Source organism: Gopherus flavomarginatus, chromosome 1, assembly GCF_025201925.1.
Source record: "Gopherus flavomarginatus isolate rGopFla2 chromosome 1, rGopFla2.mat.asm, whole genome shotgun sequence".
Taxonomy (NCBI): domain Eukaryota; kingdom Metazoa; phylum Chordata; order Testudines; family Testudinidae; genus Gopherus; species Gopherus flavomarginatus.
The window spans coordinates 240857962-240930050 of record NC_066617.1 but is presented as its reverse complement, the minus strand read 5'-3'; positions in this window follow the sequence as shown (position 1 = coordinate 240930050).

The following is a 72089-nucleotide window of genomic DNA, read 5'->3' as shown; positions in this document are numbered from 1 at the left end:
AAGATCTGAGGTCCTGAATCAAAGCCCATTGAGGTCAAGAAGAGTTTTTCAATTGACTTCAGTGGGCTTTGGATCATGCCCTGAATAGTGCACCATGATGGTAGGTATCTATTTGGATATGGATCCTTTTAGAAAGGACCTTTGTTTTGTTTTGCAAGCTATTATGTGTTAATATATTTATTTCTAAAGTTATTAAGCCTTGTTGTGTTGCTTCCCACTACTCCCTCAAGCCATGAAGACAGACAAGACAAGCTCCAAATGACAGAAGGAGAACAGACATAGAAAGGATTGCACTTCCACTTCTCATCCTGGTTAGGACTTGGAAATACAGAAGTGTGTAAAATCATAGGGCTAGATCTCACCTTTAGTTACAGCTCTGAGCAAGAGCTTGGCAGCATCAGCTATACCAGCCCAGGTGTAGCCCCAGGAAGTATTGTGGCTGAAAAATACATGTATGAGACACAAATCTCTCCTTCCCTCTGTGCTCCTGTGTGAGTGCAGGGTTTGCTGAAGGACAATATAAGCAGCAAATTATTACTCTCTTCACATTGTTTCAGCTGCTGAAACTGAAAGGTTGGGCTGGAAAAAACCAACGCTTCACCCAGTCCCCACACACCAGCTGGGCTGTGAAGTGTGGGAAATAAGAAGTCATGGAGCAACTGCTTAATCCTGCATGTCTCAATGCAAAATCCTGCAGAAGAAGATAGGGAGAGGGTCCCTTGTCTTAATCTCACAAGTAGGCATTCAATCCAAGTCATAATCTGGCTCCTAACACAGAATTTAACAGTGAATTTTGAGATGTCTGAACATCTTGCACCTCTTTGGTCTCTAAGCCTCTTCCCTTTTGAGGTGCTCACCTTGTGTAATCCACAATGTGGGCCAGCAGATCATTCAGTTCTGCCCTTTAAACCATGACAGAAGTTAGGTGCCTTAGGTTCCCAGACCTCTTTACCTTGCGGGACCCTTTCTATGAGGTAACCTGTGTGTTTTGTCTTCAGAGATGGAAGAACTGGGTGAATCTGTCCAAACACACAAGATCTGTTAAACAAATTTTATAAGAAATAAGAGAGATAAAAGGTTTTATGATAAAAATGTTTATAATTTGTTTATCTAAATTTTATTCTTTGCTAAAAGTTATACATAGATGGCCTATTGCATCCGAAGGTACAGAAAAGAAAGAACCCATATTATGTCCTTACATGCTCCAGTGGATAGACTCACAGGTACCAAATTTCTTTTATCTGGGTGAGTGCTCCACTCTCACTCTGCCTGAGGCCCCACTCCCTACTCCACCCCTTCCCCCCAGGCCTCATTCTCATCCCATGTCTTCCTGCCTCCGTTCTGCCCCTTCCTGCTCCACTGAGGCCCTGCCCTGCCTCTTCCTGCCCTCCCCCCACAGCATCTTCCTCGTGCCTCCAAAGAGCTGATTGGTGGGGCCCATTAAGTAGCTGGGGGGGGAGGCTCTTGTGTCAAGAAAGTCCCAGTTCCATTATGTGTCCGTGTCTCTCTAAAGTATAACAAATGCAGTATTGCCAACTTCAAGAGATCAAAACCCCCAGACTCATGAGATTGGCCCCAAAATCATGACATTTTAATTAAAAAAAAGATATTGTGTATTTTAGGTCAGTCTCTTGATTTTTTAACTTTACCTGCCCATCCCTAGGGTGTGTGTATATGACAATTAATGTTGATCAGTTTCCCATATATAGTGGACAAGGTGATTTTGGTTCCTGCTGCAGGAGCTTTCACTCCCAACATCTGTCCATCTCCTGCCCAGGAATTAATCTTGTCCTCCAGGCCCCCATAAATTCTATCCCCACACAACCTCCCTCAATTCAACCCACCCTCAGTTCAGTCCCTCAGCCACCCATCATAACTAACCCATCAAGTCAGCCCACCTACCTCATTGACCCTCACCACCCTCAGTTCATGCTTCCAGCACTCACCCTATCGGCTCAGAACCCACCATCAATACAGCCACCCCACCACCATCAGCCCTGATCATCCTCACTTCAGCCTCCTGCCTCACCTTTGCTCCTTAGGATTCTTCACCCTTAGTGGGTTCCCATATGTCACTTCCTAGTCTGGCAGGAGATCAGTCCCCTGGGGCTGACAGGATTTATAAGTAAAATTAAGCCTCACTTTTAGAACTCTCAAATGTCAGGATTCCCTCCCAACCCACTCCTTTAGTTGATTCAATTGCTTATTGAAGTTTCCTTGCAGGAGTGTAGCCACAGCCACTTGTTAGCTTGATAACTTTGTTCATCTGATATGTAAATGAATGCCCAGCGGGGAAGCCACATTCCTTTGTTCCTGACATTTGAAAGTTGTATTGGGAGATCATGAGTGAGCAGGACCGGCGCTAGGGGTTTGAGAGCCCTAGGAGGACGGCATTTTCGCAGCCCCGCACGCTGGTCCCGCGGCTCCGCTGGAGCTGCCTCAGTGGTGCCTGCAGAGGGTCCGGTGCTCCGTGGCTCTGGTGGATCTGCTGCAGTCGTGCCTGCAGGAGGTCCACCAGAGCCGCGCGAGCAGCCGACCATCCCAGGCACGACTGCTGCAGCTCCACCTGAACCGCGGAGCACCAGACCCTCCGCAGGCACCACTACGGCAGCTTCAACGGAGCCACCTGCCGCCCCCTCTGGCAAAACGGCGCCCACCATTTATTCTGGCGCCCTAGGTGATTGCCTAGGCTGCCTAAATGGTAGCACTGGCCCTGTGAGTGAGGCTTTATTTTACTCAATAACCAGGACTCTCAGGATCAATTCAGGAGAGTTGGCATGTCTTCAAATTTCTTACTATCATGAAGGTGAATGTATAAGCATATTATATCCCAATCTCTCTGAAGAGAGGTCCAGCTAGCCCATTTCTCCTCTATCTTAAATCTGCTCAGGCAGTTCTGTGGAAAACCAGTGTGAGCAATCAATGTGCATGGCCCCAATGAAGGCTGCTTCATTGTGTCAACAGATGGGCCATTGTGTCTTAAGGGATGTATTCATCAGATGCAGGAAAGGTATTTCCTTAAGCCAGGGTAGCCAATTATTTTTTGTCAAGGTCCAAATTTCTTGGTCAAGGTATAATCAAGGTCCAGACTCCAGTGAAAATCATAATAAAATAATAACAATAATGATAATAAGTAAATAAAATATGGCATCCATTCAGAAGCATCTGGCAGTCCAGATTTGGCTCACGGTCTGCCTGTTGACTACCTCTGCCTCAAGTGTTGCAGGCCATGAATCAGATTCCCCATCTTTCTTTTAATACACCAGAAATATAATTTCTGGAAATCAGGTTATAAGTATATTTTGGTCATAAAGCTAAAATATAATTAATAGATGATCAGATATTGTCACATAAACTTTTTGACATGTAAACAGGTTTAAGAAGGAAGCTATTCATTTGCTCAAGCATACCCAGCAAGCCCTCACTTTAACTCCATTAGCACCATATAGCTACATTCAATTAAATAACGTGTGTAAAATCTAGCAGGATTTTTTCATATAATTGCCCAGCTGGAGGTGACCTGCATAAATATTAGTAATTTTTTTATATTGCATTTTGATTCAAACTTCTCTTCATTACTGATACTTTGCATTTTTAGCTTTGTAATTAATGTCTAAGGCCATTTCCATAGCATTACACCAACATTCATTACTAGCTCCTTAAATACTCTATAATGACTTTTTAAACTAATTAATACCCTTTTCCTAATGTCTTTTTATGTCCTCATTTCCCTTCTTTATAAATAAGAGCCTCTGTTAAATACTCTCTATTCAGCCCAATATTCTACCTAGAACAATTACAGTATTTCGGAGAATACATTTAGTCAGGGTAGGCATTTTTTCCCATTAGCCTTAAAAGCATGGTTAATTATGTACAACAAAAACGGTATTTTGTACAGTGCAAATAAAGATTAGACAAAAGAACACAGTCATAGCCATACAAGAAGATATAAAAGTTGAATCTGTAAAACTGATCAAAAGAAACATATATATTTTTTATTTACCTCTACTAGTAATTCTTTTTAAATCAATGAATAATCTAAGAAATTTCAATATCTTCATATACTGTGTTTTAGGCTGCTAACACTTTCAGGCATCCTGATACTCCCTAAGAGCATGTCTACACTTTTAATTTGCTGTGGGGTTTTGTGTATATATATATATATATATATATATATATATATATATATATAAAGTGTTCCGTAACAACTGTTTCACAAGTGGAATGTATACACCGCATTTTGTTTTGTGATCAAGACACCTTTGCCTTACATCTTTGCAGCCACAGCAATATTTGGGAAGAAGCACTTAGCATTCTGGTCAGAAAACCTGTGGTGTATTGTTTGCTGCTATGCTATATGTTTTCTGGGATTTTTAATGTTCTGCATTCTAGGATTTCTGCTAGAAGGCAATGGAATTTAGGGGTTTGTGGTCAAATAGAATAATTCTCATGATTCCTCTTATATCATTCATCAACTTTCTTGTTTCTGTGATCCATTGCCATTTTCACAGTGCTGTTAGGTAGCATAGGAGAAGCATTGATGATCACTGCAATCCTCACAGTTATGTATATAAACCGAGTGCTAGTAGAACACCTAAAGTCATGCAGAGACTTTAGAACCAGGGTGAAAAGAGCAGCTGAGGAAGATGAGGAGGGAGAAAGCAATCAGATACATCTACATTTTTTCCTGGAGTAGATTAACTTGCTGGAATGCTGCTTTTAAGCTCATCTAACTATTACTGGCAGGTGAGACAGGATAGTACTGCAGTCGTCAGAGAGTCAGCAGCACTTCAAGTTGGCAAAAGTCACTTCCTTAGAAATCTGTGGAAAACTCGTCCCAGAGTTGCAACAGCAACCACCCGTATAAGCGCTTCTATCAGCCACAGAGAATCATGTGATCATCGCTATCTGGAAAATCACCACCTCTGATTTCTACCATTCTATTGCTAACCAGCTGGTAGAACAAACATCAGGGCTGTTGTAATGGAGGTGTGCACTGCTATCAAAAAGGTATTGTCCCCTTAGGTCATAATACTATAATTTTAATGACTTTCATGGTTGGGATTCCTTAACTGCATGGTCATGTATGGGACTCATGTGTCTATTCTTTATCCTGCCCCACACATCAGTCCTCAGAGTTCATCATCAGAAAGGGATATTAGCCATGGTGCTACAAGTCCTGGCTGATCACAAACATTTTTCGTAGGTGGCCTGGAAAAGTTCATTGCACCAAGATCTTTAGAAGATATGGATATTTAATACAATGGACAAATGGAATGTTTGCACCTAAGGTCTATATAGATGTTAATGATATTACTATCATTCCAGTCATTCTGAGAGACCAAGCTTTGCTCCCATGCTTTCACAGGACAATTGGATAGGAGAAAGGAACTATTTCATCACATCCCGAGTAGCTGCAGATTGATTATGAAATGTGTATTTGGAAGACTGAAAGGTAGATAGAGGATCCTGACATGAAGGCTGGATGCTGATTAGAGACATCTTCCTATTATAATAGCTAATTGCTGTATTTTGCACCATCTTTGTGAGTACAAGAGATACATCCTTACATATAGATGGGAGCAAGTGGTGGGCAAACTTGGTAAATATTTTTAGCCTCTACAGAATGATGCTCAGGGATATATCATAAGGGAGTGCAGGGCCCACTTGTGACAAATGTATATGTTTTTGCGTAAGGCATTTGTGATGGGTTGCCTCCCTTAGGACGACACCTGATGTGCTGAGATACTGTTGAGCCTACCTGGTATGTCAGCCTGGGCACCCTTTTTACCTGTCTTGCTGAGCCAAGCTATTAAGCCTCCTCCAACACACACATAGGCAGGACCACACCCAACTGCAGAATGAAACAGACACTGAGATCAGTTTTGGAAAGGCTCAGCTTAAGTGACTTACCCCAGCACTCAGGTGTCCACCTCCCTTGGAGTGCAGACCCAAAAGTATATTATGAAATCCACCTCCTCCCTCATTATGCACAGCCTCTTCCTCCCACCCCAGTTGTGAATTGTACAAATGAGGTTATATTATAAACAAGAAATAAGTTTATTAATTACAAAAAGTGATAGAACAAAGCAAATTACTGAGCAAATAAATCAAAATGTGGAAGCTAAGATCATATACTTTAGAAGCTGGTTAGAAAATATAATTTCTTACACTAAATGTTATTTTAGGCAGGTTGCAAAGTTTCTGTGGTTCAGAGTTCCAGTTATATTTATTTTCAGACTGGACCTCTGTCTCAATCTGGACTGTCCCCATTGCCTTCTCTTCAGCTGGCTTTAGTGGTCTCTCTTCTTGGGCAGACAGACCATGGAGAGGAGGAGTCCCATTTGTCTTCCTCCCCTCCCTTAAATAAGATTCACATAAGGTGAGAACCTGTCAAGGTATTTTTCCCACTTTGAACTTTAGCATCGAAAAAGTGGGGACCTGCATGATCACTTTTAAGCTTAATTACTAGCTTAAATTTCGTAAGCTGCCACCAGCCAAAAATATAGTGTTTGGCACACTCCCTGTTCCCCCAAAACCTTCCCTGGGGAGCCCAAGACCCAAACACCTTGAGTCTTAAAAGAAGGAGAAATAAACCATCCCCTCCTATTCCCCTCAGACTTTCCCCTCCCTGGGTTGCCTTCTGAAGCTTCACACCGATCCAAACTCCTTGGATCTTAAACAAACGAGGAATTAACCCTCCCTCCTTCTTTTTCCCCCCACCATTCCCTGCTGAGTTTAGACTCAATCTCTTGGATTCCAAAACAAGGAAAAATCAATCAGGTTCTTAAAAAGAAAGCTTTTAATTAAAGAAAGAAAGGGAAAAATTTGTCTCTGTAAAATCAGGATGGAAAATGCTTTACAGGGTATTCAGATTCATATAGACTAGAGGGACCTCCCCCCACCCAGCCTTAGAGTCAAAGTTACAGCAAACAGAGGTAAAAATCCTTCCAGCAAAAGGAAAAAACATTCACAAGTTGAAAGAAAACAAACATAAGACTAATCCACCTTGCCTGGCTATACTTACAATTTTGAAACATGAAAGATAGATTCAGAAAGATTTGGAAAGTCTGGGTGTACATCTGGTCCCTCTTAGCCCCAAGAGCGAACAATGAACAAAACAAACAACACAAACAAAGACTTCCCTCCACCAAGATTTGAAAGTATCTTGTCCCCCTATTGGTCCTCTGGTCAGGTGTCAGCCAGGTTCACTGAGCTTCTTAACCCTTTACAGGTAAAAGAGACATTAACCCTTATCCATCTGTTTATGACAGAACCCTTTGCTTCCCAAACTTGATCTTCTTCTCTTCAGTGAAAAGTTACAAGAAGTCCCAGATAATGTATAGTATCAGGTGACAAGGCCACCTAGTAGACCTAGTAGTATCACACTTACATCCCCATATGCCTCGCAGGAGGGAGAGAGATTAGTATCTTCATGGTCTTGTTGTTCCTTCCTCATGGCCTATCAAATCTGATGGCCTATTGTCTGGTGGGGGTCTTCCCAATACACACCCAGTTGTAATTGTTAACAGTCCATATTCCTAACTTTAGATATAGACATGCGTACAAATTAGATAATTACATTCAGTCAATTATAACCTTCCCAATGATATCTTACATGACCCATCGTGCATAAAGTACATCTCAGTTATGTCATATCCACATCATAAGCATATTTTCATAAAGAATATGGAGTGTAACATCACAGCATTTATTAAGATTACTGTGCATTTTATATCTTTGTTCTTAATGAACTGTATGTGACGTTTGTCATGAGGTACTTTTAATATAGTGTTTGTTTTGATGTGGTTTTGTGCCTGTGAAGACATTATGAGAGTGAGGCTTCACATTTGAAAGGAAGGACCAAGACCCAGAACCACGACTGTAAAAAAAAAAAAAAAATCCAGTTATTTTAAAAACAATGCATAGTACTACACCAAAATGAACTTTTTTTGTTATCATTCAATAAATGAATGAATGAACATTCATACTGCTGTGCAAACTTAGAAAGTTAAGTGCTCCAAGAATGTGATTTATGTCTCCATAGATCAATGTTCTTCTGTCTCTGTCTCTGTCTCTGTCTCTGTCTCTGTCTGTCTGTCTCCTCTTCCTTATGATGCTGATATGGTGGAAAATAAAGAATAATAACAAAAAGATAACTTACAACAAAAGTGCCTTTACTTTAAAGTCTCCTTCCTTGTTAAGCCACCCAATGCCACCATTTTTGGCCGCAGTGGGGAAAGATGATAAGCACGGTGGTAGGAGACCATGAGGTGGGACACAGCAAAATGTAATAGTGTTTCTGTGTTTCCATATTAATATAAAACAGAATCAAGTCTCTGGATGGCCTTTTCGTTGACTGTGAGAGGAAGGGTGTTTAAAAGCCAATGAAGCAGAGAAAAGTTAGACCAACATGATGGTGTCCTCACAGTGCCTAGACGTGTAATATCCTCCTCCCCTATTAAGCTATAATTCAAAATATCATTTAATGATTAGAGGTGCCATCCACAATATGGGTCTCTGCCTGTGGTTCAGGTTCATCCTATAGCTCTGAATGGACATTGTCTGGGACCTCCATTATTGCATCTGATTTTGGGTTTACCGGGCACACTCAGTCACCCATATCTAGGGTTTATAGATCAATCATGGTGTCCTCAACAAACTCGGGTGCAGAAGCGTCACATCTAGCAGAGATATAGTCAAGCACCTTATAGTAAGAGCAGACCGTGATGTCTCTCTGAATAGTCAAACTGTATTTTGCTTGGCTTGCAATAGTCCAACTGGAGTTCCTTCGCCTTACTGCAGCCCTGGGGAGTGTCCCAGTTGTATTTCTTACTGAACATTTGCTATTATACCTGTTTGTATACTTATGGTAAATTATATACCTGGTAACTACCAGCCACATGGGTAAAATAAAGCACTTCTCCCTAGAGGACATTAAAGTCCAGGATCTCAGTATGGGACCACAATATAAGAGCACTAGGAATGACTGGGGAGTGATCAGGAGTATGATATGCAGGCACGAGAACTCCTTATGAGCTGGAATAACAAAAGACAGCACCTGGCCACATGTGCCCATTTAAATGGCAAGGTGACATGTGATCAGAATAACCCTGGAACAGTAGAGGGCACACAACTACGCAGACAGGCAACAGCCAGCAAAACAATGTGGGATATCAGTGTGAGGGAGTTGGCAGGCATGCAACACTTGCTATGGGACACAGCTGCATCCACATCTATTCTGTTGTAGGTAAACTCAACCCACATGTAAGTAAACCCGCTTCCAAAATGGTTTGATAAAGCATGTTCAAATATCAGATGATTTGCTACAAGACATTTTGTGTGTGGATGCAAGGCATTTCAATGCAAAACTTTACAAGCTGACCTAAAATAAATCTGAACAGTAGATAAGCCTTGCCTGACATTTTGCAATAACTCACCATAATCCTGTCTTCCAGCCCCATATTTTATGAAAATAATGTGACTGGCTGGTAAAGTGAAATATATTGCAACGTTATAGTTTAAGGCTGGGATTTTCAAAGCTGCCTAAGAAATTCAATGGCAGGTTGTGCCTAAATCCTAGCCTTTCTAAACTTCTCAGTTCTAAGGTTCTGGGGTCTCTGGCATCCCTAGGGCATCAATCAAATGAATATATTGGCAAGTGTTTTTTACTTGTAAGCAGTACCTGGTTTACAATGGCATCGTGGCACCAGGCCCACACTCAGAAGGGGTCCTGGCTCCCAGACTGTGCTGTAACAAAGAGAAAGGAACCATGGTGTATATGCTATGGGAAGAGGTGGGGTGACAGAATGAACTGGTTCATAAGTAGAGAGAGAGAAAACAAACCAACCAATCAAACAAAAACCAATCCAAGCAACTAACTCTAATGAAAAAGTTCTCTCAGAGGCTATTGGGCATGGCAAGGGTCTGGGCCCACGTGAGCTAGATGCAGCTCATTCCAAAGAGAGAGAGATGGCGATGGTGGCAACAAGGATGATGAGAACAATGATAGTGGCATCACCACTGCTACCAGTCTGGATAATGGAAGACTGAATGAATACTTAGGAGTGTCTAAAAATTAAAGAAACAACTCCAGAAAGGGGAAGGAGCAGAGATAAACACCTGCTCGGAAAAGAGGTACTGGGTTTTGGAAGAGTTGAGCACAATATGGGGGACACCTCTGTATGAAACTATGGATTTGCCTTAGTGGTAAGAAAACTATGGAAAAATTGGACTAGATACTTGTGGGTGTAAACTACATTTTGATGCATGCTGTTATAACTATTTACACGTCTTCCCTGCCTCTGTTTGTTTTTCCCTTCTTCTTTTTATTCTCCCCTTTCTCTCGTCTCCCAATTCATGTGTGTATATACTCCCTCTAACCTTTACTCCCATCCTAACATGTGATATCTGTATAGTGGTGAGGTGGTCACAAGAGTTAAAATAATGTTCAACTTCACCTGAAAATTATATCCTAGTTTATTTCCCTGCTAAGATGGATTTAATACTGCCCCAAAGACTTATGTGTTTGAGGGCAGAAATGAACACCAAGTGCATGATTTTTCAAAAATGGAAGCATAGACTTGTGCCCAGAACAAGTGGTGCTCACACTTGTCTTAGATAGAAGCCAAAGAAAGAATATCTTATAGTCATAGAAAGCAATGGTCTGAATTAAAAAACAAGCAAACAAACAAAAAAAACCATAGACTCTATTTCTAGATACATTTTGGATAAAAAAAATGTTGAGGGTGGCTCATAGAATGTCAGACTTCCTTTCCACCAAACCCCTCATCTTTTCCCTTTCCTTTGCCACACAATCTTCCCCTTTCCTGTGTTTCCCAATTCATGCATGTGTTCTATTTTCTTACCTTTACCCTCACTCTAACATGTTATGTCTATGCATTATTGTCTGATTTTGTATTGTTTCATCTTGTGGCTTTGACAAGTTGTAAAACTGTGTAATTGCATTATTTTACTGAAACAACAAAGAGTCCGGTGGCACCTTGAAAACTAACAGATTTATTTAGACATAAGCTTTTGTGGGTAAAAACCCCACTTCTTCAGATGCATGGAGTGAAAATTACAGATGTAGGCTTTATTATACTAATATATGAAGAGAAGGGAGTTACCTCACAAGTGGAGAACCAGTGTTGACAGGGCCAATTTAATCAGGGTGGATGTGGTCCACTCCCAATAATTGATGAGGAGGTGTCAATTCCAGGAGAAGTAAAGTTGCTTTTGTAGTGAACCAGCCACTCCCTATTCAAGCCCAAATTAATGGTGTTAAATTTGCAAATGAATTTTAGTTCAGCAGTTTCTCTTTGAAGTCTGTTTCTGAAGTCTGGTTGTTGTTGTTGTTGTTGTTGTTGAAGTATAGCTACTTTTCAATCTGTTATAGAATGTCCAGGAAGATTGAAGTGTTCTCCTACTGGCTTCTGTATGTTACCATTCCTGATGTTTGATTTGTGTCCATTTATTCTTTTATGTAAAGGTTGTCCGGTTTGGTCCTTGTTGTTTTTGTGAATACAGACTAACACGGCTACCCCCTGATACTTGACATTATTTTACTGGACATTCCATGAAGCAGGGGTACTTGGAAACATAGAGAAGCTATAAGTCATTTACTTTTTTGTACTTATCATTGTTCATTTCTTTATGAAAATCAATAAAGGTAATAGAAGAAGAAGAAGAAGAAGAAGAAGAAGAAGAAGATTCCAGCTTTAAGCCACGACCTACATTTGGGTAGAGGTAGGAGAAGAGGAAGGGCTATTCTGGTGCAATGTCTCCAGTACACTGAGTGAACATGAACCTGAACAGACTCTTTTTTTAGGCTGCACCTGAATTATTGTTTATTATTTGTATTGCAGTAGCAACAAGGATTTCCCAGTCGAGGACCAGGACCCCATTGTTCTGGCGCTGTGCAGCCACAGAACAAGATGGGCTCTACTCCAAAGACCTCACAATCTAAGTAATGTGTAAACATCCTCTGTGCTGGCCCTGCCCTCTAACCATTGTAGAAGGGTATGATTGGGAGGTGGCTGGAAAATACAAGTCTAGATTTTTGTTTGTTTGTTTGTTTGCAAATATTAGCATGCAAAAAGTAATACCGGATAAGTTATTTCGGGGGCTATTTTCAGACAGATGTAAATATTTCTTATCCTCCAAGGTAATAGGATAAAGCTGGACTGGTAACCTTTAACCAGTACTGCAGTCAGTCTTCAATAGGCGTGTTGCCTGAGGAAGAGTGGTGGGATTTCATCCCATAAAGCAAATACAATCTATGTTAGCCCTTATCCCATTCTTTCTACCCATTTGGTTCCTTGTGCTGTCTACCTTCTAATCCCCATCCATGCATAGATATGCACAATCTATTTCAACTCAGAGTGAAGATCATCTATTGCCTCTTTGAGACTGATCCAAACAAATAGTATTGAAGTGAGGGTAAGGACTCTCATTAGCCTCAATGGGCTTTGGATCAGGACCTTAACACTACAACAGGGTAATCTGGGGATTTAGAAATAAACATTTTGCAACGTAAAAACATGTATGGACAATTCACAAAGGCACACTTCAAACAGGAAATATAAATTCTGTAGTATTGTGCATTTGGGACTGTGATTTAAGGCCCAATTCCTCTGCCCAGGTCACGTCCCAAGCAGTTTAGTAAGAAAGCTGGGTGAGGGATAAATTTTTCAGATTGTTGGCAATTCCCCAGACAAATAAATAACATTGTTCTGGTTGAAAGAAGTGTTTGGCAATTTGACAAGTTGGAGGAAAAAAAATGGTTTTGGGTTCAACCTGAAATGAAACATTTCATTTACATTTTGAGGATTTTTCTTTCTTTCTTTTTATTATTTAATTGTCTCTATAATAAACATAAAGGAATTTTTGAAACAAAAAGTAACTTCTAATTGAAAAAAAAACCTTTTATTTTGAACATGTCAAAATAAAATGTTTCAATTTTTTTCTGATTTTTTTTTTGACTGAAGAAATTTGGCAAAACTGACACTAGTTTGCAATGTTTTGGCTTTGTAAAATCTACAGTTTTTGCTGAAAAGAAGTTTTATGTGAAAAACATCACTCAGCCCTACTTGGCAGACATACAATGGCACAGGGCGGGCAGGGGGTGGGGGAGAAAGAATCTAGTGATAGAAATAGGCTCAATTGCCCTTTACTCTCCCTTCCTGTTATTGTTGGGGAAAATGGGAGGAGCTATCAAGTAGTAGATGCCACTTCACCATTACGTGTCCACACCACACCAATTTATATACATCTAGAATCCTGCTTACTCTCTTGTGCAGTGAAACTGAAATAATTCTGCTGCCAAAGGAGCCTGAAAGATACTAAAGAAGGAGCAGAATTTGCTTTTAGGGATAGATTTCAGAGAGGCCTCCACCACCATGCAAATCCAGACCCACTTTTGCAGGTAAATCAGAATTTGGTGGTTTGCCAAAACATTGTATGTGGCCACGTATTTGCACATGTAAAATGATGGGTTTAAGTTTACAGGTTTTTGAAAATTTGGCCTTGAGGAATACATTTTCAAAACCTCATTTGTGTATGAAGGAAATTTGGATACTTAGCTACATATTCACGATATAATTATTGAATGAGCATATTTAATAAGTTAACGTAACTCAAGTGTGACCATTTTTTATCCTATATTAATACAGAAATGTCTAAGTGGCAATTTTTGAGACCTTCATTGTTCCTTAATATAATTTAAATTTAAATGACAGTTTCCAATAATGTTCTGTCAAGACCTTTAAATAGGAAATACAGCAATTAACACACATGCACATCATTGTAGTGAGTTTATCAGTGACATAGTGATCTCAATTGCATACTAATATTTTGGGCACTAATACACACAAGTGGCATTTCAGGTGATTGAGTGGATTACCCGGTTAATGACAATATTCTCATTATGTAATTGTATCATGTATACTTTGTGATTTCCCTCCATCTCTAATTATCTCCTTAGGGTTGTGTGAATCTTTTTTAGATCTGACATGATATAATAAGGCATGCACAACGTAACCATATATCCTCTTCCAGAACCAAATGAAAAAGAAAACATAGAGAAAAGTTCAACTTAACTATGTTATACTTGCAAACACTTGGTTTAAATGCTAGTGAGAAATACCATGCTACAAGATGCATATGAAGAGAGACAGAAATCTATAAAAAGCTATGCTAAAACTTTTTTATAAAATATAAGATAGAAACTAAAGAAAAATGCATATGTCTTGTAGAAGTTTAGCCTCATAAAGATAGCACATATAATTCTAGAATCGTTCTCTTTCACCGCAAACACAGACATATATTTGTGTTCAACTCCATGCACAGAAAACAATGCTTGAATGTGTAAACATACCCAAATCCAGTACCTGCATGCAAATGTACATTTGGGGCAAGTAAATATTGGTATAAATGCTTTATTTCTGAGCTTGTAATTTGATAAAGGGAGTACATTTTTTGAGACATTATTGGAGCTAGGAAGAAGGGTTTGTATGTCTTTGTGCAGGAGGGTATTGATAGTTAGAAACCATGGAAAATGCTTTAAGAAGTCTTATGCCCAGAATCCTGAGATTACCAACAAGAAATACATTTATGACTCCTGTTATTAAAATTGTTGAAATTATTCATCCTCTTCTTGACATTGTTGTATACCTAAATAGTATAAAGAGTTTGCCATCAATCAAAGGTTGGCCATGCCCCCAAATCAATAAAGTCATGCTTCTGTCCATATAAGACCCTCTCCCTGGGATAATATTGTCAGGGCAGAGGTTGGCATGTGACCTGAAGCTAGGGATGGCATGTGACCCCTCTAAGAACTTGCCTTGTTGTTCTCTACTGCTCATAGAGGGTTCCTGACTCTTAGGAGCTCCCCAAGAGTGGGTCTGATCAATAGGGAAAATTCCAGGGGCCATGCAAAGAGTGACATAAATGTGATGATTCATAATGCTTGTAAGTGAAATGAACCCATATAATGAAAGATGTATCTTTAGTTATCATTAGAAAAGCATTCTGATAACAGTAGCTGTGGTCTGAAGATTACCCGCCATCTTTAGCTGCAACCCAAAGTGACCACCTTTGAGAAAACGCATTCTAATATGATATATTGGTTATAATGGCTAAAACTGGAAAATCAGATTTCCACTTGGAGGTACTGAGCATAATTCCTCAGCAGGCCACAGAATGCTAAGAAAGGCTTACTTTTGTTTACTACCAGGAGAAGGAAAAAGCATGACTGATAAAGCAGTTTCCCACAGAATCCTTGAAAAACCTTACTGAATTAAGCATAAGTCTCTTTGGTGTCCATTGTATTGAATGCAAATGTTATGTATTATTGTGGGGTGGGTTGCAATTTGTCTATGCGGGTGATGTGGTCAATGTAAATTCTGGGAAGTATTAATGGGTTCAAATAATTATTTTAAACAATGTGCCAGACCAGAATGAATGTTTGGGACAAAGACAGTTAAGTGGATTTCTAAGGAAATACCTGAAGGGAGGAGAATGCTTGCTTATATTTGTGCTTGCTTATAGAATTAATATATGTGCTTGTTTAGAGCAAAAGATGTGTCGAAACTTATAACTAGTGCTCTGCCGAATTCACGGCTGAGAAAAACACATCATGGACCATGAAATCGGGTCTCTCCTGTGATATCTGGCTATGGTAGAGAAGGAGCAGGGCTATGGTCACCCCAACCAGGGCTCCTACTGTGTTCTGGGCTCCCATCTGGACTGGGAAGGGATCAGAATTCCTCTTCCCCTGCAGGAGCCGAACCTAGGGCTGGGTCAGATCTACCTCCAAGAACCCCCCCTTACTGTAGGAAGCTCTGCAGTTGCTTTCCAGGAGCCCAGTTCTGAAGGGAGAAAACAAGTGAGGGTGGCACACTCTTACTTCTGTGCACTCATGAATTTTGTACGGCCCTACTCATAACAAAATGGAGCTTCCTGCAGCTGAGGAAGTGTGACAGCTGGACTTCCCCTTCTGGGATGCCACCTGATGTAATGGGATTTCACTGAGCCTACCTGCTCCCCTAGCCTGGGCTCCCTCTCCCTGTTTTGCTGAATTAGGCTCTCTGGCCTCTCGCAGCACACACACACATAGGTAGGGATGCGCCAGCTGTAGAATCACACAGAGAAGACTAAGCTAGAAAATTGCCCAGCACTCAAGTGCAGCTCCCCTCTGGAAAGTACACACAAAATAATATTGTCTTGCATTGTAGAAAAATCTCTGCAACTTAAGCTCATAAATTCGCCCCCTCTGTCAATGTGAAGGAAGATATGCACAAATTCCCCAACCCCCAGTTATACATTGGACAAACTAGGTTTAATAATCAACAAAAACAAGTTTATTAGCTACAAAGGCAGCTTTTAAGTGACTATAAGAGAGAGCAAACAGAACAAAGCAGATTACCAAACAAATAAAACAAAACACGCATACTAAGCTTAACATCTTTAAAAAGTTAAGATAAAGATACTGGTTTCAAGAAGTAATTTCTCACCCTAACTGTTGTTTTAGGCAAGTTGCAAAGTGTCTGTAGCTTAGAGTTCCAGTTATTTATCTTTAGAGTCTAGGCTCCTGTCTTAGTCTGGACTCAGCCCTTGACTTTCCGACCACACAGATCCTTTGTCTCAGGTACGTTCAACAGTCTTTCTTCTTGGGCAGAAAGGCAATAGAGAAGAGTCCTGTTTGCCTTACTGCCCAGCCTTAAATAAGATTTGCATAAGGCAGGAATCTTTTGTTTCTCAGTCTTGACTTCCCGCTCCTTTTAGTGGAAAATTACTAGAAGTCCAAAATAGTGTGTAGCACCAGGTGACAGGACTACCTGACCCAGTAGTGTCACAGCTACATCCCAGGATGCCTCTCAAGAAGGAGAGAGATTAGTATCTTTACAGTCTTATTGTTTCTTCCTAAAGTCTCATCAAGGCTGATGGTCTGTTGTCTCGTGCATGTCTCTCAAATACACACACAGTTGTAATTGCTATATAGTGAATATTCTTAACTTTAGATACAGAAATAATACATGCATACAAATTGGATAATCACGTTCAGTAAGTTATAACCTTTCCGATGATAGCTTCCAAGACCCACCTTGCATAAAATATATCTCATTTATGCCATATCCATATCATAAGCATATTTCCATAAAGAATATAGGGTGTAACATCTCAGGGAGGTTCCCAGATGTGGGTCTAACCCAACCCAGGAATGGGTCCTGCAAGGGAATAAAAAGTTCCCAGGCCCACCAGACTAGCAGCTACAGTTGGTTGCATGGTAGGAGCCTCCAGCTGGCACATTCCATCCATCTCTCTCTCCAGCTCTGGGCCCAGCACTTGGGGATTAAAGGGGCCTTGGACTAGCTGTGTAAGTGGAGACGCACCACAGTGCCCCCCTGACCATGAAGCCCTGGGTGGTTGTCCACCCATAAGGCCAGGCCTGCCTCCCTCCAACGTGATGACCCTCTCATACCATGAGAACATCACTTCTGTGCTTCTGAAGGCAGTGCCTCCACCAGGAGCAGCACAGAACTAAAGGTGTTAATTCTGCAACCCACCTTCAAAAACCTTGAGAATCCCCATAGCCCTATTTTTGGTCAGGAGCCCCACTGTTACAACAGTATGAAATTTCAGATGTAAATATCTGAAACCCATGAAATTGACTATTTTTAAAATCCTTAGACTGTGAAATTGACCAAAATGAACTGTGAATTTGGTAGAGCCTTACTTATAACTGTGGGCAATTTCAACTATCCCTAGCTACTAAGTAGAAATCAGATGGCAGATGCAAGCCTGTTTAGGTAGTCTGGAAGAATAACACTTTATTAGGCAGGGAACTGTGCAGCCTGGAAAAATGCTGGTCAGGAGGCAGAGAGATGTGGATCCCTGCTCAAGTGAAATGGCATCTGGGGAGCTGGAAGACTGAGATGGAGTGCCATTGATGAATCACTAATGAGGAGAATGCAGGTGCAGTTGCCCTGAACTTCAACAATAAGTAATTTTATTAAGCAGCAAGTAAACAGTTTTGATTTTCCAAACTTTCAGAACATCAGTAGACATTGGATCAGGTTCTTCAAATTGAAATCATTTGTCTTTACTGTGCACATATATGTGTGTGTGTGTGTGTGTGTGTGTGTGTGTGTGTGTGTGTGTGTGTGTATTGGACATTGGATCAGGTTCTTCAAATTGAAATCATTTGTCTTTACTGTGCACATATATGTGTGTGTGTGTGTGTGTGTGTGTGTGTGTGTATTGGTAATCTGACACTTCACAATTTTCTTTTATATAATTTTGCTCAATATACAATATCCTTGCAAATGCATCTGTTTGTTAACTGGTTCATTTGAGGTACAGAAGCCAGTCTGCTATTTCTCATGACTCCTGTCCTTTATAGATTTTAGTATTTACCTCTAATGGCTATTTTAAGGTTTTAGACATAATCTAATATCCCAGAAGGACACATGCATTGATTCAACATGAAATTCAGAGACAAATCCAATAAGCAGCTGTAATATGTTAGTCTTATTTGATATAGATATATAGTAATATGTATACCTTCAATTAAAAAAATGAAACCTTGCAAACCATGTATAAAATCACATAGACTCTGCTGAAATCAACAACAGAATATTTGGAGTTGAGATCAAACCATATTTAACACAGTTTATTTTGCTTAATTGGACCATGCAAAAGTAGAGCTGATCTATATATTTTTTTTTAAATTTCAATGACAAATGACAAAACATTATAAACAGGCTGCATTCATTCCTGATTAATCAGGTTAGTGTGGTATTCCTGTTCTTTAAAGTGGTAGTCCAGTGAAAGAAGGAATTTGTTCATAAACCCTGATTCAGGGACACTCTTTTAGTATGTGCTTAACTTCATATTTGTGAGTGGTTCCATTGACTTCAATGGGAGGACTTTGCTGTATGGGGACCTTAGGGAAGACTTACACTTTGATTCCAAAGTAAATTTCCTGGACAAACAGTTGTTTTGTGATCATTGTGAACTGTTCCCTTAGAATGGAGCAGAAAATGCATAGTTTACTCAATCTTTATGTTATGATTGTCAGTCTCACTGTCAGAAACATTGTTATGACTTCTGAGGAAGATTGATTTTCTTGCCTTCTGATTTTCCAATCCTTGAAATAGCCTGTGCTTTATAGAGTGGATTGGATGTTCTCTCTTAGATACTTGTCTTGCAACAAGTACTGGTGTTGTGGTTTAACAAATCCCTTTAAATATCTTAACAGTTTATTTTTGTTTTTCATTGTAGATTTTCAGTCCATTTTTACTGTAGATTTTCAGTCCATCTCTGTGAAACTTGTTCACACAGATTTATTTATTTTTCTTCATATTCCCTCCATCTCCATATATCTGTTATACTCAGCAAAATGAAGTTATAATAATTATTAATAAGAATTTGCAATTATATAGTACTTTCCATCCAAAGATCTTAACAGACTTTATGTATATTAATTAACTAAAGCCCACAACACCCACAGTTTGGAGATGAGGAAATTGAGGCAGAAATTTGCCCCTGTTGAGACAGGAAGCCTGTAGTGGAGCTGAAAGCTAAATCTTCCCACTGCCTTTCTCATAATATTTTCTGTATTTTGGTACTGTATATTTTTGAGGACTCTGCCTTTGGAGTATGCCTATTTTTAAAGCTGCAGTGAGATATAAATGGCCCATATAATTTATGGTGCCTATAGCTGTATTGATCTCATGTACTGTAATAATGAATACATACAGTGTGGACTTTGCAACGCACATTGTTCTAATTTTTTGGTCAGATCCTTGCTTCTAGATGAGCCTCAATGTTATAATTCCTACTAAAAAAATACATTACTGTCACATATTATCCCAATTTAACAGCACACAAGCTAGAAGCTCTCTCCCTAAGACTATGCCTGTGCAATTTTTGTTATTGTACATTGCTAATCCATAGATCAGAGAAAGAGATGATAGATTTTGTGTGCAAATTTCCTTTTTTGTATGTGTTTCTTCGTTTGTTTATAAATGCTAATTAGGAAGAAGAATTTCTGGAACATATATGGTCCAAAAGGTGCGAAAATAGCTGTTCTAAAAATTGCTTCAATACCTATTTACTTTAGACCTGAACTGCTCTTTTGAAAATGCATTGTTTCATGATTAACCATGGTATCCGTAATATGATTCAACTGTAACATATAATCAATCTCAGTAAATATTTAAGTCTTATACTTTGTTATTTCAGGTAGAGACTTCTATTAATGTGATTATTCAGTGACAGCAGAAATCAATAATGCTTAGCATAATATCCCTAAATCATAAATGCCTGCATTTCTCTTAGTATTACAAAGTTCTATGTAAACCTTGTTTTCATGTCTATTTAAATAAATGTTAGCTGTAGCAATTTCAATTCAATCAGTTATTCTTGTTAATAACGTACAGTACCAAGAAAATCAAGCATTGTGCCTGGAAACTTAAGGTTATATTGTGTCCTAACAAACTTTGCTAGGATTGAAAATAAAAAAGGGAAAATACTTTTGCCTGGTATGTGGTATTTTATAGATACTTGAGTCCAGATTTTCAAATTTGTCCTCATCCAAACAAACACAATGTTGCACGTACCATTTTTACATACTGTCACTTGAGCATGCAGATTATAAGATTCACATTTGCAAACTCTTATTTGTAAGAGTGAATCGTATGCAAGCTGGAAGGTCATGTTGTACATGTACATTCTGGGTCTGATTAAATGTTCTTTGAAATTAATGGGAATACTTCCACTGACTTTGGATCAGACCCTTTGTCTTTTGTATACACAAGTGCTAGAGTGCCATAAGTTGGCGATACAAGTGATCAGCATTTGCAAAGCTGGACACAATAAATGGAGGCCAGGTGGAATAAAGTTCCATATGTGTGCACTATTTTATTTAAATTATATGTTCTTACTAATGTTTTTTTGGTTCTTACCTTACATTTTGCAGGGTACAAAAATCATGTTGTATAATAAGCAGTGATGGGTGATATTTAAATTAGTCAGAAATTTGATTTAAATAACCACCCAATATTTTGAATGTTTATCTATATATAAAGTGACAAAGAGTCCTGTGGCACCTTATAGACTAACAGATGTATTGGAGCATAACCTTTTGTATGTGAATGCATCTAACGAAGTGGGTATTCACCCACAAAAGCTTATGCTCCAATACGTCTGTTAGTCTATAAGGTGACACAGGACTCTTTGTCACTTTTTACAGAGCTAGACTATTAAGGTTACCTCTCTGATACTAGCTATATATAAAAATTCCAGTTGTACAATCTGACTGGAGATCTCACATCATCTTCCCATCCACAGTATTTACTGTTAGTGTTGGGAATAAGAATGCTGTGAAAAGAGACTTCCTCATTGTCTTTGGTACTACCACTTCAAGTGCCAATGAGAACCAAAAAGTGCGCAGTAAGCCAAAATAATGTACTTGAAACACAATATGGTACAGTTTGAGGAGAAGCAAAATTTTGAGGTGTTCTCTGTTAGCATCATTGACTTGCTTGTACTTGGTCAAGGCTAGACACAATTGCTGGAAGCTTGGGGAACCTGTGTTCTCTTCTTTATTGCATTTGGGATGGGCTTTGTCCCTGGGTTACAGAGAGGGACTAGTCTCTATGCTCCACTAGTGCAAACACTGTGACTGTACTTGGACTTTGCAAAAGGGCAAAGCAATGCTCCTACCACCCATTCCTTAATGTCCTCCACACACCCATGGAAGGGTCAGTCATAACTGGAATATAGACAGAGGAAACCAAAGATTGTGATGCAAAAATTTTATGAAGTAATCAATACACATGCAGTGTTTAATAAGGAGTGAAATTTATTTTCCAAATAATAGTGTATTGAACAAGTCTTAATCCTTGAGTAGTTTCCATATCTGGAATGTGCTTCATGCCTGTTCTCTGTCTCTCTTCTTCCTTACTTTTACTGACCAATGTTCTTAAATTATCTATTTCAGAGCTGGCCTGTTTTCCTGTTTGAAGTGATACTATATCAAACTAAATCAGAAGACAGTGGTTTTGTGCTAAAGAAGGATATAATTGAAACTCTATATTTAGAAGTAAAAGATTGATTAGACTCCTCAACTGTTATAATTATCAAGTTAAGTTTTAAAATAGTGAGGGATAAAAAGGTCATATTTGGTATCAGTGGGTTCCTCAAAGACCAGTTTATGTGGATTGTGAGTACCTGAGGTCCCAGTAAACTCCGGTACTCAGCAGCCTTGCAAATCTTGCTTACAAATCTGTAATTAAACTTCTGAATATGCTATCTCTGACTGCTCCTTAGCAGACTGATATCAACCTTTGCAAGGAATTTAGAACAGTGATTTCCTAATACCAAATCTGCAGATAGTACACTCACAGGTGACAAATGCATACCTATGGGCATAACTGCATTGGAGCTAGAAGTATAATTTCCCACTCAGACAGACATACCGATAAAAAATATCAACTGGACACGAATGGGCTAGCTATGTGAATATAATCCCATCTGAAACAGGACAAAAGCACTATTGTACACTACCACTGTCCTTGTGCTCTCCTGACAATACGGACTGCTACAGGTTGGTTTCAAATGTGGCAGAAGCCTCTCTAAAGAAGATTTTTGGGTTTTGCCAGAAGCCAAGTCCTTTTGTATAGCTACTAATCCTCAGCTCACCAGTCATTTTTGTATGTTCTGAGATGCTTCCTTCTATTGTTCTGTCAAGAAAGCACAGAGACTGAAGCCACATAATCTCCAGAAGAAAGAAAACAAAAGCACAAATTGCTACAGGCACAGCACTGTATATTCCCTCTGCCTGGAGATTCAGTGGTCACCCTGCCCGAGAGAAAATACAATACAATTATCAAACAGGAATAACAGGATTTAAAAGATCTCCTTTGGTGATGTCATCAGAGCATAATGCATGGAAAAGGCTCCTTCTCCATAACACTTTGGAAGGGATCATGTATATGAAAAGACTTTGGTTCTGGGCAGTCAGGCTCAGCAAAGCCACAAGGTCTTGTGATTCCCAAGGGGAACACAGACAGAAATGGTCAGCATTTAGTAAGGACAGGATGATGAGGTAGATTTTTCCTACTACATTCAACTAGTATTTCAGTTTGAATCTATTCAATTTATCATTTGGGATAAAATAAAAACTTCAGATAATTTCAGATGTGGCAGCACATAACAGGTAGATAGCGTAGTTGTGGAATTTTGTCAGGGCTCAGAGTATTAGTGTTTTTCAGAGCACATTTTAAAAAGCCCCGCTGCTTTCACAGAGGGTTGACTTTTTGTGTCATCCATTGCAGAAACCTGTATTGAGCAGAATCATCCTCCACATTAATCCCACTAGTTCTTTATGAAATCTGTGTGTCAGTTTATAGATTCCTTTGTATCCTGTGGTAACATTCTACCTAGCATTAAAATCAGACTTGCATATCCATAGTTTCTGTTTTAGCCTGTAAAACAAAACAGAATCATGTTTGATCTTTTAGAACTCCTGGGTGCATCTTGTCTGGTCCTGCTAATTTGTAGCTATTTAATTAATTAGTAGATATTATGGTAATTTTTATTTTTTTAAAATAATTTATTTGGGAAAAATAAGTTTCAGAACAAAAGTTTCAGAAATGTAATATTCACAATTAAAAATTGAAAGTATCATATTTTGTTTTACCATGAAATTATGCAATGATGCAATCATTTTTTTTTCTTATTTTGCATTCCTAAATCAGAGGAAGAACCTCCTTCCACCAACCCAGAACATGTTTTGGGGGATAAACTGAAAGACAATTCAATCTATGCTGTATTCACAGCATTAATAAATTAAACTAAATCCATTAGTATTATCATTCTTAAACAAATCAAAATTACGTCTTTGGTTCTTTTGATTTTTTTAAAAAATTAATGAACTCTATTTTTAAACAGAACTATCAATGTGGAAGTTCCCCTTTTTCCAATTAGGAAAGCTCTGCTTTAAAATTGATGATATGATGTGGTCTAATATAAAGAACACGGAAGCAAATAAAATACAGTACTGCACCGTGGTATCACATAAATACCCCTTTAGCAAGGGCAACATGGAAAATCAAAATTAAGGAAGGAAAAAATTACACGCAGGGATTAACATTTTTAAATTCAAGTTTTGCTTTCTGAATTTTATCCAGTCTGAAGCATACAGGATTCATAAATGAGTGGATTTTAAGTCCAGAGTAGACTGTAAAGAGTTGCAAAGGGATCTCACAAAACTGGGTGACTGAGCAACAAATGCAGATGAATTTCAATGTTGATAAATGCAAAGTAATTCACATTGGAAAACAAAATCCCAACTATGATTGGGTCTAAAATAGTTGTTACCGCTCAGGAAAGTGATCTTGAAGTCAGGGCTGGCTCCAGGCAGCAGCAGAGGAAGCATTCCTTCCATTCTTGGGGCAGCACAGCCTGAGCGGCTTTTTATTTATTTTTTTCTTTGCTTGGGGTGGCAAAAATGGTAGAGCCAGCCCAGCTTGGAGTCATTGTGCATAGTTCTCTGAAAACATCCGCTCATATGCAGTGGCAGTCAAAAAGCTAACAGAATGTTATGAACCATTAGGAAAGGGATACGTACGAAGACAGTACATATTATAATGTCACTATATAAATCCATGGTACACCCACACCTTGAATAGTGAGTGCAGTTCTCGTCGTCCCATCTCACAATAGATATAATAGAATGGGAAAAGGTGCAGAGAAAGAAAAAAAAATGTTTTGGGATATGGAATAGTTTTCATTTGAGAAGAGATTAAAAAGACTTGGACTGTTGAGCTTGGAAAAGAGACAGCTAAGGGGGGAATAGGATAGAGGTCTATAATATCTGGAATGGTGTGGAAAAATTGGAAAAGGAAGTGTTATTTACTCCTTCACATATCACAGGAACCCAGGAACAACAATGAAATAAATGGACAAATGGCTTAAAACAAACAAAAGGAAGTAATTCTTCACACAACACACAGTCAATCTGTGGAACTCATTGCCAGGGAATGTTGTGAAGTCCACAAATATATGCAGGTTCAAAAAAAAATTAGTTAAGTTCATGGAGGGTAAGTCCATCAGTAGCTATTATGCATGATGGTGAGGGATACAACCCCATATTCTGGGTATCCCTAAGCCTCTGACTGCCAGATACTGGCACTGGATAACAGGGAATGGATCATTCAATAATTGCAATTTTCTGTTAATTCTCTCTGAAGTATCTGGCATTGGCTACTGACGAAGATCTGACCCAGTATGCCATTATTATGTTCATTATATATATTTTTAATAGTTGTATTGTAATGGTAAAGAAAACTATATTTTAAAAATCTTGAGTAAGTTCCTTGCTGATCTGCTAGGTTGCCACCTTGCAGGTGGATAATATATTTTCAGAGTGGAACAAAGGATCTGTCAAGTTCTTTTGTCCTACTACCATATGGTATACCAATGACTTACATAAACACACTTGATAATCAGATTATTCCCTTTCAGTGTTCTTGTTCTCTAGGTACTCTACTCAGACAAGCATTGCTGATTCTTTACATATAAAGATAGCACATGTCATAGGATTATTTTCTTCATAAAATAGACAGGAAAGTTGGGCAGAGTTCCTCTCAATATGCAGAATTAAATTATTAATATTTCTATTCATATTGACTTCCTATCCTAGCTATGAAGAAGAGTTTCTCATAAAATTAGGCAGAATTAGCTTTGCTGTTACAAGAGTAGAATGGGCCAGACACAAAATATTCTGGGTCTGATTCTCATCTCATACCAATTTACAGTGATGCAACTCCTTAGACCACAGTGGGTTGACCTTGGATTTACATTTAAATAACTGAGATCAGTTGAGCTTCACTTTCCTCTTCCTTTGCACAGATAATTAGGAAAAGGGCTATAAGTATGGCAGTTGGAGAGACACAAAAAGAAGAATTCAAAGACTGACAGGGATGTATGTCCATGTTATGAGGACAGGATACTTTTGTTTTTTGATTTACTTATGACTAAAAAAAACCATGTTGGCTACTGTTCTTTTATTTCCTTAAAACACCTTAGCTCCTTGCTCACATCCAACATAAAACCATAGCAAAACAATTGTGACTTTCCCCCAAAACTAGGGATATAAACTCCAAATAATTACTACCTCCCACTATCATGAATATTGTAACTGAGTTATTGTGCTGCCTGCATCTGTGTGTGGCACATTCAGAGACAGCCCCTAAAGAGTATGCCTCCTCCCAGAAGGGAATGAAAGAGCCATGACCCATGAAGTAACCCTGGGAGAAACATCAGGGTGCTTCCTGGCTGGAGAAGAGCAAAGATTTTGGTGGAGTCTGCAGCACCAGCAACCATAAAGGAGATGCCATTTTACACTCCTCCAATAATAAAGACATGGTTTGTTATTACTAAACTGGTGCCTGTGTCATCATTCCACGTTCTTTGCCTTCTGTGCTAACCCACCAAGAGGGAGACCACAGGCTCACACAACAATATATAGAAGACAGGAAAGCTCAGCAATTTCTATCTTCATCCAAAAATGCAGGAAAATGAGCATTTTGAAATGGATTACCTGATCCTAATAACACAATCCTTAAACAATACTGCAGAGAAAGAAACAAAATATCTTGATTACAGTCTGGCTGATTAATGTAATGTAATTCCATGTGCAATTAGTCTGACCAGCTACTGGTAGCAGTAAAGGCCAGGTTCAATAAGTCTCTGGGAACTTTTCTAAATAAATATAAATTTTGGCTCAACCCCCCCACTGTAAAGCAGTGCTCTCATTTCTGGCTTTAGGAAATGAAAATGTAATCTTCCTTCTGCACTCATAAGAACTCAGGAATTGTCTGTGATATGAAAGCCCCAAACCCACAACCATCATATATTTATATAAAATAAAACGAGCAAACCTTAAACATACATGAGGGCTATGGCCAACACTGCAGTCATTCCTACCCACTTAAACCTCACTTATGACCCTGATTAAATCCCCCTGTCTGCTTCAGTTCAGTGAAATTAGCAACACTGGGTCCTAACACTAGAGGTTACCAAATGAAATTAATAGGCAGCAGGTTTAAACAAATAAAAGGAAATATTTTTTCACACAACACACAGTCAATCTATAGCACCCTTTGCCAGATGATGTTGTGAAGGCCAAGACTATAACAGGGCTCAAAAAATAAAAAGTAATAATAATAAAAAAAACTATAACAGTGCTCATGGAGGGTATGTCCATCAATGACTATTAGCCAGAAAGGGCAGGGATGGTGTCCCTAGCCTTTGTTTGCCAGATGCTGGGAATGGGTGACAGGGGATGGATCACTTGTTGATTACCTCTTCTATTCATTCCCTCTGCAGCACCTGGCATTGGCTACTGTCCAAAGACAGGACACTGGGCTAGATGGACCTTTGGTCTGACCCAATATGGCCGTTCTTATGCTTTACTTTGCTTCACCTACACTGGTTAACTTCCACAGAGTGGAGTCTACTCTGCTACTACCAGTCCAGTCTCTTAGAATCATGTCTGCTCTGCTGTTCCTGGTCAGGTTCTTCAAAGTAAAATGTGTGGTATTGAAAGTCCTGTCCTGCAGTATCCACTCTACCACTGCTGGCCAGGCCCTGCAGACCCTGCTCTATAGAGAGTTCCAAATCTCTGGATGGGAAACTCAGAGCACAGGAGGATCCCTAGGCAGAGTCCTGACTCTTTGGATACTGCCCCAGTGTATCTAGAGCTAGTTTTTCCCCTTTCTACCATAGGAAGAAGCAGAGGGTTCCATCTCTCTAAGCCCTCTTCTTCTGGGGTTACATCTGCATGTGACCAAAGTTACCCATATGCAAATAAATACATATGCTTCTTCCCCTCCCCCTGAAAATTAACAAAGTCAATAAAAGTTAGTCATGCAAAGGCAGTATATCACTTCCTTACATTAAGCTGTCTGCCTGACATCATTTACGTATTCCTCAAGCCATAATAAGGAAGTGCCTATCTCCTGAAATGGGAATGCTCCCATTTGGTGGAATGTGTAATCTCTTCGTACCAGAGCAATTCATTTTATGAATTTTAAAATTTTGGTGCTGCAAAGTTTATAGTAGCAGTTTGCTTAGTGTTTTTAAATCATCATTTTTAACAAAACAGAAGGTCTTTCTTTCTGATTTTCTGAATGATCCACAATGCTTAAATGGAGTACATTTTGAAGATAATGCACATTTCTTATACCTTGTTAATGTATATATAGCTTTAAAATAAACAAAATAGAAAGCACAGACTGATCTAATATATCTAGATTATCTAGGATTTGAAGGCGCCAGTTCTGAAATATTTTTTTTTAAAGTTTAATATAAATACTCTTAAAAAAAAGTCTTCCCCCTGCCCACAACCAATGTATGCGTTGTGTAGGAGGTCAGACTAGAAGATCATAATGGTCCCTTCTGACCTTAAAGTCTATGAGTTTATTAATCTCCAACATCTGCACTGACACTCTTGGTATGTAAGTGCTTGATGTGCCTTGGTGTGCCAGTTACATGCTTTAGTGTAGCTGCAGGTGCAGGCATAGCCAGATATCTTTAGGGGAAACCATCCATCACTTACAAATGCTTGATTATAAATCTGAATAGAACGAAAGCAGCAAAATTCTGCAGGTGCTTTGTGAACAATGAAGATGGCCTTTATGTGAAACCCCTTCAAAAACTGTGCCCTTCTTCCACCTCCCTTCCACCCCTTCAAGAAAATAAGTCATAGAGTGAGAGTGCAGTCTTCTGGAGGATAATCCATACTCCCGCAAAATTGTACAACGTGCATATTTCTCCTTTCAGGGACAGTTCTTGTAAATGCATTCTAGCAATGTTGATGAGTACAAACTGTAAGAATTAATATTAAAACATGAATTACTTCTGCACTGAATGTAAATCAATATATTTACTGATTTTGCTAAAAGGAGATTTGCTTGAATGAAGGTTTCTGATGAATTAAAAATGAAGCTTTTTCATTATAGCCCAGCACCAGCGTATACCCCAATAGAAATGCAGTTTATATTTCCCCCCACATCATGGTAGAATGAAAAGAATTCCTTTTCCTAACTGACCTTTTATTAAAGGTATTATACTTAAGATTCTCTGTGAAAGATAAAAACAACCACCTTCACTTTCTGTTCTCTAAAATATTAATGAGGCTTTGGCATGGGAACTAGTTTCCTCATTCACATGCTGTTGCAGCATGTTTGCTGTTCATTGGAAATCTTGTAGTGTCTCAAGTATCACCTGGGAAATAAAGGTCTATGTCAGGTTTTATGAAGCCTGTATGTTTGATAAAAGTTGGTGATTGGATGTTGATGAGCTCATGGAACAAGCAGCTTTGAACAGAGTCATAGGGGTTTTTTCGAGATGCACATCAGACACTGCAGGATTTGGAGGATGGAGCTTGTGCTACACAAACTGTAATTCTGAAAAAGAAAAAGCAAAGAAGATAACTCAAAAGTAAATCTCTTTTTACCCCAAACAACCATACTACATATCATTATATATTGTTTCAGAACAATTCCAGGTTTTCCAAGATTTTGTGTAGAACTTTAGATAACATTATAAAGTATTAAGTGAATCACATTATGTTCCTTAATGAAACCTAGATATAAACTTATGTTGATTCACTTGCTAAGGAAAGAAGGAAAAGGTCAGTTCTGGCACTTCTTATGCATGAAAGTGCTCCATTTATATTATTGGAACTACATGATGTCTCAGTTCAGGAAAGCATTTGAGCATGTGCCTAGGTCCCACTGACTTCACTAATTTTCATAAACTATAATGAAATTTATCAAATATATTATTTGATTAATATTATTTGACCACCTCTGACTTTACATGGTAATGCTGGCAACCCTGGAGTTATAGTCTTGATATCATCATTCCAGGCCCAAATAATTTGGAGGTTTCTCTACTAGTGATACAAAGAACAAAGTGTTATAGATTTGTTCTCTACTGTCCTTGGAAGACAAGGGCCTTAAAATCTTGCTATATAATGACGGTCAATCATCACATTAGAAAATAAGGGTTAAGGTTATTACCTAATTTTCTGATTAGTATATCTTATTGTAAAATGATTGGGCCAAAACCTAGGCCCCATGATGGTAATTTTGCACCCTTCCTGGCACAGGAGGCATAATTAGTGGAAACAGGAGTGGTTAGGGTGTTCTTGTGTCCAGACAACCCCTTGCCTCTTACACTGATGGGCAGCCAGTAGTTAGTCAGAACTAATCTTCCTTACAGCATGGACAGGATCAGCCTTCATCTAGCCCCAGGATCATGGGCAGGTAAATGTGGCTTAAAGTCATCTTTCTATCCCTTTGGTCTTGTGCCAAGCACAGTTCAGCCATACTGGAGGATCTGTTCCATTATCTGTAACTACTGAAAACCAGTGTGTACCTCTGTGTTTCCAACAGCAGCCATCATTAATCTTATGTACTTGTTATGCATCTCCATCAACTGACTTTGTATTCTGTGGTAGTTTTTCTTGGTATTGCTCTTGTAGCAGTCACTCACTAGATTCAATTACATTTTGAGCACTAGGCAGTTATGCATCCACCAGTGTGTGTGTGTACGTGTGCATGTGCACGTCTTTAATAAAAGATCGATAATCACTACACAAGGAGGTTGCAAATGCAAACTTGCTATTGGTATCTATAATTAGAGTGACTAGATAAGACTGTCTTATATAATTAGTGAAAGTGGACCAAATATTCTTTAAAATCACAATGGCCTTTCCAGTTTGTGATTTGAACACATGCATTGGACTGTCATGCTCCTCTGTAATCTATTTTAAACCTGCCCTATGAAATAAAATAGAGCAACAGCAAATAAAAACAAACACAATGATTCCTCCCTGCTAAATTAAAAGGGAAGCTCAAGAAATGTAAATATAAGAAAGGAGAAACTTCAAATGGCTATCGGTTCTTCTTCTAGTTCAGGGGTCGGCAACCTTTCAGAAGTGGTGTGCTGAGTCTTCATTTATTCACTCTAATTTAAGGTTTCGCGTGCCAGTCATACATTTTAATGTTTTTAGACGGTCTCTCTCTACAAGTCTATATATTATATAACTAAACTAGTGTTGTATTGTAAAATAAACAAGGTTTTCAAAATGTTTAAGCAGCTTCATTTAAAATTAAATTAAAATGATCTTATGCCACCGACCCATTCAGCCTACTGCTGGTCTGGGGTTCTGTTCACCTTGGCTGGCAGTGGGCTGAGTGGGGCCTGCGGCCAGGACCCCAGCTGGGAAGGGTCTGGCAGCCAGAACCCCAGACCGGCAGCGGGCTGTGTGGGGCTGGTGGCCGGGACCCCAGACCGGCAGTGGGTACCTACCTTCTCCCTGGTTCTGGCCCATTCTCTTCCTCTCTCCGCACTAGCTGAGAGTTGGAGTGGACCAAGCACAGAGCTGGGGGTGAAGGGTCTGGCCAGAAGCTAAAATGAAAGAGGGGGCTCAGGGTTGGGGCAGGAGGTTTGGGTGTGGGGCACTTACCTGGGCAGCTCTTTCACAGAGAATGTGGTGTGAGGGGTGCAGGTGGGAATGTGAGTGAGGGTGCAGGGGCTCCCGTTTGGTGCTCAGGGTGGGGGTGGGGATGTGCAGGGTGCATGGGATGTGGGGGGGACTGGGCATGTGGGGGGGGCAAGAGTCAGGGCAGAGGGCTGGGGGCATGCAGGTGTCAGGGTAGGGGGGCTGGGTATGTGTGGGGGTGCCAATCAGGGCTGGGGTCATGGGGGGGGTCAAGGAGTCAACAGAGAGCTGGGTGGTACAGGGCTCAGGGAAGGGGCCTGGGGGTGTGTGGGGATGGAGGGCTCAGGGCAGAGGGCTGGGTGTGGGGGGGGGGCTCAGGGCAGAGGGCTGGGTGTGGGGGGGGATCAGGGCTCAGGGCTGGGTAACTGCACGCCCCAGAACCCCCAACCTCTCCCACTCCTTGTCCTGACTACCCCCCCAGGATCCAACCCCCTATCTAAGCCTCCTTGCCCCTTATCTCCTGACTGCCCCCGCAGTACCATACCCATCCCCTGACTGCCCCAACCCTTATCCACACCTCAACACCCAGACAGACTCCCTGGACTCCCATGCCTATCTAACCGCTCCCCACCCCCTGACAGGATCCCCAGAACTCTGGACCCATACAACCCCCCCACCCCCGTTCCCTGCCTGCCCCAACCCCTCTCCACACCCCTACCTCCTGACAGCCTCCCCAGAACTCCTGACTCATCCAACCCCCCCAGCTCCTTATCCCCTGACCCCCCCTTCCAGAGACCCCCCCCACCTTAACTGCTACCCCAGGACCCTCCTTGCTCCCTGTCTCCTGACTGCCCTGATGCCTATCCACCCCCCAAACAGACCCCAGGACTCATATGCCCCATCCAACCCCCCCTGCTCCCTGAATGCCCCCTCCAGAGACCCCCACCCCAACGACTCCCCAGTATACCACCCCCCCATCCAACCCACTCTGCTCCCTGACTGCCCTCTCCAGAGACCCCCACCCCTATCCACTCCCCAGTATACCACCCCCCATCCAACCCCCCCGCCCCTGACTGCCCTCTCCAGAGACCCCCACCCATAACCACTCCCCAGTATACCACCCCCCATCCAACCCCCCCTGCTTCCTGACTGCCCTCTCCAGAGACCCCCACCCATAACCACTCCCCAGTATACCACCCCCCATCCAACCCCCCCTGCTCCCTGACTGCCCCCTCCAGAGACCCCCACCCCAACCACCCCCCAGTATATCAGCCCCCCATAAAACCCCCCCTGCTCCCTGACTGCTCCCTCCAGAGACCCCCACCCCTAACCACTCCCCAGTATACCATCCCCCCATTCAACCCCCCCTGCTCCCTGACTGCCCCCTCCAGAGACCCCCACCCCTAACCACCCCCCAGTGTACCACCCCCCCATCCAAGCCCCCCTGCTCCCTGACTGCCCCCTCCAGAGACCCCCACCCCTAACCACTCCCCAGTATACCAGCCCCCCATAAAACCCACCCTGCTCCCTGACTGACCTCTCCAGAGACCCCCACCCCTAACCACTCCCCAGTATACCACCCCCCATCCAACCCCCCCTGCTCCCTGACTGCCCCCTCCAGAGACCCCCATCCCAACCACTCCCCAGTATACCACCCCCCCATCCACCCCCCTGCTCCCTGACTGCCCCCTCCAGAGACCCCCACCCCTAACCACTCCCCAGTATACCAGCCCCCCATAAAACCCACCCTGCTCCCTGACTGACCTCTCCAGAGACCCCCACCCCTATCCACTCCCCAGTATACCACCCCCCAACCAACCCCCCCGTTCCCTGACTGCCCCCTCCAGAGACCCCTGCCCCTAACCACCCCCCAGTATACCACCCCCCCACCCAACCCCCCCTGCTCCCTGTTCCTTGACTGCCCCCACCCCAGCCCCGGAGCCGGCCCCCTCACCATGAAGCTCCTCGATCAACTGGAGCCGCGCCCCGCCCGCCCGGCCCCTCAGAGCGCTGTGCGCGCGGCTGCCGGGCTCCGGGTGAGCGGGGAGCGTCTTTCCCTCCCCACGGAGCCAAACGCTGCCCCGCGGGAGCGCGCAGCCCCGCCCCCCAGAGCTCTGCGTGTGCGGCAGCAGGGCTCTAGGGGAAGGCAGGGGAGGGGGCACCGGCACTCCGGCCCGGGACCGCGGACCCCGGGGCTTGGCGCCTCCGCAGGACTTGGAATAGCAGGCGGAGTCCCAGCAGGCAGCCGCGTGCCATTAAAAATTGGCTCGGGTGCCATGGGTTGCTGACCCCTGTTCTAGTCATTGTTTTGAATTAACACCCACATCTTTTTTTAGATTTTGTAATAATCCGGAGGCAGGATTGAAACCGAAACCAAAACCAATGAGTGGAGAAAAGTAAAAACTTACCCTCCCAGCTACCTCTAAGTAAAAGGAAACATTTTAAAATGCCTGCAGCTCAGTTAAGAGCCTGACTTGAAAGGTACAGACTCTTCAACACAAGTACTGGTATATTTCAAAAAGAAATTTATCCTTTAGATTCCCTTTAGGAAGCCATTATATCCCAAGGCTAATCAATTTCTTGAGCAGTTGGATAATATTGTATCAGATTGGCAACATGGATGATGCTTAAATTGTATTCAGTCTTTTCATCCATAACAATATAGTACAGCTTGTAGGGTTGCTCTATGAGGCTGGAATGTCTGTACAGCTCTGAATAGTATCGGATACGGGCAGTCTGCACACACTTTTCCCATAGGCTTGTAAATTATATTGTATTGACTATTATTATTTATTTAGGACAGAGACTCAAACTGATGGCCGATCAAGTGATTCTTCAGGTGTAGTCTTCTATCTACATGTGGGTTTTATATTGCCACCTATAACTATAGTATCTGAGTGCCTTCTGTGTGTCTAATCAACAGCAGTAGTGGAATCCTTCCTGGAGTTCATGGAGTCTCTGATACTTCTTCCTATTCAGGGGCAAAACTCCACTTGAGTGTAGAGGTTTTGGGGTTGATTTTTTGTTGTTGGTAAGTGTTTAAGAAGGGGGTGTCAGTGCTGTGAATGTCATTCTTAAATGGAAAGACTTATTCTAAAAGAAAAATTTTCCAGCGGATTGTTTCTCAAACTGTAGAATATTTGCTGCTATTCTGCATAGACCTGTCTCATCACATGGTGCTAACTCTGCTGCCGCTTTCCAGTTGCTAAATGCTTTAAATGATTTCCTAATATTATTTTCCTGTGTAATCAACTTGTTCAAAAGCCACAGGTCTGGTGCATGAGCATGAATTGAAGCAAAGGTGGAAAAAGCAATTCTGAATAAGCAAAGTGTCTACGAGAAAATTGCTGTATTGAGTTGTGCTCAACACTGTAAAAACTGATTGAAGTGAAGACATAGAAAATGGCTTGCAAAAATAATCACAAGATTTTAACGGCCTTAGAAAGTTATTTAAATGTGTGTGCTGCAGGAATCTGGTTTTCTCCAGGATGATAATCCATTACCCTTAATTAAAAAAGCATTGCAAACCACATTGGGTGGTGGGGGGATTCTATAGTAGCGTCATAAACACATAAGTAAGAGTTAATAAAACAGAAGTACTTCATCTCTCTTTTGCCTGTAAAGGGTTAACAAGATCAGTGAGCCAGGCTGTCACCTGACCAGAGGACCAATCAGGGGACAGGATACTTTCAAATCTTGAGGGAGGGAAGTTTGTGTGTGTGCTGTTAGTTTTTGGTTGTTGTTCACTCTGGGGGCTCAGAGGGACCAGATGTGCAACCAGGTTTCTCTCCAATCTCTCTGATACAGGCTCTTATAAGTTCAAAATAGTGAGTACTAGGTGATAAGACGAGCTAAGCTTATGTTTGTTTTCTTTATTTGCAAATGTGTATTTGGCTGGAAGGAGTTCAAATGTGTATTTTGCTGAAAGGATTTTAATTTGTACTTTTATACTTAGGCTGGCTGGGTATTCCCAGTGTCTATAGCTGAAAGACCCTGTAACATACTCCATCTTAAATTTACAAAGATAATTTTTACTGTTTTTCCCTCTTTAATTAAAAGCTTTTCTTGTTTAAAAACCTGATTGTTTTTTTATTCTGGTGAGACCCCAGGGGACTGGGTCTGGATTCACCGGGAAATTGGTGGGGAGAAAGGTTAATTTTCTCTCTGTGTTAGGATTACTGTCTCTCTCAGGGAGAGTCTGGGAGGGAGAGAGAAAAGGAGGGGGAAAGGTGCATTTTCCTCTCTGTTTAAGAGTCAAGGAGTTTGAATCACAGTGATCTTCCAGGGTAACCCAGGGAGGGGAAGCCTGGGAGAGGCAATGGTGGGGGAAAGGGTTTACTTTCCCTGTGGTAAGATCCAGAGGGTCTGTCTGGGTCTTTGGGGTCCCCGGGCAAGGTCTTGGGGGGACCAGAGTGTACCAGGCACTGGAATTCCTGGTTGGTGACAGCGCTACAGGTTCTAAGCTGGTAATTAAGGTTAGAGGAATTCATGCTGGTACCCTATCTTTTGGGTGATAAGGTTCAGAGTGGGAAATTATACCATGACAAGTAGACATTGTCTTAACATATACAAAGGAACTGATCACAAAATTATAATTTAATGATCAGAATGACAAAACCATTGTGATTTTAAAGAATGTCTGGCCCTCTTTCAGTAATTGTGTGAGGAAATCTCTAGTCGTTATAAGAAACCAATGGTAAGACTTCGCATTTGCAACCTCCTTGTGAAGTAATTATCAAAGTTTTATTAATTTGTCTACCTGCAACTTCCAGCTATTTGTTCCCCTTGTAGATGCTTATAGACTAATCTTAGTCTTCTCTTTGTTAAGCTAACTAGATTGAGCTATTTGATTCTCTCACGTTTTCTAATACTTCAGTGCTTGTTGAGGCTCTTCTCTGGCCCATTCCAGTTTATCTACCTGCTTCTTGAATTATGGACACCAAAATTGGACCCAGTACTCCCATAGTGGTCGTACAAGTGCATATATAGAGGTAAGATAACCTCTCTGCTCCTACTTGGGATTCCTCTGTTTAAACATCCCAGCATTTCATTAGCTCTTTTGACTGCAGAGTCACTTATGTTCAGCTGAATATCCACCATGATCCCCAAATCTTTTTCAGTGTCACTGAATGATCACACTGGTCCCTTCTTGCCTGAAAATCTATGCATAATTAAAGGTGTGAAAAAGTTTGCTTACAACTTTTGATCAAAAATTGTCATTCTTGTCTTTTTCATAATTTCATATCCCTGCAAATCACCTTTCTGTGAAAGTGTGAGCAAGGGTTATTAATTTTGTTTTTGGAACATGAAAACACAGACACACAGGAATGTCTTTTAATCATAATTTCACACTGACAAAATTTTGAGTAGAAGCGGAAGAGTGATGTGACCAACAATTTTTGGCTGTAAGGAGAAAGGATTTCAGGATTTAGACCGTCACAATATAATCTACCAAGATTATAGCAAAGGTTTTTTGTTTTGTTTTGTTTTTGAAAATACATTAGACTATAGAATATATATCATTGTCCTTGGTTCCAAATATAATTCTCCACTAATATAATTCACCCTAAATATATTTATCTGAAACAGAACCCAAGAAAAATGTATAGTTCATGATATGACCTTGAACTGACACTGTTCTCTGAAAAATGTAATCTTAGATTTGGAGTTTGACTGTTTCTGGCTGTCAGTAAACAGTGTTAAGAAAGATAAAATGAATAAAAAAACTGTAGCACCTCAAAGACTGTCTGTCTAATATTTCATTTATTGTAGGTAGGAGATATGTAGTTGACATGGTTTTATATATCAGCTATATATCATCCACATAAAACACTGTTGAGACTATTCAGCATAAGAGGACGTGCCCAAGGTGAATTGGAAAACCTTTCTAGTCATACCAGCTTGTAGAGTATAGATACTTTTTTCCAAGAGCTGACAGGCCAAATAAAGAGTTAGTCATTTAAGTTTATTCATCAATTCACTCTCCAAGACATTCAAGGGCAATAAATTGAGCTAAGAAAAGGCAAACTCCATGAAGTTACTTTGTATCTGGGTGTACATCTTCTTTTCTCAGTCTTTTTGTAATTCTTCAGGAGAAAAAGTTCAAAAAAAAAAAGGGAGTGTGTGGGGGGAAAGCATTGCAAAAGAACCAGAATGTGAAAAAGAATGATCTGTCGTGATAAGCCTACATTCAGACAACAGTGATATAACTTCCTATTGCAACCTTACCTTTCTAGAGCCAAGTCCAGAATTACTCTCATTCCATCCTCAAGGACAGGACATATCTATTGCAGCAATATTTATAATGAACCCATGTAGCACTGCAGAACAAAGTAGTAATGTTGAAGAAGCACTGAAGCCTCCATGAAATTACTCTTTAGAAATTTCAACTTGAGGATGAGTAAAGTAGCCTGAAGTAGTTTTCTATGGTAAAGACATCTAATAATTCACTATAGCCAGTGACACAACCCCAAACCAAAGAAAATAAATACCCAGAATGTCTCCCCTGGATCTGTGCAATGAAGGGAGCTTGTGTGTGTGATTTTGATACCTGGAGAAACTCTGTTGGTTAAGGGAGCCTCACATAGGAAGGGAAGAGGAAAGAGGAATGGGCAGAGGGGACTCACATTGTTCACTCACTAGCCCCAAAAGACATACTGAGGGAAGTTAATAAACCCTGTTAATGCAGCCCAAACTGTCAGAGCAGCTTTAAGAAATTCAACCAGGACTGAGCATCCGACCCTATGCATGCTGTTACCTTTCCACCCTTGCTATATCTTAATGTGATGGATTATGGAACACTATATTACATGGTTCTTTCTAAATAAGAATAAATGTGCTATTTCAAGGTTGGGAGGAAGGCAAATTTGGGATATAAGTTTATTATTTGACATCTTATTCATGAAATCTTTCAAAAAATATGTTTTCATAAGATCATACCGACTGTAGCTAAAAGTTTAATCTCTTAATCACGAATTTGTGGTAACAATAATACATATAAGAATAAAAATTAATTATTTTAATATAAAAGCTCTCATGTTAAAAGAAAGAGGTAATTGAAATACATGTTTTCATTAAGGGTCAGATCCTCAGTTGGTGTCAGTACACAGTAAAGGTATGCTGATTTATACCAGCTGAGGATCTGGTGCTATGTGTGTCAAACAGCAGTAATGACTGAAAGTAAAATTCTATAAAAATGTACAGTACAAACATAAAAATAAATGTAGCTAAACTTTATGCCAAAGGTATCTGTTTATATTTTGGTGACTGAAATATATTGGGACTGATTCTGCCACATGTAGTCATGATGAAAAGTATTTCAGTCCCTAGGAAACCCCGTTAAAATAGAATTCAACTACCTCTAAACATGAAGAAAGGTGGCAAACTGGGTCCATTAGTGTTAGTGATTTGAAAACAGTTTTAAGGATAGCTATTTTTAGCTTACAAGAGATATTTAACCCAAATAATATAAAAAAAGAATACCTGTGAAGACGTCACAAAGTTTAACAGAAAAGCTTTTCCCCCTCAAAAATTGTGTAATGAGCTTCATATCAAGGAAGCAATGTGTGATATGCCAACATAATATATGTGAATATTTTTTTAATGATTATGTATTCTTGTATGGAAGACAAAATGTTGTCTTCCTTATTCTATAATTGTAAATATATTAAAAATGCTGTGTTAGGAAATTTCATAAATGGCATAAGAAATATTTGATATATTTGATATATTTAAGTGAAAAAAATTACATAGTATAATTATACACTCGATATAGTATTCTATAAAATCAGTAACAAAAATAATATAAACTATATCACTCTCTTCAGTTCTATAGGCTTGAGTGTTTTCTACACAATTTGATTACTTTTCTGTACACACTATTGATTTGATTTCTAATAAATTCTGTACAACTTTTCCATAAGGAGTAAGTGTCCAAACACCATGGGGGTTAATGATGTATGATTTGCATCCATATATGGAAATCACTGAAATGCCACACATGAAGCATAACTTCACTTTAGAAAAAGATGGGCAGGAAAGGAGCAAACCCTTGTTTAAATACAGAAATAACGTAATAAGTTACAAGCATGGCAAAAAAAACCTATGAAACAAATGGATTTTGATTTTTCACACGAATGTGCCATCACCTGAAAACTGTAGTGAAAATTCCATAATAATACCCAATGTAAGAGGTGATGTTATATTCTGATGCACCCCAGAACTGCAATCCCAAAATAACAACACAACAAAGCAAGACACACAGGTAAGTTGTCAATCAAAAGATGTAATGACCATGAACTGATTAAATCAGCAACAATCTGAGTAAACCATAATAACAGTGTGAAAGGCAGATTTGTAGCAGCAGACCATGAGTAGCTGCACACACACACCCACACACACACCACGGCCTTACTGGGTCAGACCAAAGGTACATCTAGCCCAGTATCCTGTCTTCCAACAGATGCCCCAGAGTGAATGAACAGAACAGGTAACATCAAGTGATCCATCCCATCGCCCATTCCCAGATTCTGGCAAAGAGAGATTAGGGAAACCGTCCCTGCCCATCCTGGCTAATAGCCATTGATGGACCTATCCTCCATGAATTTATCTAATTCTTTTTTGAACCGTTATAGTCTTGGCCTTCACAACATTCTCTGGCAAAGAGTTTCATAGGTTGACCGTGTGCTGTGTGAAGAAATACTCCCTTCTGTTTGTTTTAAACCTACTGCCTATTAGTTTCATTTGGTGACCCCTAGTTCTTTTTATAGACTTCAATCATATCTCCCTTTAGTCATCTCTTTCTCAAGCTGAAAAGTCCCAGTTTTATTAATCTCTCCTCATATGGAAACTGTACAAACCCCTAACCATTTTTGTTGCCCTTTTCGAAACTTTTTCTAATTCCAATATATATTTTAGAAATAGGGCGATCACATCTGCATGCAGTATTCAAGATGTAGGCATATCATGGATTTATATAGCAGCAATATGATATTTTCTGTCCTGTTATCTATATCTTTCCTAATGATTTCCAGCACTCTGTTTGCTTTTTCGATTGCCACTGCACACTGAGTAGATGTTTTCAGAGAAGTACCACAATGACTTCCAGATCTTTTTCTTGCATTGGTAACAGCTAATTTAGACCCCATAATTTTATATGTATAATTGAGATTATGTTTTCCAGTGTGCATTACTTTGCATTTATTAACATTGAATTTCATCTGCCATTTTGTTGCCCAGTCACATCCTTTTGTAGCCCTTCATAGTCTGCCTGGGAGTTAACTATCTTGAGTAGTTTTGTATCATCTGAAAATTTTGCCAACACACTGTTTACTCCCTTTTCCAGATCATTTATGAATATGTTGAATAAGACTGGTCCCAGTACAGATGCCTGGGGAAAACCACTATTTACCTCTCTGCATTCTGAACACTTACCATTTATTCCTACCCTTTGTTTCCTATCTATTAACCAGTTATCAGTCCATAAGAGGACCTTCTTTTTATCCCATGACAACTTACTTTGCTTAAGAGTCTTTGGTGAGGGACCTTCTCAAAGACTTTCTGAAAATCTAAGTACACTATATCCACTGGTTCCCCCTGTCCACATGCTTCTTGACTCCCTCAAATAATTCTAGTAGATAGATGAGACATGATTTCCCCTTACAAAAATCATATTGACTCTTCCCCAACAAGTTCATCTATGTTCATCTATGTGTCTGAAAATTTTGTACTTTACTATAGTTTTAACCTGTTTGCCCAGTACTGAAGTCAAGCTTACTGGCACCTCCAGAGCCCTTTTTTAAAATTGGCATCACATTAGCTATCTTCCAGTCATTTGGTATAGAAGCTGATTTAAATGATAGGTTACAGTTAGTAGTTAGTAGCTACAGTTAGTAGTTCTGCTATTTCACATTTGGATTCCTTCAGAACTCTTGGGTGAATATCATCTGCTCCTGGTGACTTATTACTATTTTGCTTATCAATTGGTTCAAAAACCTCCTCTAATGACAGGCCAATCTGGGCAGTTTTTCAGATTTGTCACCTAAAAAGAATGGCTCAAATTTGGGAACCTACCTCATATCCTCGGACTTGAAGACCCATGCAAAGAATTAATTTAGTTTCTCCAAAATGACCTTATCATCCATGAATGCTCCTTTAGCATCTTGAATGTCCAGTCGCCCTATTGGTAGTTTAGCAGGCTTCCTGCTTCTGATGTACTTTTTTAAAAAAAATTGCTATTTCTTTTTGCGTCTTTGTCTAGCTGTTCTTCAAATTCTTTTTTGGACTTCCTGATTATATTTTTATACTTTATTTGCCGGAGTTTATGCTCCTTTCTTTTTGCTCACTAGTATTTAACGTCCACTTTTTTAAAGGATGCCTTTTTGCCTCTCACTGCTTCTTTTACTTTGTTGTTTAGCCACAGTGGCTCTTTTTTTGATTTTCTTACTATTTTTTTTTAATTTGAGGTATGCATTTAAGTTGAGCCTCTATTATGGTCTTTTTCAAAAGTTTCCATGCGGCTTGCAGGGATTTTACTTTTGGTGCTGTACCTTTTTTATTTCTGTTTAACTAACTTCCTCAATTTTGTGTAGTTCCCCTTTCGGAAATTAAATGTTACAGTGTTGGGCTGCTGTGGTGTTTTTCTCACCAGAGGGATGTTAAATTTCATTATATTATGGTCACTATTACCAAGCGGTCCAGCTATATTCACCTCTTGGATCTGATTCTGTGCTTCACTTAGGACTAAATCAAGAATTGCCTCTCTTGTGAGTTCCAGGACTAGCTGCTCCAAGAAGCAGTCATTTACCGTGTCAAGAAAACTTTATCTTTGCATCTCATCCTGAGGTGACATGTTCACAGTTAATATGTAGATAGATGAAATCCCCCATTATTATTAAGTTTTTCTATTTTAATAGCCTCTTAATCTCCCTGAGCATTCCACAGTCATTATCCCCAACCTGGCAGTTGGTTGGTAATATCTTCCTACTGCTATATTCTTATTATATAAGCATGGAATTACTATTCATAGACATTCCACGGTACTGTGTCATTTATTTAAATTTTTTAGTTGATTTGACTCTACACTTTCTTTCTCATATAGTGCCACTCCCCCACCAGCACAACCTGTTCTGTCCTTCCCAAATATTTTGTACCCTGGTATGATTGTTTCCAACTGATTATCCTAATTCCACCAAGTTTCTGTGATGCCTATTATATCAATATCCTCATTTAATACGAGACACTCTAATTCACCCATCTTATTATTTAGACTTCTAGCATTTGTGTACAAGCACTTTAAAAACTTGTCACTTTTTAGCTGTCTGCCATTACATGATGTAATTAAATGATCCTTCTTTTTTCATTTGACTGTTTCTCATCAGATCCTAGCTGTATTTTATCATCTTCCATCCTCTCCTCCTTATTAGGACATAAGGAATCTCCATTTATAGATCCTTCCCTAAGGGATATCCGAACCACGTGCTCCTCCGCACTTGTCAGCTTTCCCCCAGCCCTAGTTTAAAAACTGCTCTGCGACCTTTTTAATTTTAAGCGCCAGCAATCTGGTTCCATTCTGGCTTAGGTGGAGCCCATTCTTCCTGTATAGGCTCCCCTTTTTCCAAAAGTTTCCCCAGTTCCTAATAAATCTAAACCTCTCCACCCTACACCATCATTTTATCCATGCATTGAGGCCCTGCAGCTCTGCCTGTCTGTCTGACCCTGCGCGTGGAACTGGAAGCATTTCAGAGAATGCTACCATAGAGGTCCTGAACTTCAAACTCTTACCAAGCAGACTATATTTGGCCTCCAGGACCCCTCTTCTATCCTTCCCTATGACATTGGTAACTACATGTACCACAACCACCGGTCTATCTAGAGGTCTCGAGAGATTTGCAGCCTTCGCATCAGGCAGGCAAGTCACCGTGCACTTCTGTCAGTCATTGCAAACCCAGCTATCTATGTTTCTAATGATCAAATTGCCCATTACTAATACCTGTTTCTTCCTAATGACTGGAGTTCCCTCTCCCAAAGAGGTAACCTCAGTGCAAGAGGATACCACAACATCATCTAGAAGGAGGGTCCCAACTATGGGATCATTTCTCTCTGTTCCAGTTGGATGTTCTCCTTCCCTGGGACTTCCATCTTCCTCAACAGCACAGAAGCTCTCAGACTGGGAGTGGGAACGTTCTACTGTGTCCCGGAAAGTCTCATCTGTGTACCACTCAGTCTCCCTCAGCTCCTCCAGTTCAGCCACTCTGGTCTTCAAATCCTGTACATAGTCTCTGAGGGCCAGGAGCTCCTTGAAACAAATGCAAATATATGCCACCTGCCCTTAGGGCAGGTAATCATACATGCTGCATTGGGTGCAAGAAACTGGACTTCTGTCTGAATTCTCTTTTTGTTCCTGTAGATCATTCCTTTGTTGTTGTTTTGTTTTTATCAGAGGCTGGTTTTCGGCTTTAAGTTTAAAGAAGATTAAAGAATGTTAAGTGTATGTAGCCCCTCCTTAGCCCCCCCGGAAACTCCCATGCAAAACTCCCCTGTTAGTTGCTCCTATTCACTTGCACATGCACGCGCACGCGCACGCGCACACGCACACGCACACACACACACACACACACACACAAAAACTGGACCACTGAGTTCAGAAAGCAGGAACTAGAAAACAAATAGGAACAGGGAGAAAGAAGGCATCACATACACTCATCCCAGTCATCACAGGGAGATGATTTGAAAAATGCAATGTCTCTATGGGAATAGAAAACACTGGCTGCCATTTTGGATTCACTGCTGTGTGGAGTGAGTCATTCATATGACCACTTTTAAAGCTTTGTTCCTTGCCTTCAGAACTCCTTTTTCAGAGTTTTGTCCCCTCTCTAATTATATACAAAACCCTGTGTTAAATATACGTAATTAAGGTTGCAAAGTCAAGCACCCAAAATTAGGAAAGGCTAGTATTAAGGTTGCTTGTGCAACCTGAATTTGACCTCTTTCTGCATATTCATTAAGAATGATCACATTCTATTTTTTCCATAGGAAAAATGCCTCATTCAGTTCACAGGATGAATGGTCCTCAGTTAATGAACTGTTTTATCCTCATTGTTCAATGTCTGGTCCCATGACTTATTTAAAACACAACATTCAAACCCTACTCTGAGGACAGAATTATTCATTTCCTCATGGGATTTTCTTTGGTGCTCATCACTACAGTATCTGATTGCCTGAAACCCAACAAAGAAAATAACAGAACACCACTAGCCATCACCTACAGCCCTGTCATAAACAGATAGCTAAGGGTTAATGTCTCTTTCACCTGAAAAAAAAGTAACCTGAAGCACCTGACCAGAGGACCAATCAGGAAACCGGACTTTTTTCAACTCTGGGTGGAGGGAAGTTTGTGTCTGAGTTCTTTGTCTTCTGCCTGAATCTCTCTCAGCTAGAGAAGGATTTTTTCTATTTCCTGCTTTCTAATCTTCTATTTCCAAGTTGTGAGTACAAAGTTGGTTTTTTGTTTTGTATTTACATGTCTATAATTGCTGGAGTGCTTTAAATTGTATTCTTTTGAATAAGGCTGTTTATTCATATTTCTTTTAAGTAATTGACCCTGTATTTGTCACCTTAATACAGAGAGACCATTTGTATGTATTTTTCTTTCTTTTTTATATAAAGCTTTCTTTTAAGACCTGTTGGAGTTTTTCTTTAGTGAGGAACTTCAGGGAATTGGGTCTGCAGCTCACCAAGGAATTGGTGGGAGGAAGAAGTCAGGGGAAAACCTGTGTGTGTTAGATGTACTAGCCTGACTTTGCATTCACTCTGGGTGATGGGGGAAGAGAGATTGACTTTTGGTAATTCTGTTCTCCAGGCTGGGAACGGGGAGGGTGGAATCCCTCTGTTTAGATTCATGGAGGTTGCTTCTGTGTATCTCTCCAGGAACACCTGGAGGGGGGGGACGGAAAAAGGTTTATTTCCCTTTGTTGTGAGACTCAAGGGATTTGGGTCTTGGGGTCCCCAGGGAAAGTTTTTGGGGGGACCAGAGTGCCTCAAAACACTCTAATTTTTTGGGTGGTGGCAGCAGTACCAGGTCCAAGCTGGTAACTAAGCTTGGAGGTTTTCATGCTAACCCCCATATTTTGGATGCTAAGGTCCAAATCTGGGTCTAGGTTACTGACAAGCCCCCAACTAAAACCTCTCCAGCGCATCATCAAAGATCTACATCCTATCCTTAAAGATGATCCCTCACTCTCACAGATCCTGGGAGACAGGCCAGTCCTCACTTATAGACAGCCTCCCAACTTGAAACAAATACTCACCAGCAGCCGCACACCATACAATATAAAAACTAACCCAGGAACCTATCCTTGCAACAAAGCCCGATGCCAGCTTTGTCCACATATCGATTCATGTGACACCATCATAGGACCTAATCACATCAGCCACGCCATCAGGTGTTCGTTCACCTGCACAGCTACCAACGTGATATATGCCATCATGTGCCAGCAATGCCCTTCTGCCATGTACATTGGCCAAACCGGACAGTCTCTTCACAAAAGAATAAATGGACACAAATCTAACATCAGGAATCATAACATTCAAAAACCAGTGGGAGAACACTTGAACCTCTCTAACTACTCAGTGACAGACTTGAAGGTGGCAGTTTTGCAACAAAAAAACTTCAAAAACAGACTCCAAAGAGAGACTGCTGAACTCGAATTAATATGCAAATTAGACACAATTAACTCAGGCCTTAACAGAGACCGGGAATGGCTGGGTCATTACACTAATTGAATCTATTTCCTTATGTTAAGTTCTCCTCACACCTTCTATGGGTCATCTTAATTATCACTTCAAAAGTTTTTTTTTCCCCTGCTGACAATAGCTCATCTCAATTGATTAGTCTCTTCCTGTTGGTATGCATACTTCCACCTTTTCATGTTCTCTACATGTATAAATATCTCCTGTCTGTGTGTTCCATTCTGTGCATCTGAAGAAGTGAGCTGTAGCTCACGAAAGCTCATGCTGAAATAGATTTGTTAGTCTCTAAGGTGCCACAAGTACTCTTGTTCTTTTTGAGAACCATTAGTTATTTACACAAAGCCCCTCTGAGGTGAGAAGGTGGTACCATCCCTGTTTTACAAGAGGAGAATTGAAGCACAGAGGTTATGTCTACACCGCAAATGAAGTCTTATTGTAGCACAGGTAGGCATATCAGTGTTAGCTTTAATCTAGCTAGCTTGAGTAACAATACCAGTGTAGACATGGCAGCACAAGTTTCAGCTTGGGCTAGCAACTTGACTAAAAGTTCTCCAGGCACTTTGGGTAGGCAATGTACTTTTTGGCTTTTGCACACATCTATATTGCTGTTGTTTATCTGTGCTAACTGGATTAAATCTAGCACAAGTATGCCTACCCATACTACAATCACTCTTCCACTTGCATTGTAGATATATTTGGAGTGATTAGGGTCAAAAGTTTCCATTAGTTCTGGGTGCCCAATTTGAGACACCTAAAATCTGACTTTTCAGAGTACTTAGCATTATTTACCACTTAATATATTCAACTACAGCTCTCACTGACTTCAGTTGTAGCTGTGAATGCTCAACACTTCTGCAAATCAGACTCCTGGGTTTCAAGTTAGATACCCAGAAAACAAGTTACACACAATTAATGATCACCTGCGAAAAGCATAGTTTAAGTGATTTGTCCAGCATCACATAGGAACTCAGTGTCAGAGGTAGGGATAGAATCCAATTCTCCAGGGCAGCATTCAACTCTTTTTCCCCCCCTCTTGCAACCCTCTGCCTTGTTCACCACACACTGTCCAACTTTTGCAACAAATGAGGCAAGGGTCTTACAAAGAGCAGCTTCCTTCTCTAAACAACCCTGATTCACTGCCAGACCAGGTCCATCATGTGCACTCCCCATTAATTGGCTTGCATTCCCAGGTTCCCTCCCCAGGCTCTTCATCTAGTCTGCAGTCTCCCTCCTCTACCAACACTGCAGCTCAGCCTGCGGCAGTCACCCAACATGGAAAATTTTAGTCAAAACAGCCAACCGTTTGGCAAAACTGAAATCAAGTTCTTAAAATAGGATGTGCTGGACAACCTTAATAATAGGAAGCTCTACCAGTCCTGCCTATAGAGAATGGATGTTGCAATTCTCTCTACAGTCATTGTTGTCTTTCCTTTCAAGAACTTCCTATTGTTATTGCTGGTTTCTCCTGTTGATGCCATTAAGAATATTAGACTAAATTCCAAAGAGCCTTTATGTGATAGGAAGGGATCCACACAGATAGGAGCTGCTAATTTAAATGAATTCCCAGCTCCCTATTTCCCATTCTGATCAGCCCATTTTGTATTCCTGTCCTTTCTTCCATGCATTAAAGCCATGTACAATCACTTATAGTTATATTGATCCTTGTGCAATTCCATTAGGCACATGCCATAGGATTGAAAGAGGGTTCTCATCCTTTTAAAAGGACAAAAAATAATTACACCTTAATGGGTGATTGCTGAAGGAATCTCCTTCTTCCTTCCCATGATATAATTGCTCTGGAGTAGGGAACTGTTCAGTGGATGGACACAATCTCTCTTCCAGACTCAGTTTCAGGGTTATGAGTCTGTGAGGATTATTTGTGGTTCACAGAGCCCTGTTCATTATCTCTCTGGCTGACAAAGAAAAGCTGTTCAGATACTTACCCCAGTATCATTCTCCAATGCCAGATGTCAGCCAGAACTGTCAATGACTACACGCTGGGAATGAGCCAGGAGAGAAACTGGGTGGTTGTATAAGTTGAAGGAGTGAGGATATCTCTGCTCCCTACAGGATATAGTTACGAATCTATCGCTCTGGAGCTAAGAATCCTGAAAGCTCTTCAGCTTTTTCCTGACATTTATGATTAAAACAAAAATAATTATTCCCTCACATTTTGCTGATGTCGCCCTTAATATTTTCTCAGAGTTGTTCCTCTCATGGAACTTTTCAAAAAGTCTGTTGCTGTGTGACAAGGAAGTTATCTCCTGTGTCAAAGACTTTAAATATTCAGAAATAGGATCATCTTAATTATGGATTCATTTAAAATGATAATAGAAATGATCTAATAGCATTAGCAACTGAAGGACCAAACTAATGTCTTTTATGAGATTTCACTCTGAAGAAAGATGGTGCCATCTATCATCTTCCCAAAAGCAGTTATGAAGAATGATTTCTGTTGCTAAACTGCATAAACTTGTGACACACAGACACATTACAACACAGCTAGTATCTGAATTTGACATTAGAGTGACTTTGAAATTTATAGGCCAAAAAGGAACAGATGTATCCATTAAAGCATAGAGGTACACTGTATACTGTACTGAAGCTACGCAAAAACACCCAGTGACTATACCTATTTTCATTACTCCCTGGAAGGTAACAAAGTGCATTGCATATATGCTGCACTACAGAGTGACAAGAAGACATTTTACAGTATGAAATGCAGGTTAATGTTTAGGAACATATAGCATGATTCAAACAAAAATCTGATAAATGCTATCAGATTTCAAAAGTAGCTATTACCTTCTCTGATAGCATACAAGGGAACTTTACTATGACCATTACTCAGTCATGATTTATTCATTATATTATAACATATGAGAAGTGGTTGACATATACATTTATTCCAGGACTCTCATCTATGACTTTTTCCAGAGACATGGCTCGCCTGACCTCATTGTCGAAATTATATCAGAGATGTGATGCACATCTTAGTGATGCACTAAACTTAGGAAAAGCCAAGCTCAAGAAAAGATGGGAGCTGTAAATAACTGAGTTGCAACTTCAGTTGGAGGTTGTGCGGAGAAAGGCTACCTGAACAAACTGGAGACTGCTAGTGAAAACTCCCAACGGACAAGTGGTAGTAAGTGCCAGTAAGAAACACTGTGGAATAAATAATGAAATTAAATCTCCCCTTCTTGTTAGCAAAATTAAAGGGTAATAATGCTTCTTAACGCTTTTAAAAACTTATTTTTCCTCTTTGTGAGCAATGCCCAAGCTGTTCTCTTTGAGAAGAAACTTCTCCTTTATTCTTATTAATTTCCACTAAGAAATTAACTATTGATTGATCAGGACACCGATGAATGAAAGACAGACACAGAAATGGATTTAAGTGGCAGTCCATAACTTTATTAACTTAACACTATGAAGGGAGGAGGTGCTATCAGCTCACTGCCATACTTGCTACTTAATGAGTCAATTCAGGGTTACAGGGCTCCCACCATATAACCAAATAACTCGAGGTAGAGCCTCTTCATCTTAACCCCTAGAACTCAGCTCGCTTCTGAATCCTCTCATCCTCGCTTTACAAGAGAAGAAGAGCGGTACCAAGCAAAAAAGTCCACCAGCCATGTCCTGGGCCTTATTTACTGCTGGGAACTGGACCATTTAAACTTTCATCCACACTGGACACCAGTCACTGGGAATACCAATAAATAGATTGATCTCCCACCTCCACTCCTCACCCCACAGACTGATATATATTTCCTGTCCAATCCAATCCTAAAGTCTTCCAGCCAAGTGTCAGCCTCTTTATCTGATAAATGCACTCCAGCATCCCTAAAGTGCTCAGGCACATTGTACCGGATATCCCTGTGTGACTACACCGGAGCCGCCAGTGCCCAAAGAGATTCTGGTAACCTTACAGTTCACATTCTTCCAGGCCCTATTCCCATAAGTTGATTTGACAGCTCCCTGCCATACTTGCCTCATGATCCTTTCAGGACAGACAAATCTCATGCTCAGCCATGGCTGAGCCACATTCCTCTGAATCCTAACTCTCATATTTACCCCAGTGCAGGCCCCTAAGAGTGAATGCAGTTTACCCATCAACAACTGCAGAGGAAGAATGAGCTGATCCCACACAGGGGCAGCTCCACGCACCAGCACGTCAAGCACGTGCCAGGGGCAGCAAGCCACGAGGGGCGCTCTGCCGGTTGCCACAAAGGTGGCAGGCAGGCGTCCTTCGGCAGCATGCCTGCGGAGGGTCTGCTGGTCCCACAGCTTCAGTGGACCTCCTCTAGGTGTACAGCTGAATCCGCGGGACCGGGGACCTCCTGCAGGCAAGCTGCCAAAGTAAGCCTGCTTGCTGTGCTTGGGGTGACAAAATACCTAGAGCAGCCCCGATCCCACAACATACCCTTTTTCCTATATCACTGAAGGTGGATAGCTACAATCCCAACCTGGAAGCCCAGTTTCAGTGAAGTGGAGACAATAAACATAATGTAAGGGGAAGATTATTTGAAAACTGTATTAAGTGTGAGAATTGTAAAAACCTTGGCTGCCATTTTGGATTCACTTCTGAGAGGAGTGGGACATATAGCTGCTTTAACGCTTTCTTTCTTGCCTACAGAACTCCTCTTTGGAAGTCTTTTTTTTCTCTAATAACACACCAAAAACCTTAAAAATACATTAAGCTTGCAAAGCCATATACTCTAAAGTTAGGAAATGCCAGTTTTCAGAGTGCCTGTGTACACTTAATTTGAACCCATTGTGCATATGCCTTATGAATTACATATTTTTTAATTACATTATTTTTCCCACAGTGCCCCTGCCTCATTCTAGTGCACAGGATGGATGGTGCTTGTTAATGAGCAGCTATTCAACATTTTATTTTTTCTTCATTGTTTATGAGACCCTATTTATTGCATCATGTTCTCTAGACAGAATTATTAATTTCTTCATGGGATTTTCTATGGTGCTTATCACTATAGCATGAAGTTCAGCTGTGAACTGGCTGCACAATGTGGGCAATGAACTGAAAAGTGCCTATAAATCCATACATCAGCCTTGTTTCTGATGTCTCCTGCAATAAAAAATGGATAAATTCTTCACTTGCCTCTGTAATCCATCAGTAGGGCCATATAATGGTCCAATTTCCAACATCCATTTACCTGAACACTCTGTGAGTCAAAACCCTCAAATGCTGCAGCTGTCACTGCACTCATCCTGAAGGAATCTGTCCAAAGTTTTGCCAAATTAAGAGCCAAGTAGCTCTAAAGCACCTAGTCACGTAGCTACCATCCCAACATACAAATAGAGGGTCTAGCTCCTGCATGGATATGGCTTCACTAGTGCTTTTAGCACTCATACCTATTCAGCATTCTCTTAGCACCTTGTGACCCCTTTCCCAGTTTGATCAGCATTTTAATAGCCTAATGTTCAAGGACACAGATCCTTGTTTAAACTGCCCATCTGCCAATTCCAGTGCACATCTGGAGCTGTCATCTTGATGCCTGTGGCACAACTTCACTAACCCTGAAGTTCAAACAGACTGAGGGTTTCCTTAAAACTAATCTATGAACTCAAAAAAGCTGTTTCAATCCTGAACATCCTTGGGGCAATGGAGGTTCCCTCAAGTCCTAATATCACCATTGTTCCATAAACACTGAGGCATCACCTATGCAATCAGCTGGTCTTAGTTTCCAGAATGTATCATCATGAAATTAAGACAGTTTTGGCAATGCCTTTATCTCTGCCAGAAATAAGCACTGCACAAAAAAAAATATGTTTAACAAAAGCAATGAAATACGAATTCCCTTACCAGCCATATTACCTGTGCTGACTTTTCTGACTATTGATTAATGATTTGAACAACTGCCAGGCCATCACACAAGAAACTAACTCATTTGTTTATATGTTCCTTACTACATATAATGACTGTCAGCAATGTTGGGGAAAAAAACAAGAAAAGTAATATATCTTTTATTATATTATGCTCTCTCCACTCCTCAGGCCATCTCTGTGCGCACCAATTTCCTTGGTAATTGCCTACAATACTATTTTCACCAGAGGCATTAGATTTCACTTGTAGCTGTGGTCCCAGCATCCAAACAGATTGCCAAACTGATACCCTATTAAACTACTGTAGAAAAGTTCCACATACCCCCAAACTTTTATTCCTTTCTTTGGTCATACAAACAAAATAATGAGGCTTCTCAACTCTAGAGGTGACATCCACCAGTTGAGCACAAAACATCCTACCTGATGTCACCACCCAACATGTCCCTTATTTTCTTTAACTGTTGCAGCACTTTTGATAGTCTTTGGTTTTAATGCATTAAACAAGTTTGTGGTATCTGATGAAGCTATTTGGCCTCCTGGGATGACAGTGTCATTGCTTGTCTATAATGGAATATATGCATTCAAGTCAATGGCAGATACACAGAATGGTTTCCTAACTCCGTCGGTGTTTGGCAAAGTTGTTCTCTGTCACCATCATTTTTCAGTATCAGTATTGACTGTTTGAAGGATAAGCTTTAGGAGGAAGATTTCAGTGACACCGAGTTGAAGGCCATTCTGCTTCAAAATCTCGAATACACCAATGACTTTGTCACAGTTCAGGGCAACTATACTCCCCCATTATGGGCCACCGAGGGCATCTATTCTCAGGCTTCTGTCTGTCTAGCAGTTGCCTCTCTTGGGTGGAGACCTGCATCTTTCTCTCTCTCCTGAAGGGGGTGAGAGAAGTTATTTCCAGGCTGTATAGCTCCCTGCCTTCACTGTGTTATTCCCAGAAAAAGGCAGTCTGCCTCAGCATGCCCACTCGCTTTCTCTTCAGAGACTAACTGTGTAATTGCCCACAGTTACAAGTTACCACATAGCTCTTCTAAAGAAGCCTATGTTATTCATAAGGCAAAAGCACTAGAGATGACATATTCACAGCAATAAAATAATGTACATTCATGCTAAGAAACTTACCAGAGATCACCTCCTCTAATATGGATCTTGCAGGAATGGTCCTTCAACACACCAGCCCAGGGGTTTCTCTGTGGTTTCAAGACCATTGCAATTTTTGTTCAGAACAAGAACCAAGTCCAAAGACCTCCCAAACCTTCCCTAAGGACTGGGTTCATCCATGGACCAGAGGTCTTGTCCATTTGCTGGATCAGAACAAAGCCCTCAGTTAGTTCACCACTAGGTTATTTATCCCAACATTCTCTCTTAGTCTGCTGGTCTCTAAAGAATCCAGTTTGAACCTTCAAAGCGCTCATGTATTGATAATCAGCCTGACAATAGTTTCTCTACCCAAGCTGAAGCTTCAAAGGGCTAATAACTGGAGGAATTACGTTATGCAACAAAGTCAGACCTGACAGTTCTGCAAGAGTGGCTGAAGGCAGGTGTAGCAGTCTTAGAACAGTTAAAGCTCTTTTTCCTATGAACTGAAAAAGGTTACCTCTGGTTAATTATGGACACCTAAATTTAATTTAGGGCAGCCTGTGACTGTACAAACCTTCTTCAGTGAGAGAGAAAAATGAGGAGGAATGAGAAGCAAGCTGCAGAAGGCTTGTGTAAACTGAAGAGGAAAGGCTTCTCCTAGGTAAAGACCTGTTATATCCTGTAAAGGGAAATCCTGTATTTATTTCCATTGGAGAGGATGCCTTGATCCACAGTGTAGCTGGGACTAGAGTGGGTTAAAGAGAGTGGCTATCTGACATAAGAAGAGGCAGTAGGTCAGTGAGAGTTAGGAAATGTAACTTTTTTTGTTTTTTGTTTAAACAATCACTGAAATCTAGGTCTAAGCATTAGACCTGCTTTGGGACAGTGTCTCTGAAGCAAGAGACTGCCCAGTGTGCATGAGAAGTGAGGCTCTCAACTAACAGCTGAAATTACTGAGAGCTGTGTGAGATGTGAAGACATCCTGATGGGTTGGCGAGTGGTTGGCAGGGCAGCCAGTGGATTGGTGAGAGGGTGGCCAGTGAATAGTGAGTGAGTGCCTGGACAGTGGAGTGAGCAAGGTGCATTGTTACCCCCTGCCTTTCCACCCAGGGTGCGATGTGAACTCTGCAGATGCATATCTGAATTCTAGGCCTGCACTGACCTAGAAAAATAACTGTGAGTGGGGTGCAGAGAAAGGACAGGCACTAAAGGGACTTTTGGTTGCTGGACTTAGCCTGATGGAAAAGGACAGTGCCCAACTTACTTGGGTAACTGAGGGGAGGGATGAGTCTTTTGCTGATCGTTTATGTTTATGAACCCTGTTTGTGGCATTTCCCCAAATTAATGCCGGGTTACTTCACTCCTCTTTTTTAAAATTTTTTTTACTACGCTCAGACTCTGTGCTTGCGAGAGGGGAAGTATTGCCTCTTAGAGACACCCAGGGGGTGGTATGTAATTGTCCCAGGTCACTGAGTGGGGGCTTGAGCCAGTTTTGTGTAGTAATGTTGAAAAGGAACGCCTAGATACTGAACCTTGACTTTGTTGCTGCCAAATCTGACTGGCAGAAGGGTTACACATGTATAACAAAACATAGCATTGCTATGAGATTCTTAAAGTAGCTTTTTTGTATATAGGCCAGAGGTTCCCAAACTTTTTGCTGGTACAACTCCATTTTAATGAAGTATTTCCTCCAGCGGCACCAGAGAGAGACACCATTTTGAAGAGCAAAATGGCATCCTCCACACAGCATAACCTCACACACATTGTACATGTGAGGTCATGCTGTGCAGTGCAAAATGGCATCTCCCACACACTCAGCATTGTCATAACCCCATCTGCTGATGGCATTGCCCCATTTGGGGTTGTAACCTACAGTTTAGGAACCACTGATGTAGACAAAAGGTTATTAGGATAAAAGGTTATACAAGTGTGCTAATCTCTACTGCAATTCGTAGGCTATTTTCCCTGTGCCACAATTAATTCAGTGTCATGAGAATGTGTGGAAATTGATGAATGTATAACCTTGAATAGTTATAAATTATATCTAAACAGTTAGGTCACTTGAATCTGGGGCCTAAAGCAGAAGTGTGCTTACCAATTCCTTATCACATGGAAACGACTTCTGTCCTGTTTTTAAGAATCATCTGCTTCCAGTTGGCAACAAATTTGGTTGTTACATAAATCCTGGATTGGAATCTTCAATATGACTCCAAGACCAAGGTGTCAAGAAATTGGTCCAAAATGACCTGTACCAACATGCTGGAACCCAGAATTAGACAAGAGTATCCATCGAGGCAAAATAGAGGAGTCAGTGATCCCTAAAAAAGTATTGTGGAGAAAGAAGAGGGAGTCACCTGTACCACCAATGACATCAGAAGTTGTATCCTTCTTCCTTCCCTGGCCCAACCACTCAGAGGAGAAGTGAAGAACTCTAATTATTCACCAAGCCAGTCTTGAGGTGCAATCCAAAGAGAGAATCAAGGCCAAATCTCCCTGTGAAAGAGTTCAAGTTGCATGTTATTATCGTCAAATATTATTTTAGAACTAAGCTAAAAAGAATCATACGAAGACTCTGAGAAGAAAATGTTAAGATCCTTCTATATCAGAGGGGTAGCCGTGTTAGTCTGGATCTGTAAAAGTAGCAAAGAATCCTGTGGCACCTTATAGACTAACAGACGTTTTGGAGCATGAGCTTTCGTGGGTGAATACCCACTTCTTCAGATGCAACCTTGCATCTGAAGAAGTGGGTATTCACCCACGAAAGCTCATGCTCCAAAACGTCTGTTAGTCTATAAGGTGCCACAGGATTCTTTGATCATTCTATAGTGTCTTTTGAGGTTGCTCAAATTGTTCCAGTGCCCATTAGAGTGTATGTGCATGTATATGTGTTTCTTTGTGAGTTTCTGTTTCCTAAAGTAGACACCAAACCCTTCAGTCTGCTATTGAAACAGTAATGAATCCCTGGGTGAAACCAATGTCTTTCTAAAGCTGGTAAATCTGAGAAGCTTTAGAAATTATTCTTTCTTTGTGCCAAAAGTGACAAGCTTTGTATAACATGGCGAGAAAAATATAGTAGACAAACACAGCCAAACAATTGTTGTGAACTGTAAAGACTAATGGGAGAGAGGTAGCCAAAAGGAAAGCTACTAGGAAATCATTTATGAGTTGTAATTCCTCAAAATCAAGGCAAAATAACTCTACTTCTAGCAGAACTGGAGCTAAATTACTTAAGTTAAAGGAAAAGGATTCTCCCATTAACCTTTCTGTGAATCTTTAAGAAAGGATTGTTCTCCTTAATTTGCTCAATATAATTGTAGTAATTTGCAAGCGAGATAAACTGAAGAATTGATTTATTGATTGTATTTCAATTGTAATATCAGTTCACTATTGTAATATATTTTGTGTAAATTAAGTCAAGAAAACCATAAGTTCACCTCGCTATTGATATATTTAACTTCAACTTATATTCATTTTATAACTGCTTGTTTAATCTTTTAATAAATTTATAAAAGACACACAGAACTGGTTTATTTACAAAAACTTCAAGACAGACAAAATAACTTACGTAGAAAGGTAAATCCTTAGCAGTCATTCCTAAGTCCATTGTGTATTTCAATAATTTAAGAATAACTCTATTAATTCTACGGCATTCTCGAATGATGTGGACAGCTGCTGTCGTACTGGGCTGTTCAGTGGCCTTCTGAACATCTGGACACACTTCCTAATGATCAACATATCGGAATAAAGGATTACACAGAGTCCATCATTTGATAATAGATTGAATTTCAACCTAAATTCAGAACATGTAGGATTATACATACAGAGCTTTCTGGTTCATGTATAAAGGATCATAGAAGTTTCAAAAAAGGGTTATAGGAATTTGTTTCATACTGCTAACACTTCTGCGATAAGCTTTCTTTCTTTTCCATGGCCAAATGCTCTGATATCTCCTGACCAAATGCTCTGATATCTCCAGAAATGTTCTGAACAGGTGAGCATAGTCACCCAACCCAAGTTTTCCTGCAAAGAGGAAGTCCCAAAGATAGTGACTTGCTTGGTGCAAGTCCATTTCCCTAATCACCCATTCCAGCATTGCTGTAAGCCTTTCCAAGGCTGAACATTGTATGGATTATAGACATGGCCTTGTCAAAATAGTTATGTCCTTTAAGCTGAAAATCCAACAAGTTATTTTTTTCTGATTACCTGAAAGTAACCTAAATGCAGACTTAATGTCACATTTTACTAATTGTGTCCCTAGGTCACATTCTTTAACCATAGCTACCACTATACAAACAAGAAATAACAAACTGAACTCTATTGAGTGTCAATAGTGTAATTAACAGGGGATTCTTGAGTACAAGATAAATGATATATAATCCTATAGTCTTGTTCAGTCACTAAACACAGAGGGGATAGCAGTAGGTTAGGCATTAGTAGTTAAACAAACAAACAAAGCTGAGATACTCTGTTAGCTGTTACCTCTACCTGAATTTTTTTCCCAAATGATTTGTTTGAATCCTTTAACATATTATACATTTTCTGCCCATATGTGCAACCTTTCTCCCTCACATGGTAACTGTAAACCTACTGAAATCTCCATCCATATATAAAGTTCATCTGTCATGTTAGGATAATCCCATAACAAGGTCCTTTACACTGTTAATTTAATGAGGGATGGGGCTTCTTCCAGAACTCCTGCTTCCTTTCACTGACCCTGGTAGAGCATTGGGCACTTGATGACCACCTCACTTTCCACCAAACTGAGCTTTTCCACTACCCCCATAGCAAGTGTAGGCACCATACTGGCCTCCTTATTTCTTACAGCAATGTTTGTATGTACAAGAGGACTGAAATACTTCCCTTCATTAAATATGAAATACACTTAAGCCTGACCTTGCCCTTTGAAGCCTGTGGATTCAGTAACAGATTGACCAGTAACCTGGTCATACCTGTCAGCTACAAGACTTCGGCCTTCTGATCACAAGGCAAGTTTGGCTCCTCTGCTGCCCTAAGTCTTAACTCCTCATAATACCTCAACCATGCCCCATAACCATATGTGGCATGTGTCCGTGATATGACATCTAAATATTTGAAGAGGGATGACACTTTGGTCGGGGTTCTATTTGCATATTACATTTGTGTATACTAAAGGCTGTGGACTAGTCATCTAGTTTCCTGGTCACCCTGGGCTTAGTGGGTTTGGCACCTTCCTTCTTTCCTTTTTGTACCAATATTTTCCACATGATTTTCATGGAACAGAAATGTGAACACACCCATGCATTCTCTTTTCCAAAATTTTCTCACAATAATCTTTGACAAATGGGCTACAAAGGATCCGATGGGACCTATCTGTTCCTGCATATGGTCTCCCCACATCCCACTTTTCAAAAGCACCTGTGTGTTTCACCATAGAGAGGGGTTAGCTTCTTTTGGGAGGGGAGTGATCAGATCCTCTTTTTCTGCTGCAACCTTTGCTGTATTAGGTGAACTGCCCCTGCTTGCTTTCTTGTATCCATTTTTGGCTGCATGTTTCCCCAGCTCAGGGTCAGGCTGGGAGACTCTGTCTCCATCTTATATGTGAACCCACAGCACCCTTTCTCTTGAGGAAGGACTAACACTGTTAGGTGGGGTCTCCAGCCTTTTAGAAGTGAAAGTTGCCAATGATTCAGCCAATTCCTTTCATACTCCCTAGGACTGCTTCTCTACTGCCCTGACACTGAGGGGTGGGGAGTTACATCTGTAGCTATAACTAACTTGGTGCCTGAAGGTCTGCTGCTGGCCTCCTTCCTTGCAGAGGGATTCTGGTACATCCTACTCCTGCTTCCCTAGCTGGGATGCTTGAGTGGTCCTTCCAGGAAGGCTCTGACTTGAGTTTTTTCTGACTGTCACCTTTCCCCACCTCTGCCTCTTGGCTGGAGTCCCATACTATTGGATGAAGGGACAGTGATTTCCACTCCAGATACCACTCCAGGGAATCTGGTCCCCGCCCCAGCCCCGCTCTACCTTGAATCATGATGGAGAGCGGAACTGCACCACTGAGCAACCACCTTGGCAGGAGGAATCCTCCATCCTACCTGAACCTTACAATCCAGAGAGGTGAGTGTGTTCAACTCACCACCCACTGTATGAGCTCAGTTGGGATCCTGGCCCCATTCTGTCTGCATACTTCAGTGGCCCGCTTCTCATTAGATGGGGTGGGGTACCTCCCACCTGCTCCATGCTTCCTCTTGTTGCACCTCAGAAGGCTTCTCTATATCTAAGTAATGCTAGCTCTGTTGGGTTCCCCTGCTCCATCTCCTGCTTTCTACTGCCCACTCAGATGGAGGAATCCCATCCCCTTCCACTGCTCTGAGGGCACTGAGAAACCATCTTATCCAAGAGGAACCTCAAGCCTCAATCTCCCCACTCCCCAGAGTTCCAAGAAGGAGTCACTTCCTACTTCAGCTGCCATGGCTCCAACATCTCTAGGAGGGTGTGGATGGGTCCTTCTGCCACTTGGGGTAGCTAGTGGACTGAATACTTACTTCTTGCCAGAGGTAGAGGCTGATCCCCCAGATGCTGCTGACTGTCTCCTACCTCTTGCCTTGCTCTAGCTTCCACTTCTGCTGCCCAAGCCCTAAATTTCAGAAGGCAGGAAGGGAAGGCTGCCCTCTATTCACTGCTGCTGTGCTGCTACTTAGACTGCCTTGCCACCGCTTCTCCTGGGGTGAGAACGTGCGGTCCCATCAGGGCATAGTGGCAGTGGACTTAGCAAAAGTCATTTCAAGAAGGCCTCTGGGAATTGAAAGGGGGTTCATAAGAGAGCCAATCAGTTCCCCTAATTCCCCTCAGTTGGCCAATGGGAGACAGATAAGCCACTTTCATAGGTACATTCCCAGGATCATTTTGAGGGTCTCAGTTCCAATATGTCTGGGCATGAACATTCCCTTTACCTCTCCCGCTCCCAGGAGATGGCCTTCCCATGCTGGTCCAGCCAAACTCCTCCCAGTTCTTCCCACCCCCTCCCAAGATAAAGAGGCTCATTTTTGCTTAGAGCTGAGGGGGAACCCCAAATACATTGGCTTTCAAAAAATCCAAACATTCAGCAAGTCTCTTTGTATACTGCTACCATGTATGAAAAATCCACAAGTAAGTGTTTTGGCTTTTGACATATTTAGCTAGGTCCTGGAGGCAGCAAGAAAAGCACTTCTATTCTGAATATATAGTTACAGATTACAGTAACATTAGCAAAAACAAAATCAGGACAATAGAGAGAAAGTCCTATTCTACAAAGGTTCTTATGCTTCCTCATCACATAGTATCTAAGCCCCTCATGAAGCAAACTCAAAGGACAGTAAGAAGTGTACATAAAATTGTATTAATAAAATCATTACACTGTATTTTATGGAGTGATACAGTGGGATTTTTAGGCAGAACCTCCCTATTGATTTAATGGCCCAATTTGTGGGGAAGCAATTTACTCCTCTAAACTTAAATTCTTTCTGATTAAGACAGAGTAGATAAGAAAATTTAGAGTTTTTGAAAATATAACTTGAGTGTATAGTCTCTTTTTGAAGCTGGATATGCTATTCACCACTAGCAGAATACATGTAGTGATTTGAATACCAATTGCAACCCATTTCCTGCAAAGCAATATGCTAGAGATAAATCATCATTCAGATCACAGGATCCACTGTGCAAATGGGAAACTAAGTGAAATAGTCAGCCATGGTTAGCATTTCATTAAGGGCTTAAGATCTCTATGGTTCTTTTGACAACAATCAGGAAAACCCATTTCAAAGGTGGAAACTTTTTGAATTTTCCTTTGATTGTAAGAGGAGAGAGAGAGAAAAAAGAATATAAATATGTTGCCAAAGCATGTACATTTAGTGCCTTTATATAGTGCACATTGCAGTTCACATGTATTACTGGAAATTACATTTTCATTGTTTCACTTGCCAACATTTTATAGCCATAATGCATTGGGGAGTGCTCCTGGGAGACCAAAGCAGCTAAGTAGGGCTTGGCTGGGTTAGTATGAAGATGGGAGGTTTCCAAGAAACATTTACAACAGGTACTGTAATGTCACTAGTGATTTAGTAGATGACATTATTCTAGCTCTGTTAGAAATGGACAAATTACATAGAATGGCTACTGTGCTTCTGAATGTGCCATCTTTCAGGAGCAAGATAGCACCTGGTTGAAATTAAACCTTCGCAAAACATAAGCATGTTGGTGAGAAGAGGAAAACACTTTGAAGTTCTAACCCAAACATAAAAATCAACTTCCTTTGAGAATGTTCAGATTGTTTGCCATTTTGGGGTACTTCTGGACTCTTCATACATCCTGTATATTCAAATATCATCAATAGCTAGAAATGTCCTCTACCAGCTACAGTTGTCTGCTTTCTTAGTTATACAAGGTCCTGGTTATGGTGATCAATGAGGTTCAATTACACTCCAGGTCTAATTACTTCATAACACTCCCCTCTATCTTGGGTGACAGTAAATATCATGGGGCAGCTCCATTTTGGGCCCAACATATGTAGCATATTTTGTTAAGCAACACATGCATACAGCAACTCGGTACTCTTTTGCAAAAACAAAAAGTACTTTAAAACCATTTAAATCTGCTTTCAGTTCTTTTTAGAGAAAAAGGAAGTTAGAAACAAACCCATGAAGGCTTCCCATAATATCCATATCAGCTCATTCATCTGAAAAATATAGTATAGAAAATCAGTCAATTCACCATAGACATTTTGTGTCAGATGTCTCAAATGGCACCACTCACTACAATAAAAAGGAAGCTTTCAAAACATTTTTTTAGAAGCTGAAAGACATTAGATTCTAGATTAATGTTTCATGACAGATGTCACATATATTCACAGAGTGAATACTTAGAGTCTGTCAGTCCTCTGAGGAACTACATCATTCAGGAGACTTTCTGGGGTACAGCATAACTCCTTGACACAGTTTTCCATAGCACAGAGTAAAAAGAGGCTCTTGTCATATTTTTAAAAGCTAATATTTTGTACTCAAATGCCATCCCGGGTGATGCCCTAAAAACGGTACTCATGATATATTTACTGCTTGAGAATTTTAGCTGCAAAGACCACATTACTTCAAATTTCAAGGATTGCACTGGTTTCCAATAGATGTCACCATTAAAATGCCACCATTTACCAACAATTTAGTACCTCAAAGTGAGGTTCGTTAGACTGCAATTATTCCATGTTCCAAGTAAGATTTATTAAAATTTGAATACATTTCAGTTTGGTAAGATAGCTATTTTTGTATTCACTAAATACCATCTGATTCCTTAAAAAGACTTGTATTAAGATTTAAAAGACTAGGTCAAATGGTACCCTAAAGTAAAGATATCTGTGAGGATGACAAGACACCCAGGAAACTCTAGAGAGATCACTTTGATACTATTTTCACCTTCTCCTTCCAATCTCCAATGGATCTGTTCCTCTCTTGAGGCAGTCACCTTGAAAGAAACTCTAAAGAAAGTGTGGATGCAATGAAAAATGCAAGTGTAATGAAGATCTGATCTTCGTACCAGGAAACTCTATAGGCTGGGAACTAGGGGTTGAAGTGTGAATGGTGAGCTACATATCATGATTGAATACAAGGAGCTTCGAGTAAACAGCAGAAGAAAATAAGAGTCAATGGACTGGAACAGTCTGGAATAAGGGAATAGAGAGCACTGCAACTGTAGTTTAGGGACTTCTTGGTACAATGAGATTCCTCCCGCAAAAGTAAAAGTGAAGTGAATGGTGCCGGTGAAAGTATAATCTGATTTGGAAAGTCATTCTCCAGCTTCAACACACAAATTTGATTTTCCATCTCTTCCTTCTCTTATTTCCTCATGTTGTATATATGCCAGCTTTATGTGCATCCCCTTAACCATCAGCTGCTTCAGCCATCATGATGTATCTGCTAAGACTGTTCAAAGATACCTAGAATCATAGAAATGCAGGACTGGAAAGGACCTTAAGTGGTCATCTAAACTACCTCCTGCTCTGAGGCAGGGACCAAGTACACCTAGACCATCCTCATATCTATTGTCTCTAGTTTCTTCCATCTAATGGGAACTACAAACACAAATACTGCTAAATAAGGTCCATTCACTCACTGGAATACTGCAACCTCTACTCCTGAAAGAATTCTATGCCAAAAAATTAAAAATTTGGCACCAAAAAAATAAAAAATCTGCACAAAATTCTAAAATTGTGCAAAATTCTGCATATTTTGTCAATAAATAAATGGAGAGACTTCAGCATGGCAGTGGGGAGCAAAAACGCTGGCTGGCTGGCTGAAGCCTCCCTTAGACACAGAGTCGGTGGTGATGCTACGCCACACCCTGATAAAGCACAAAGGTCAGTCCTGCCCTACAAACGCCCAAGGGCCCTGCCCCTCTGCACCAGGTGCACCAAGATAGCAAGCAAAAGGGACAGAGTCTTGTACACACATGCCCAGCCCTGACCCCTGATTCAGGTGTGGGGCAAGCAGGATCAGCTTGGCAGGATCCAAGTGTGGAAGGACTTAGTGTGCAAGGATCCAGGTGTGGGGTGAGAAGGTTCTGTGCTGGGTAATCTGGGAGTGGGAGGCTTGGTAAGGGATACAGTTGGTATCTGGATGCACAGGGGTTTGTTGGAGGGTTCCAGGTGCAGGAAGAACTCAGTGAGGGGATCCAAGTGAAGGTAGTTGGGGCTCAGCAGGGAAGGAGACCGGGTGTGGGGAGATGGGGCTTAGCAGTGGATTATAGATGCTGGGGACTCAGTAGAAGGTTTCAGGTGCTGGGGTGGGGTGGTGGTCTGGGTGCAGCTGGTTGTGGCTCAGTAGGATTGGGGTCTGGGTACAGGGGGCTTGTTGGGGTGGTCTGGGAGGGGCTCATCAGGGTGAGGGTTCAAGTGTGGGGGCTGAGCAGGAGTTGGTCTGGTGAAGGGGTGGGAGTATATATGCAGAGGGGTGTCTCCTCCCCTCTGTAAAGGGTGCAGACTCACACTGCGGCACCTCCTGCTGGTTTTCTCAGGGAATTACCTCATTTTCCAGCCAGGAGCACCCTATGCAGGCCAGTGATCCACTACCACTGCTGGCCCCGTGTCCCTCCCAGGGCTCCCGGTGCCCCTTTAACTGGGTGCTACCCCCTGGCAGTACCACCACAGTTCTGGGTCTCCCCCTCCCAGGGGAACCCCCACCCACTATCCCCGCTTCACCTCAGTCTTGGCTACTGCCCAGTCTCCATCTAGCTCCCGTTCACTGGGGTAGACTGCAGTATAAGCCACTCACCACAGGCAAAGGGGTTTAGACCTGCTGCCTCTGGCTACTCACAGGCTGCCCCTGCAACCCAAGTGCCTAATGGGCCTTACTAGGCCTGCAGCCTGGGGCTTTCCTAGGCCAGAGCTCCCCAGGCTCTTCCCCAGTCCTAGTCCACTCCAGATACCTGGTTAACCTCCCTACAACCAGGCAAGGGCCGGCTCCAGGCACTAGCATTCCGAGCTGGTGCTTGAGGCGACATTCTGCAAGGGGCGGCAGTCCCCCTTGTTTTTCCCCCAAGCAGTGCGCCAAATTGCCGCCATGGGTGGGGGGAGGGAGGCAGTCTGTGTGCCCTTAGGGCGGCAGGCGCATTTCCGTGGTTTAGCTGTCCGGGGCGGCTTCAGCTAAATGTAGAAGCTGCCGCTGAATTGCCTCCGCCACGGAAATGTGCCTGCTGCCCTAAGGGCACATGGGCTACCCCTGCCGTCCAGGGTGGCAATTCGGCGCGCTGCTTGGGGCGGCTAAAACTATAGAGCCATCCCTGAACCAGGCCCTTTGCTCTCTGAACAAAGAGAGAGACAGTTGAGCTCCTGGTGCCCAGCCTTTTATATAGGGCCAGCTGAGGCCTGATTGGGGTGTGGCCCAGTTGCAGCTGCTTACTCAATCAGCCTAATAGCTGCTTTTCCTGCCACAGCCCTCTCACAGGGCTATTTTAATCCCTTCAGGGCAGGAGCGAGGTAACCTCCCCTCCACACATGCATGCGCATGTGCGCGCCTCTCCGTTGACTGCTCCCATGCTGCTGGAAAGGGTCATGTGACCATTCCTATGGATTCCCTTTGCTTCCCCATCAGAAGTCTTTTTTCTGTGGGGAAGCAAATAAATCTACAGGGAAAATGAATTCTGTGTGCATGCAGTGGCACAGAATTCCCCCAAGAATAAACCTCACACATCAGGTTCTTCCTGATCTGGAAATGGAAGAGGATAATAAATAAAAAATTATCTCCTAATAAATGACAATTTGCTACATAGACTACATACTGAATCTACATGTACAACTGTATAACCCTCTTGCTCTTGGGGATATAAGTAATTTTTACACTGTCTTAACTGGGAAAAAATATTTTATTCAATCCAGGAATTGTTCTATCTATCTATCTATCATTGATTAATCCTTTACTGTTAAATATCTGATGTGGCAGCATTTTAAACTTTGCACTCACTGGTGTAAATTAATTCATCAGTTGCAGAATCAGGCCCAGATTATTCAATACAACCTACATTCCATAAGAACAAGGGTAAGTGGAGAACATTATACTATGGAAGATATAATGGTATCACATACTTAGACAGGTCCAGAGCTCTCTGTATGTAACTTCTGATATCTCTACTAATGCAACAGTAATCACAGTCAAAAAGATTTTTCTTGGCGTTGATCTTTGATTTTAGTCACTTGGTCCAAATTAGTGCAAAATTAATTTACCAGCACTATCAGAATAAAGGTAGCATCTGATTATGCAAATATCTGGAGAGCTGCTGACACTATGATATCTATTCCTGTTGCCTTGATGCCCATAGGTGTTTTCACATCAATGCCATTAACTTCTCTGTCAATGATTTATAAAGAATATTTGATTTTTCTCCCTAGGAAATCTTCCCTGTGCCTTTTCCCCAATTGCCTCCAAATTAGAAATTTCAAAGCATTCATTTTTTGCTTGGGTTTATTCTCTTTGCAATAGATTTTGTCAGCATGCCATATCATGTATGTTACAGAATTAAATATATTGTATTATATCAGGCAACTGCACAGCCTGTTTACTGTGTTCAGTGTTTTTGTTTTTAATATTTTTGGTGCGCAGTCTTACTTCAGTTAAATAAACCCTGAGCCAGCTTCTGCTCTCATCTGTAACAGAGTAAATTAGTTGAGCCAGATTATTACCTTATTTACCCTGAGATCCAGAGCAGTCAATTCAAGGCAATAGATTACTCTGGATTCATAATGTTAGACTCATAGATTTAGGGTCAGAAGGGACCAATATGATCATCTAGTCTGACCTCCTGCACAAAGCAGGCCATAGAATCCTACCCATCCACTTCTATAACAAACCCCTAACCTATGTCTGAGTTATTGAAGTCTTCAAATTGTGGTTTGAAGACCTCAAGCTGTAGAGAATCCACCAGCAAGTGACCCATGCCCCATGCTGCAGAGGAAGGCGAAAAACCTCCAGGGCCTCTGCCATATGCCCTGGAGGAAAATTCCTTCCCGACCCCAAATATGGCGATCAGCTAAACCCTGAGCATGTGGGCAAGACTCACCAGCCAGCACTCAGGAAAGAATTCTCTGCAGTAACTCAGATCCCATCCCATCTAACATCCCATCACAGACCACTGGGCATACTTACCTACTGATAATCAAACATCAATTGCCAAAATTAAGCTATCCCATCATACCATTCCTTCCATAAACTTATCAAGCTTAGTCTTAAAGCCAGATATGTCTTTTGCCCCCACTACTCCCCTTGGAAGGCTGTTCCAGAACTTCACTCCTCTATTGGTTAGAAACCTTCATCTAATTTCAAGTCTAAACTTCCTAGTGTCCAGTTTATACCCATTTGTTCTTGTGTCTACATTGGTACTAAGCTTAAATAATTCCTCTCCCTCCCTAATATTAATCCCTCTGATATATTTATAAAGAGCAAGCATATCCCCCCTCAACCTTCTTTTGGTTAGGCTAAACAAGCCAAGCTCTTTGAGTCTCCTTTCATAAGACAGGTTTTCCATTCCTCGGATCATCCTAGTAGCCCGTCTCTGAACCTGTTCCAGTTTGAATTCATCCTTCTTAAACATGGGAGACCAGAACTGCACACAGTATTCCAGATGAGGTCTCACCAGTGCCTTATATAACGGTACTAACACCTCCTTATCTTTGCTGGAAATACCTCGCCTGATGCATCCTAAAACTGCATTACCTTTTTTAATGGCCATATCACATTAGCGGCTCATAGTCATCCTGTGATCAACCAATACTCCAAGGTCCTTCTCCTCCTTTGTTACTTCCAACTGATGTGTCCCCAATTTATAACTAAAATTCTTATTATTAATCCCTAAATGCATTACCTTGCACTTTTCACTATTAAATTTCATTCTATTACTATTACTCCAGTTTACAAGGTCATCCAAATCTTCCTGTATTATATCCCGGTCCTTCTCTGTGTTAGCAACACCTCTCAGCTTTGTGTCATCCACAAACTTTATTAGCACATTCCCGCTTTTTGTGCCGAGGTCAGTAATAAAGAGGTTAAATAAGACTGATCCTTGAGGAACTCCACTAGTAACCTCCTTCCAGCCTGACAGTTCACTCTTCAGTACGACCCGTTGTAGTCTCCCCTTTAACCAGTTCCTTATCCACCTTTCAATTTTCATATTGATCCCCATCTTTTCCAATTTAACTAATAATTCCCCATGTGGAACCATGTCAAATGCCTTACTGAAATCGAGGTTAATTAGATCTACTGCATTTCCTTTGTCTAAATAATCTGTCACCTTCTCAAAGAAGGAGATCAGGTTGGTTTGGCACGATCTACCTTTTGTAAAACCATGTTGTAATGTGTCCCAATTACCATTGACTTTAATGTCCTTAACTACTTTCTCCTTCAAAATTTTTTCCAAGACCTTACATACTACAGATGTCAAACTAACAGGCCTATAGTTACTTGGATCACTTTTTTTCCCTTTCTTAAAGATTGGAACTATGTTAGCAATTCTCCAGTTGTACGGTACAACCCCTGAGTTTACCGATTCATTAAAAATTCTTGCTAATGGGCTTGCAATTTCATGTGCCAGTTCCTTTAATATTCTTGGATGAAGATTATCTGGGCCCTCCGATTTTGTCCCATTAAGCTGTTCAAGTTTGGCTTCTACCTCAGATGTGGTAATATCCACCTCCATATCCTCATTCCCATTTGTCATCCTTCCATTATCCCTAAGCTCCTCATTAGCCTTATTAAAGACTGAGGCAAAGTATTTATTTAGATATTGGACCATGCCTAGGTTATCCTTAACCTCCACTCCATCCTCAGTGTTTAGCGGTCCCACTTCTTCTTTCTTTGTTTTCTTCTTATTTATGGCTATAGAACCTTTTACTATTGGTTTTAATTCCCTTTGCAAGGTCCAACTCTACATGGCTTTTAGCCTTTCTCACTTAATCCCTACATGTTTTGACCTCACTAAGGTAGCTTTCCTTGCTAATCCCACCCATCTTCCACTTCTTGTAGGCTTTCTGCTTTTTCTTAATCACCTCTCTGAGATGCTTGCTCATCCAGCTTGGTCTATAATTCCTGCCTATGGTTTTTTCCCCATTTTTTGGGATGCAGGCTTCTGATAGTTTCTGCAGCTTTGACTTAAAGTAATTCCAGGCCTCCTCCGCATTTAGATCCACAAGTTCTTCAGTCCAATCCACTTCCCTAACTAATTTCCTTAATTCTTTAAAGTTAGCCCTTTTGAAGTCAAAAATCCTAGTCCCAGATCTATTTTTGTTTATCCTTCCATCTAGTTTGAACTGAATTAGCTCAAGATCACTCGAACCAAGGTTGTCCCCTACAACCATTTCTTCTATGAGGTCCTCACTACTCACTAAAACCAAATCTCAAATGGCATCCCCTCTTGTTGGTTCTTCAACTACTTGGTGAAGAAATCCATCAGCTATGACATCCAGAAAAATCTGAGCCCTATTATTCTTATTAGCATTTGTCCTCCAGTCTATATCTAGGAAGTTAAAGTCTCCCATGATCACACAATTCCCATTAGTGTTTACTTCATTAAAAACATTAAAGAGGTCTCTATCCATTTCCAAATCAGATCCCGGCGGTCTGTAGCACACTCCAAGCACTATCTCAGGGGAGGCTCTAGCAGCTTTCTTTCCCAGTATGATTTTTGCCCAGACAGACTCTGTCTTATCCATTCCATCACTTCTTATTTCTTTACAGTTAACCTCATCATTGATATACAATGCTACTCCACCACCTTTGCCTTTATTTCTGTCTTTCCTAAACAGCACATAGCCTTCAATACCTGTACTCCAGTCATGACTACTATTCCACCATGTTTCTGTTATCCCTATAATATCCAGTTTCACTTCCTGCACCAGTAGCTCTGGTTCCTCCATTTTGTTACCTAGGCTCCTCGCATTAGTGTACAGACATCTTAATTTTTGCCGTTTGGCTTCACTGACATTCTTTACCCGGTTAGGCACAGACATTCTACCACCAGCATCACCTGTTAGACTGGTATCTACACTATCCTTCCTCCTTACGTCAATTCTTCTGTCCACAGTATCCCCTCTTACTTTGTTTTCTTCCCTCTCAAGGTTAAATTCCGGCGTGGAGATCACCTGGACATCTCCCAACCATCTCCCCCAAATTCTTAGTTTAAAGCTCTTTTAATCAGTTGGGCGAGCCTCCATCCTAGAAGTCTATTTCCCTCCTTACTCAGGTGAAGTCCATCCCGAGAGAACAGTCTTCTGTCCATAAATGCTTCCCAGTGGCCGTACATCCAAAGCCCTCCTTATAGTACCACTGCCTGAGCCATCTGTTGATCACCATAATCTTGTCACACCTTTGTTGCCCTTCTCTAGGAACCGGCAGAATCCCACTGAAGATCACCTGAGCCTCGATTTCTTTAAGCATCTTCCCCAGTCTGGCATAGTCTCCCTTGATACGTTCCAGCGAGAGTCTAGCTGTATCATTTGTTCCCACATGAAAGACAATCAATGCATTCTTTCCCGCTCCAGTTAGGATCCTTTTCAGCCTCAGGTCCACATCCTGTATCTTAGCACCCGGAAGACAGCACACCCTTCTGTTCTCTGGATCAGCTCTAGTTACAGGCCTTTCTATTCTTCTCAGTAAGGAGTCCCCAATCACGTAGACCTGCCTTTTCCTGGTGACAGTGTGATTCTCCGGTCAATCCCCTGCACCCACTGGCTGCAAGTCCTCTCTATTCCTGTTCATCCTTGCAATCCTCCTGGGGCTCATATTTGGTGTTGCCTCCATTGACTCCTCCCCTCTTCCTGTAGGACTAGCAGCTCTTCTCTTTTTCCTTGCCCTCTCTCCTTCAGTGACCACCTGCTGTGCCCCTTCTTCATTTTCCAACTCTGCAAACCTGTTCCTGAGTTCTATTTCTCCTTCACTGGTCTTTTCCTCTGCTTGGTTCTCTTAGTCACATGCTTCCACCATCCACTTTCCTCACCTAGCAGTCTCTCCTCAGAATTCTTTGGTCCTGCTTCCATCTGCAAGTCTGAGCTTATCCCTTCAGCCTCCTCATGTCTTTGCTCCATCATCTGCTCAAACCCCCTCCTAAACTCGACCAGAGTTTCCACCTGCATCTCCAGTCCTCAGATCTTTTCTTCCATCAGCTCTATCAGGCGGCACTTAATGCAAACAAAACTCTCTTCAGGTACCCCCTACAGGATCATGTACATGCAGCAGCTTCCACATCCAGTCATCCTCATTGTGTCTTTCACTGCTGCCTCTGTATCGGTCAAAGCCTTTCCACCTAAAACCTGGTAGTGTCATAAACAGATAGTTAAGGGTTAATGTCTCTTTTACCTGTAAAGGGTTAACAAACAGTGAACCTGAAACACCTGACCAGAGGACTAATCAGGAAACAAAATACTTTCAAATCTCGGTGGAGGGAAGCCTTTGTTTGTGTTTTTTGGGTTTTGCTTTGTTCTGTCTGGGTCCTGAAAGGGATCAGACGTGCAACTAGGTTTCTTGCCAATCTCCCTGCTACAGTCTCTTATATATTCAGAATAGTGAGTATTAAGTAGAAAAGGCAGTTATAGTCTTTTGATTGTTTTCTGTATTTGCAAATGGGATTTTGCTGGACGGATTTTAATTGGTATTTGTGCTGGGGGGAGACTTCTTTCTAGTGTTTATAAGCTGAAAGACCCTGTAATATTCCATTTTGGTTTTACAGAGATTTCTTACTTTTTTCTTTCTTTATTAAAAGCTTTTCTTTTTAAAAGACCTGAGTAATTTTTTCCCCTTGTTAAGGCTCAAAGGAACCAAGTCTGTACTCACCAGGGAATTGGTGGGAGAAGGGAAGGAGGAGGAGGAGGAGAAAAGGTGAATTTCCTCTGTGTTTTAGATTCACGGAGCTTGAATCTGTCTATCTCTCCAGGATAGCCCAGAAAGGGAAAGCCTGGGAGTGGGAGAGAAGGGGGAGAAAAAACCTGATTTCTCTGTGTTGTGATTCAAGGAGTTTCAATCACGATGATCTCCTAGTGTACCTGGAGCAGGAAAGATCTGGGAGGAAGAAAGGAGGGGGAAGGGAAATGGTTTATTCTCCTTTGTTGTGAGACTCAAGGAATTTGGGTCTTGGGGTCCCCAGGGAAGGTTTTGGGGGGGACCAGAGTGCCCCAAAACACTATATTTTTGGGTGGTGGCAGCCTATCAGATCTAAGCTGGTAATTAAACTTAGAGGAATTCATGCTGGTACCCCATCTTTTGGACTCTAATGTTCAGATTGGGGAATTATACCATGACAGGTAGTCCAAGAAACACAAAACAAAACAAACCCCTAACAGGCACCAGAACACTGGCAGACCACCACCCACTCCCTTAACTAGCCTGTCAGTTCCTCTGCC